At 52.4% G+C, this 69,110-nt stretch overlaps 2 protein-coding genes and 2 non-coding genes across 13 annotated transcripts; all 4 read left to right on the top strand.

Moving 5' to 3' along the window:
* Positions 1–25,208: 25,208 nt before the first annotated feature.
* LOC115658384 (40S ribosomal protein S17) lies at positions 25,209–34,140 on the top strand. 2 transcript variants are annotated; one of them, XM_030577197.1, is made up of 5 exons: positions 25,209–25,301; positions 26,166–26,317; positions 28,481–28,586; positions 32,619–32,684; positions 34,010–34,140. In XM_030577197.1, exons 1-5 carry the CDS (start codon positions 25,299–25,301, stop codon positions 34,088–34,090), a joined length of 408 nt encoding a protein of 135 aa, XP_030433057.1. In that variant the 5' UTR covers positions 25,209–25,298; the 3' UTR covers positions 34,091–34,140. The 2 variants fall into 2 exon arrangements, with proteins under 2 accessions (XP_030433057.1, XP_030433056.1); XM_030577196.1 differs by lacking the exon at positions 25,209–25,301 and adding an exon at positions 25,728–25,751.
* On the top strand, positions 28,067–28,200 carry LOC115659291. The gene has a single exon (XR_004002511.1). It is a non-coding gene; the product is annotated as a small nucleolar RNA SNORA71 (small nucleolar RNA).
* On the top strand, positions 29,242–29,376 carry LOC115659290. Its single transcript, XR_004002510.1, has one exon. It is a non-coding gene; the product is annotated as a small nucleolar RNA SNORA71 (small nucleolar RNA).
* Positions 34,141–34,240: 100 nt separating the features above from the next.
* LOC115658383 lies at positions 34,241–57,966 on the top strand. Of its 9 annotated transcripts, none has more exons than XM_030577188.1 (26): positions 34,241–35,563; positions 36,782–36,917; positions 38,325–38,619; positions 39,189–39,263; positions 41,796–41,924; positions 42,137–42,229; positions 42,742–42,851; positions 43,603–43,691; positions 44,113–44,213; positions 44,377–44,520; positions 44,673–44,831; positions 45,212–45,314; positions 46,026–46,105; positions 46,372–46,491; positions 46,891–47,205; positions 47,661–47,790; positions 48,476–48,604; positions 49,264–49,377; positions 53,440–53,569; positions 53,697–53,751; positions 54,342–54,521; positions 55,314–55,499; positions 55,757–55,899; positions 56,240–56,324; positions 56,805–57,005; positions 57,612–57,966. In XM_030577188.1, the coding sequence occupies exons 3-26, from the start codon at positions 38,476–38,478 to the stop codon at positions 57,777–57,779; spliced, it is 3,183 nt and encodes a 1,060-aa protein (XP_030433048.1). In that variant the 5' UTR covers positions 34,241–35,563; positions 36,782–36,917; positions 38,325–38,475; the 3' UTR covers positions 57,780–57,966. The 9 variants fall into 9 exon arrangements, with proteins under 9 accessions (XP_030433048.1, XP_030433046.1, XP_030433051.1 ...); XM_030577186.1 differs by having other exon boundaries at positions 36,484–36,917; XM_030577191.1 differs by lacking the exons at positions 34,241–35,563; positions 36,782–36,917 and adding an exon at positions 36,337–36,723 and having other exon boundaries at positions 38,466–38,619.
* The last annotated feature ends 11,144 nt before the right edge of the window (positions 57,967–69,110 follow it).

Genomic DNA, 69,110 nt, shown 5'->3' with positions numbered 1-69,110 from the left:
CCTGGCCCGAGCTTGCCAGTTGGCCGCTGGTAAGACCGTTACCATTTTTACTGATAGCAAATATGCTTTTGGAGTTGTGCATTGTCATATCCACCTCTGGAAGTTTCGAGGTTTCCAGACAGCTGCCGGTAAACCCATTCAGCACCTCCCCCTCATCCACAAGCTTTTGGACGCCCTCCAAAAACCCTCTGTCCTGGCTGTAGTTCACTGCCGGGCCCATACTAAAAATAGCAGCCCCGTTACCCGTGGGAATGCCCTTGCTGACGCCTCCGCCAAGAAGACTGCCACCTTACCTTTAGCCATGCCCACATTGGCTATTGCAACCTCCTCCTTTACTCCACCGCACCCCGTACCAGTACCCGCTGCTGAACTAAAATCATGGGAAAGCCTCGGGGCCACTCTGGTCAAAGGGACCTGGCTTATGCCAGATGGCCGAGCCTGCCTCCCTCGCTCCACATACCCCGTGGCAGTTCGCTGGCACCATGATAAAGGGGGTCACTACGGCACGCACGCCCTCGTGGACACTATCGCTCGCTTTTGGTATGCTCCAGGCATTCAACCCTATTGCCTATCAATAGTGAAAGCATGCAGCACATGTCAGCGTAATGGACCTGCTCCGCCTCTTAACAAAATTAAGGGTGGAAGACCTCCGCCTGCTGCTCCATTTCAACATCTTCAAATTGATTTTGCAGATATGCCAAAGGCTTTTGGGAAAAAGCACCTCCTTGTTTTGGTTTGCCCTCTGACTTCCTGGGTCGAAGCTTTTCCTACTGCTAATTGTACTGCTGCCACAGTGGCGAAGATTCTCCTTAGAGATATTGTACCCCGTTTTGGCATCCCTCTTGTGCTCGACTCAGATCGCGGACCTCACTTTACTGGTCATGTCCTTGGCCATTTAGAACAAGGACTGGGCATTTCATACTCCTTTCATACACCCTACCACCCCCAGTCTAGCGGGAAAGTTGAGCGTATGAATAGGGAACTTAAGTTTACATTGGCTAAATACTGTCAGGAAACAGGATTAAAGTGGCCTCAGGTACTTCCCTTGGTCCTGTTTCACCTTCGTACTCGCCCAACCCGCGCATTGGGATTATCCCCCTTTGAACTGCTCTATGGACACCCCCCTTTCAAAGGCGGGGCGCTACCACGTGCTGATGTTTCACTATTGGGAGGGGATCATATGACCGCGTGTCAGTTTCTCTCCCTACAGGCTCGCCTCCGTACCCTTTGGAAAGCCTCGCAGTTTTCCCAGACCGTGCCGCTGAAGGAACAAATCCACCCGTTCCAACCAGGGGACTTCGTCTGGGCCAAAAAGTTCGTTCGTGACGACACCCTCCAGCCAAGGTTTACTGGACCCCACCAGGTTCTTTTGACAACCCAGACTGCAGTGTTCCTGGAAGGACGCAAATCTTGGATCCACCACTCCCACGTCAAGCCAGCCATAGTGGACCACAGTGACGGACCAGCAGCTCTTGTCACCACTGAGGACACTGCCTTCGACCAGTGGACCAGCTTACCTCTCTCAGACATTAGACTTAAATTAACTCGAAAAAAATGAGAGGACCCTTTATTCTGACAACTGTATGTTTTTTATGCTTTTTCAGTTTATTTTCTGCTTATGAAGATAATGCTTTTATTAGATATTCCCACGAGGTTAAAACTCGTATTTTAGGAAATAGAAGTGATTGCTGGGTATGTACTCAATTTCCAGTAAATGCAGCACAGGGACTCCCCTTCACACCCATTCCCCTAACCACTGCTAATATGACTTGGATGCCACCGACTAGAATAAAAGATCCAGTCCAACCCAATCTTACATGGGACAAAACAGAAGTGCCAATTAACAAATATCTCAGGGTAACCAATCAAACAGGATCACTGTGTTTTGTTAAAGAAAAAGGGTCAACTTTTGTGGGAACAAGTAAATGCAACATATATTTTAATGGCACCGCCTTTAGTAAAAATCTTGGCTTCAAGCCTTGCGCATCCCACTTATCCCATATGTGGATCCCTCACCCCGATCCAACCTTTTCAACTTTTTCATGGAGGGGCAGGTTTTCAGAGTCAGTTTTTAAAAAGCCCTGCTCAGATCTCGAGGGTGTCCAACTAATTGTTAAAGGATACACAATTGCCTTCTACAACTGCTCAAGCAGTACTACACTGCCCTTTGAGGACAACACTACCAAATTGTGCCTCTGCAGTTCACACAACGACCCCTCTGCGTTACCAGGGGAACAGTGGTACAACGGGTGGTGGGTTACCTCCTACTTTGAGAAATGGAATACCCAAAACGCATTATATGGAACATACTGGGTGTGCGGGCCCAAGGCTTATTATTTTCTCTCCCCTGATTGGGCAGGGTCATGTTATTTGGCATGGCTAGCACCGCCTTCTCGGATCTCCCTCACTCCCCCTCATTTTCCCCACGTTCGTAACATCCGTGAAACTGACAGAGATATTAATCTCCGTGATGGTTTGTCCTGGCAGCGGTGGGCTGGTCACACTAGCTTGAAGGGTGCCATCATCAGTCTACAGGGACTGTTAGAATCTTTGACCAATGAAACTGCAACCCTATTTGAGAATCAGGCCGGGGAAATGTCCCAGCTGCGCCAGTTGGCTTTGCAAAACAGAATGGCTTTAGATATGATGTTAGCAGCCCAAGGAGGAACTTGCGCCCTCATAAATGAAGAATGCTGTGTTTTTGTAAATGACACCTACTCTGACACTTTTCAACGTACCAAACACCTAAGGGAAATGGCTAAAAACTACTCCTCTGGCCAGCCACCTTATGATTGGTGGGGAGCCTTATGGAATTGGCTGCCCGGATTTGGGTGGGTTAAAAACCTCTTGGTGGGTGTTGTTGGGGCCATGGTAGTCCTTATAATACTGTGTTGCTGTATTCAGTGTGTCCCCTCCCTCATAAACTCATGTAAGTCAGTTTATTCTTTTCCCACTTCAGCTAAAAGCCTTACTCTCTTCGAATTGGCCCAGGCTGAAATTGCCAAGCGGCCCTTGAGATCTTGAAATAGGGTGTAGCTTTTTGATTAATAGTTATCTCAAAGCTACAAATGGAGGAATGTTGGGTCTAAACTTTTGGTGAACTTTGGAGCCAAAAAACACCCAGACTGGCCGTCTCTGCATAATCCTTTCTGAACCTTTTTTTGAACAAAGCACTGACCTGCAAACTACTCATGACACCCCCTTCCTCAAGTAGCCATTAGCCTTTATCTCTATGCATTTACTTGTTAAACTTGCTCTTCCTGTAAAATCTTGATTGATTATGCATGACCATTATCTTTTATTAATCACTTTGTTTACTTCTGTGTATAAATATTGATGCTCACCCCTAATAAAGGGGCCACACTTATTCTAAAGCTTTTGGGGTAGTGTGAGCCCGTTGATCAACGCATTGGTGTCTGGTCTCTGACAGAATTGTGTGCCCAAATTCCAACTCCGCACGACCTTGGGTGTTGGAGAGGTGAGTGAGGACTTGCTTTATTACCTAACACTAAGTGGAGTACTTTGCATTTGTCCTTATTGAATTTCATCCTATTTACTTCAGACCATTTCTCCAGTTTGTCCAGATCATTTTGAATTTTAATCCTATCCTACAAAGCACTTGCACTGTCTCCTAGCTTGGTGTTGTTGACAAACTTTTTAAGTGTACTCTCTATGCCATTATCTAAATAACTGAAAAAGATATCAAACAGAACTGGACCCAGAACTGATCCCTGCGGGACCCCACTCGTTATGCCCTTCCAGCAGGACTTTGAATCTCGAATCAGTACTCTCTGGGAATGTTTTTCCAACCAGTTATGCACCCCTTTATAGTAGCTCCATCTAGGTTGTAGTTCCTTAGTTGATTTATGAGATCATGAAACACAGTATCAAAAGTCTTACTAAAGTCAAGATAGACCACATTTTACCGCTTCCCACCTTCTTCACAAGCCTTGTTACCCAGTCAAAGAGAGCTATTAGGTTGGTTTGACACAATTTGTTCTTGACAAATCTGTGCTTACTTATCACTTTAGTATCTTCTAGGTGTCTGCAAATTGATTGCTTCATTATTTGCTCCATTATCTTTCTGGGTACAGAAGTTAAGCTGACTGGTCTGTAATTCCCCAGGTTGTCCTCTTCCCCCTTTTTATAGATGGGCACTATATTTGCCCTTTTCCAGTCCTCTGGAATCTCTCCCGTCTTCCATTACTTTTTGAAGATATTCAGTAATGGTTCAGATATCTCCTCAGCCAGCTTCTTGAGTATTCTAGGATGCATTTCGTCAGGGCCTGGTGCCTTGAAGGCATCTAACTTGTCTTAAGTAATTTTTAACTTCTCCTTTCCTTATTTTAGCGTCTGATCCTACCTCATTTTCACTGGCATTCACAATGTTAGACGTTCAATCACTACTAACTTTTTGGTGAAAACAGAAGCACTTCTGCCATTTCCACATTTTCTGTTATTGTTTCCCCATCTCATTGAGTAGTGGGCCTACCCTGTGAATGTACATTGTTGTTAAAGAAATTATCCATATATATGGATCCTATGGCCCTATTTTATAGGGTTTCTCTCTGTGTTTTGGGAGGCAGATGACACGTTCCTTCCGAGACAGTTTCTGCCAGGCCCCTCCAGTGCCTCCCCCGTGTCTAATAAACTGGCTCAGTGTCTCCAGTAGCAGCCAGTTATCTCTCCCTGAGGGAGGATCTGGCAGCATTTTGCAGACTGGTTTAATTGCTCCTCACCACACTCTAGGGTGACAGGTCCCTGTGATGACCCTGCTTGTTCAGATAGAGGCAGAGAGCGGGGGAATGACACATGCATGGTGGCACAGCTGGGAATAGACCCGGGTGGCAACTAAAATCCTGGTGAAGCCAGTTAGCAGTCTCACAATGCATAACCTGCGTTAGTCACCAATGCTCCATTGTGGCTTCATCCCCATGGGGTTTATCTGCAGAGGGTTTAATTGGAAACTTTCCTCTTAAGGCTGCAGCACGATTTTAGCAGAAGGAGAATAATTTATAAAGTTCACTGTGGGAAAGTGAATAGAGGAGAAATAGGAGCTGCAGGCGGCCATGGCAATGGACACATGATCAGCGAGAGGCAGCTCGCCCTGGCTCCCAGGAGGAACCACAGGAAGCCAGGTGAACTCAGCATGGGAAATGCTTCTTACTGGGAATCAGCTGTGACAGATGCAGGGACTGTCGTGGTTTGGAGGGACTGGCCCTGCCCAGAGCGGAGCTCCCCCCAATTCTGCAGCATTTGCTTTGAGCCCATCTCTAGTTACCAGTGGCTTTTCTGCACCTCCTGCTGGTAACCCCAGTAATAACACCCAGTCAACTCCCCGTGTCTGGGCCTGCTTTCCCAGGCTCTGGTTAGCTTCGTGAGGATTTTAGAGAAACAAAAATCAGCTGCCACAAAAGGTGCGTGTTAATTATAGATATCTGTGTAACAGTGAATCTAGTGGTTAGAGTGACGGCTGGATGGCAGGACTCCTGGGTCCTCATCCCAGCTCTGGGCAAGAGTGTGATCTAGTGGTTAGATCAGAGGCCTCCTGGTTCTTCTCCTGGTTCTATCACTGACTCACTGTGTGACTCTACGAGCAATTCACGGTGCTGCCTCGTGCCTCAGTTTTCCCCTCTGTCACATGACTAGTCCCAGTGTCCCGAGGGTGCAGGGAGGCATGGCTAATGTGCTGGGGGAAACATGCCAAGAACCTCAGGTGCTATGTGCCCAGCTGCCTGTATGCACTCACTAGCTCTGGCAGCACAGAGTGCCAGCTGGAAGCCGGGAACAGGGCTCATAGTGCCAAAGTCACCAGCTTCATTTGGCCCTATGTAGGTCATCAGCAGCTGCTTGAGCCCTGTGTCACAGGTGGGAGCAAGAGCCAGTCAGGGGGCTTCTCTCCAGCCTGCGTCTCTCCAACCATGTCTGGCTTCAAAGGGCAGTGACCTGTGGGTGGATGGGTGCTGTCTGCCTGTGGGACCCAGAGCCCATGGCCAGCCCCAGGGGACTCTGACAAGACCCTCCTGCTCTGCTGTTAGGACCAGATTTTCAACAGCCTTCCAGATAGGTTGGCAAAGCCCTAGGGGAACCTGAGCCTCACGTGGAGTGTCTGCACCCAGCACCCTGGGCTTGGAACCAGGCAGAGCCTAGGGCTCAGGCGAAACTTGACCATCCCCAGAGAAACCTTTGGTTGGGGCCTGTCTCGATCAGCCATGAAGGGAGGTTAGGACCCAGGGGAACAGTCAGTCCCTGCTTCCACCTGGGTCACCTGAACCTCAGCGTCAGCCTGGCTGTGTTTCCTTTGCTCTCCTTGCCTCCTGCACTTGCTAATAGCCAAGCCTCCGAGCTGGATAGTCCAGCCTCATGTCCTGAGGTTACCAGCCCACCTTACCTGCTGCAAGCAGGTACCTGCAGGAGAAATGGGACAAGGCAGCCTATCGCCAGCACAGGAGCAAGGTATGGGAGTGGGCGCAGTTGGATGGGGCTGAATGAGGTAGGAGCAAGGAGCCCTGGCCCTTAGTCTGGAAGTTCGGGGCATGCCAGGGATATGTGATCAGGCCTTAGAGAATCTACTCTGTGTGTGTAGCTGGAGATGGGGAATCTAGTGGGTCTTTGTGAAAATTTCTACAAGGGGCTGCGTGGTCCAATGGAGCAGGTACTGGCCTGGAGCCCAAAGACCTGGGTTCTTGGCCTTTCCTGTCCACATACCTGAGCTGCTGTGTGAACTTAAGCAGCGAGCCCTAGCTTTGCATTAACCCAGGTTTGCAACTGCACTGACCAGCCGCTGTCAAATATCTCTGGCAGAAGTGTGGAGCAGAGCCATGCGTATGCTGGTCTCTGTTGAAAGCCGTCAGGCTTGCTAGAGCCAGTTAGCCTGCTCCGTGCACTGCTGTGGCCTGCTGAGCAAACATTCTGATGGTGCCTGCCACTCGGATGGCTGCCTGAGTCTGCAGAAAGCCTGCAGCAGAGTCTCACAAGGCAGGACACCCTGACCATTAGTAACCTCTTTGGGTGGCAGCTCTAATGGCCAGTGGAGACATTTCAGTGGCACCATGAACAATGGCACTGATGATCATTTCAGCGCATGGCATGGGGCAGGGGAGGGAGTGGAGCCTGGGGGTGGGAACGGGGAGCTGCTCCAGGGCAGGAAATGCAGCAGGAAGAAAAGAGGAAGGACAGCAGTTTGGGGATGGACACAGGAAGCGGCAGGGGGAGGAGGCTGGGCAAGGAAGTGATCCAATGTGGGAGCTGCCTACCCAGCACTGCTCAGGGTGACAGTGAGATGGGGACAAGTAGAGAGGAACCCTGAGTGCAGAGGGCAGCTTGGCCCCCGGATGGCTGTGCATCCCTGCCTGGGCCAGCAGGGGGAGCCCTACAGTGCACTGGCGGGGAGCAAGCCCTCAATGCCGATTCTGGCCCATACCCCAGGATTAATCATGTCTAAGGCTAAGATTTAGTCATGGATATTTTTAGTAAAAGTCATGGACAGGTCACAGGCAATAATGAAAAAAACACGGAAGCCCGTGACCTATCCCTGACTTTTACTAAAAATACTCCTGGGGGCTCTCAGTTCCAGGGTCCCCCTTAGCTGCGAGGTTCCCTCCTGATGCCCATGGGGGCCTGAAGCTGTGGGGGTTCCCCCTGTCACCAGCAGCTGCCAGGAACTCTGGGGCTCCCTCTGCTACCAGGGTGGACAGGAGACGCAGGAGTCCCCCCTGCCATCTGCGGGGAATTTCCCCTGCCGACTGTGGTGGCTAGGAGCTGCAGAAGGCTCCCGCCGCCTGAGGCAGCTGGTGCACCCCACAGTTCCCAGCCTCTGCAGACAGCAGGGGATCCTGCAGCTCCCAGCCCACGCTGGCTGACATCACAGAGGTCTTTGGACATCATGGATTCCGTGACCTCCATGACTAAATCGCAGCCTTAATCATGGCATTTGCTGGGGCCTGTGTGCAGGAGCTGGGGAGCTGTTCCCAGCGCTTGGGGGCAGAGCTGTGGCTGGCAGCACCCACCTTGGGGCACCCAGGGCAAAGGGCTTCAACTCTTCATTAAAGAGCCACCGCTACTAGGCAGCCCTGCTCCCACTCCCTAGGTGGCCATGACCCACTGAGGGGGAGGTGGTGGTGGTGGGGAATTATCCCTGCATTGTTTCGGGGGTGGGGGTCAGCAATCCAGCACAGAGCGTCCCATGAGAAAGAGGCTGATCAGAGGGGCTCTGACTGTGCGATGTGCTGGTGCTCACTTTGGGCACAAGCAACAAAGGGGGCCATTTGCGGCTCCCGAATGCTGGGCATTGCTCCAGGCCAGAAGTGAGTGGCATGGCTCAGGGCGGCCGTGGGGCCAGCAGGAGCTGAGGGCTGGTCCTGCACTGTGAAAGCTGGGGTGAGCCTGGGCTCTAGCTGCCAGTGCTCCCGGAGCTGGCTCTGTGTACCCAGCCCTGCAGCCCTTGTGACTCTCCGGTCCACAGGTGGATTCGGCTTCCCCAGCCGTGGATACCCAAGGGCCGCAGCCCCCCAGCCACCTGCAGCTCAACCTGAAAAGAATGCAGGTGAGCAACCTCTGGGGCAGCGTGTGGGCTGGCTGCTCTGGCAGGCGGGCATTGCTGGTGAGCCCAGTGAAGCTGGAGGGAGGTGTTTTGGGAAAGACCCATCCCCAAGGATTTGCTGCTGCAGCCCAGGGCTCGCCGGAGTAGGGCCGAACAGAAGGCCTCAGCCTGAAGGCCTGACATTGTCAGACTCCCACTGATGTCAGGATGGGGCCCTTTCAAGGACACAGCCCCTTATGAAAGGAGACCCCCCCAGTGGGCCCTTAGTACTGGCCCCAAAAACTCCTGATGGCAACCCTAGCAGGGGATTTCCTGGCCTGGGCCTCGGAATGGGAGGGGCACAGGGAGCTCCCTTTCATCTCCTCCACCTCACTGCTTATCCTGCTCAAAGCCTCACCTGGCAGGGGCTGGCCATGGCCTTCCACCTGCCTTTTGCATGTGAGTGATGTAATCACCCAGACATGGGCATTGGCGAGCCAGCAGGGGGTGCTCTTCCCTCAGGGTCACTACTGACCCAGTGCCCCGGCATGGCGTTAGGGTGCTGTGCTGCTGGAGGGCCCTTCTGCTGGCTGCTCCTGTCACATGTGATCATTAAAGATCCTCTGGCACATTTCCCAAGGCTGCCGTGTTAGCTCTGGGGGCCTGGGCAATTCCAGCTCAAGGGCTGCCAGCAGGTTCAGTCTGATACATTAGTCCACTTCCATTCCCCTCCTAAGCCCCAGAGCTGGTTGCATTGCACTGGAGCCTCATCCTGAGACGGTTTGTAATTTGCTTTGTTGTGAGAGGGGCAGAGAGCTGGCAGAGCTGATGGGGTGACTGACTGATGACATGATCTGTTAGTTGCCTCAAGGAGGGGGCAGCTTTACGCTCTGAATTTTGTCCCTCTCTAGACTAGACAGAGCGCCAACAGAGAAAAAGAGACAACTGCATTCGCTCTGCCAGGCTGGTCACCATTGTGCAGTCCAGGGGGGCACATGGACAACTGGAACAGCTATAGTGTATGTAGGTCTGTGCCGCTGGCAGGGCATGGGGCTGGCAGTGAGAGTTGGGAATGGCTGGGGGGGGCAGGATCCACGGGACAAAGGGACCCCGGACCCCTGAGTGGGGAGGAGCCAGCCAGTTCCCCCACCCAGTAACATCATCTCAGCCCCTTCCCTGGGTCTGTTTGGACAAGGAAGCAGCCCATGAGCCAGGACTGACAGCAGATGCTGACTAGACCCATAGTGGGCCACAGCCCCTCTGGCCTTAACTTACTCTAACATATCTGGATCTTTCAGTCCCTGCGACAGGGGTCCTGAGTCAACCAGGAAATCTGGGGCAGAGCAGGGGACAGCCTGCAAGAGCAGTTCAGCGCCTGAGGACACGCTCCAAACGACCCGGGGAAACCCCGTAGGCTGGGACACTTAAAACTAGATCGGCTGAAGCTACAGCTGGAGTGCTGGAGGGTGAAAGTCCCACCCATCCCAGGCCTCTCTGGGGCCTGGGTCGTGTGAGCCCAACAGACAGGTCTCCAGGCCTCTCCCAAGCGGCAGCATGTGGGGAGAGATGGACCTGAGCCAGGACCCCAGGCTGGGACCCCTATGCGCTACAGGGATGGGATTTGTCATCCACAGCCAGGCTCTGGTGTGACTCAGACCCATCGCTGCTCTGGAGGGGGCAGATAGGAGCAAGCTGGGCAGAACATTCAGGAATCCCTGCAGCGAGTGCTGAATGCAGAGGGATCCCGTTGCTCTGCTCCATATGCCCCATCCACCCTCTCCCCGGCTGCCCTACACCATTCCCTAAAGGAGACCCTTCAATGTCTTAGTGCTTCTCAGGCCAGCCATAGTAGTGCCTGTCCTGCTGTCTGCCCAGCCTCTACTGCATTTATAACATCCACCAGATACAAAACCACAACTGACCCTAGAATCGGCCATGAAAGGTCTGATCCACCCCTTTCTTCTTTCCTCCACATCCTCCTCCTCTGTCCCTGTCCCAGGCTCCTTCCCTGGCTGCTTGTGAAGGGTTGTGTGAAGAGGTGAGAACTTCGGGGATTGGTCTAATTCCCTGCAGCACAGAGTTCCACCGCTGGAGCCACCCACTGGCCATACTCCACCCCCTGGCTCCCAGCTGTCTGATGGGCCACAGCTGGAGAGAGTGGGGTGCAGGGCCTGATTCCAGCCCTCAGAACCCCTGGGTGCAGGGCCGGCTTTAAGCTGATTCACCCGATTCCCCGGAATTGGGCCCTGCGCCTAAGGGGGCCCCACTCCGGGGGTCTTTGGCACCATTTCGGTGGTGAGAGGTACTTCAGTGCCACGGAAAAGCCGGAGCGGACCCTCTGCTGCCGAGTATTCCAATCAGTGATAAAGCCGGCCCTGCTCAGGTGAGGAGCAGGATGATGGAGCATGGGCAGCACTGGGGCAGTCCGTGTGGGATGAACAGAGCTCCATTTGCCCCAGCTGGGCTTCCTGGAGCTGAGGGAGGGCCTGGAGAAACGGGGGGTGGGAGATGGGGCCTACGGGTCCCAGCTGGCAGTGGATGGATTGATTGGTCTTCCCCCCTGCTCATCTCAGCCCAGCAAAGGGCGAGGGGCAGGAGAACCCTGCATCAGGGAGAATGCTGAGCCGCTGCTGGCCCAGTAGCATTGGGGAGGGACCTCAAGGTGGTGGAGCCTGCAGAGAGGGCTGGGCTCAGGAGGGAAGGTTAAAAGGGCACCACGGCCCCTCCACTTGTTCTCTGTCCCCAGCCTGAGCAGTGAGAGGCATCGCCGGGAGCTGGCACAGATTGGGGTGGAAAACCAGCGGCTCATGGGGCGGCTGAGGCAGCAGCAGTCGGAGTACGCCCGGGAGCCCTGGGAGGGCCACTGGGAGAGGGTGGAGCTCATCCGCAACGGCATCGCCCGCTACCCTCGCAGCATGCGGGCCCTGCAGGTAATGGGTTGCCAGGGAGGCCAGGGGGCGGGAAGGGTCGCTGCTGCCTCACGCCAGCCCCTAGGGACAACCTGGGCCGAGCAGTGGCTGAGTCGCTGCTGGTCTGGGAGGGCAGGGAGATCCTTAGAGCCACTGCTATTCACCCCCTGACATCGCCCGCTTTGCCCTCCCACTTGCTCCCTCCCTGTGGTGCCCACACTCCCTTCCCTCCCCCGCCGTGCTCCCTTCTGGCCCCCCCACTTTCCCTCCCTGACTCATCCCCACATTCCCAATGCTCCCCATCTCAGCACCCCTCTCCTGTCCTAGGGAGGGGGGAGCCCTGGTCCAAGGCTGCCTGTCCCAGCTGGGTTGTACATGCTCCACTGGGGTCGGGTGGGGCTAGAGAGACACAGGCACAGATACGCTGGATCCTCTGAGGTGGGGAGCACCCACAATTCCCATTGGCTCCAGCTGGAGCCCTGTGTGCTCAGTTGGAAACACAGCCCCTGAGAACGCAGGGGCAGGAGACAGGTGGGGCAGAAATTCATAGATTTCACATCAGACAGGCCCACAGTGACCTACTCTGGCCTCCTGCATAGTGCAGGCCAGAGAGCCTCCCCCAAGAGCCCAGAGGAGATCCTCTGGAAAGACACCCAGTCTTGACTTAGAGATCTCGAGTGATGAGGAACCCTCCCTGGCCCTAGGGCCTCTGTCCCAAAGGTCAATTCCCTTCACTGTAAGAACATCTCACTTTGTGTCAGCCCAGCCCCACAAGTGCCCTAGCGCGCCCAGGCCCTGTCCCACTGAGCGCTGACAGAATTCACAGCTCTGCTGCCCCCAAGGAACACTGCACACCAGATTGCAAGTTACACCGCAGACTCCCCGCTCACAGCACGTGGATACGTTTGTAGACAAAACAAAAGAGGATCATTTAACAGAGAGCAGAGATTCGAGAAGAAGCAAATCAATTTAATGGCACCAAATGGTTACACATTACGGTTCCTTCCCCACTTTGAATTTTAGGGACCCACATGAAAGACCCCCTATGCTTATTTTTACCAGCTTAGGTTAAAAACTTTCCCAAGGCACACATTTCTTCTTGTCCTTGGACAGTTTGCTGCCACCACCAAGTGAGTTAGACAAAGATTCAGGAAAAGGACCACTTGGAGTTCCTGTTTTCCCCAAATATCCTCCCAAGCCCCTTCACCCCCTTTCCTGGGGAGGCTTGAGAGTAACCAAAGTGAGCACAGACCAGACCCTTGGGTTTTTTGGGACACTAAAACCCCAAACAGATTCTTAAAAACAGAACTTTTATTATAAGCGGGAAAAAGTAAAAGAAGCACTTCTGTAAAATCAGAATGAAAGGTAATTTTACAGGGTAATAAGAGTTAAAACATGTAGGATTTTCCTCTAGGCAAAACTTTACAGTTACAAAAAAACAGGAATAAACCTCCCTCTTAGCAAAGGGAAAATTTACAAGCTAAAACAAAAGATACTCTAACAGATTTCCTTGCTATTACTTACTATTTCTGTAATACTAGATGTATCATTTCAGTAGGAGCTGGATTACTTGCTTGATCTCTCCCTTTGTCTCCCAAGAGAACACCCACAGAGCACAAAACAAAGCCCCATCTCCCTGATTTGAAAGTATCTTCTTTCCCCATTGGTCCTTCTGGTCAGGTGCCAACCAGGTTATCTGAGCTTCTTAACTCTTTACAGGGTGTTGATTATTTTCCTTGCTGTTGTCTCTGGAGGACTAATATCTGGCTGATTCCCCAACTTACAGCATGTTTTAGTGACAATCATACAACACAATTCTCAACACTACATATGCATTAATGATATACATATATGGATAGAGAAATGACTTTCAGCAGATCATAACCTTTCCCCTGATACCTTACAAAGCATGCTTTATATGGCTTTATATGTCATATATAAATGGGGAATATGGGGGTTACAGGGCACTCCCCCAAGGTACAGAATGTCACAGCCTCCATTGAGAAATAGACAGCGTACTCAATCTACACACACCCAGGCTAGTAAAGAAGTGTCTCCTGCCTGAAAGAAACTTGTTGAACACTTGCTGGTGCCCAGCCCCATGTCGCAGTGTTAAGAACATGACCCCCAGTATAGATACATAACTCCAATATAGAAAGAAAGAAGAAAACTCTTCAATGAACTTTAACTTGTATTTACAAAACATTCTGAATAAAAAACACTCTGTGGTCTTAAAACATGATTTTCCTTGCTTTAAGTTTTGAAAATTCAGTCACTAGTTCTTTTAGATCCAGTTTTCCAGCTATTTCATGCTCTATTGACATTGTGGCAAGTCCAACAAATCTCTCTTGCACCATTGTTCAACGCAGATATGTTTTTATCAATTTTAACTTTGAGAAGCTACGTTCCCCACTAGCTACAGAAACTGGCAAAGTTAAAAGAATGCACAGAGCTATAAAAATGTTTGGAAAACAGTCTGTGAGTTTATTTTCACAAACAAACTTCAGTACTTCTTCAGGAGTGGAATGTTTCTTAAGTCGTCTTGAAAAAGCCTGAAGCTCACTACACAAATCTGTAGCATCAATGTCTTTTGAATTTTCATGAGTCAATGCCGACTTCAGGTTTATACAAAATTCTCTTACCTGTTTTGCCGTTTTCTTTTGCAAGCTGTGGATACCATATAGAAGCCAAATACTGATTCTAGCTGCTGCATCTGATGAAATCTTTCAGCAACCAAGTGAATAGCAGTATCAAGGACTGCAAAGTAGAAATTCACTTTGAACCTTTGTTTTGGGTTCTGAATGGGTGTGTCTCATCCTTCATATGAAAACTGCTGCTTCTTTTGCAGAATGCAAACTGTCTCTGGTTCAAATTCTGTCAGAAAGTCTATTTCTTCAGCAAGGTCAAGAGAATCTATGAGTGTACTTTTGAACCCTTCATCACTCCTGAATTCCTCCAGAATATTTTTAGTTTGCTGCAGTTTTTGAATAGCAATTCAAGTTCTTTTCCTGAAGCTGCTTACTAGTGAGGTTAATCTCAAAAAGGATATTATACCACAAAATGAGAGAAGTCACAAATTTGAACTTGGAAAGGCCTTTTGCAAGAGCTTCTGCATCTGAATGTGCTGTATTGCCAGATGATCCAATAAAGGTGGTATCATCAGAAATTTCAATTAGGGCATCTTAAATGTTTCCAAGTTCATAGTGAAGAGGCTTCAAAGTATCAGTGCGACTCTACCATCTTGTCTAAGTGGTTTCACAGTTAGAGAATTCACATGGCGAGTCAGAATCTCCCAACGGCGTGTTGAGCCTGAGAAAAACACATAAACACATTGCAGCAGGTCAAAGAAACTGCTTGCCTCTAAACAACATCTAGCAGCATCATTGATAACCAAATTCAGAGACTGCACACTGCAAGGAATGAAAAAGGCCCTAGGATTGATTTTCCATTATTCTCCTTTGCACACCATTGTCTTTACCCTTCATATTACTCACATTATCGTAGCCTTGGCCACATCAGTTTTCAACAGATAATGACATTGTTTCAAGCTCTTGTAGAATAGTTTCAGTCATAAATGCTCCAGTCGTCTCCTTCAGTGGTACGAAACCCAAAAAATATTCCTTTATGAGCACTTCAACATTATCTTAATCGGCAGACTTTTCCATATCCACAAAATGAATGATCACTGTCATTTGTTCAACATGACTCACATCTGGTGTACAGTCCAGTATCATTGAAAAGTATTTTGCAGAATGGGCAGCTTCTACAATTTTCTTTCTCATGGCATTTGCTAGGATTTGAATCAGTTCATACTGCATATTTTTTCCTAAGTAATGAACCTGTGTTTCATGATCAGTAATTTTACGTAGATGCTCCTTCATGACTGGATTAAACACAGCTAGGTATTCAACAAATTTTAAAAGTTTCCTTTACCTGGAGTGTATAATTTTTCATTTCTGCCATGGCCACGGAATGCTAAATTTTGCCCACTGAAAACTCTCACTAAGCAATCAGATGCTCTAATATTTGTTGCCAATACTCTTCTTTTTCCTTGATCACACACAAATTTTCTTCATCGAGAGATTTTCCGTTTTTTAATCATAATTCAAGTTTTTTTCCAATTTTGAAAACATTCGAAATGTTCTGTACTTCTTTCATGTGAAGAGAGAATTGAAATGTTTTCCAGTCCTTCGAACCATTTTCAGTAATTGATGTACCAGTTGCTTGATTCCTAAACAACTTGCAGCAAAAACAAAACACAGAGTCCTTCGACACTGAATATTGTAATCAACTTTGATTAATTTCTTCACCATTAATGAGGTTCCTCTTGTAATGCTGAGCAGAGAAGTTTCTTTTATTTCCATCTTTAGGGAAGGGAAATTCACAAACTTGTTCAGGTTCATGTTCCACAAGAATTTGCTGTACGCTGTCATCACATTTGGGCCATGAAGCTGGGTCCCTATACTGTAACTTGTTTGTAACTTCCTCATCCTTTCTTCCTTCTACTTCATTTACTTCAATTTCTGCATGTGTTTCTGAAGGTGAATAAATTTTCTTCACTTCCATTATCAGTCTGATGCTGTGAACTGCCTTCATCTAGAAGTAAGTTTCCATCATCTTGAGTTTCCAAACTGCTTTTTTGTGGATCTGAGCTACCCTCATCTCAAATAATATACCTTCATCTTGATGTTTCACATGTGGATGTGAGCTAACCTCCTCTCCAAGTAAAATTCCTTCACCTGGATGCTGTAAACTGCTTCCATCTTTATTTGGATTAAAGAGAAGATATTTCAGGAAGGATCCCTGCTGTTTTGCTTGGTCCTTTTCCTTCTCAGCCTTTCATTTATGATACTCAGCCAGGGCCGCCCAGAGGGTGGGGAAAGAGGGGCAATTTGCCCCAGGCCCCGCAGGGCTCCCACGAGAGTTTTTTTGACTTCCTGGAGTGGGATCCTTCACTCGCTCCAGGAGCCCCAGAAAACTCTCGCAGGGCCTGGGCCCCTGGAGCTTCTTCCACTCCAGGTCATCGTCAGCAATTCGGTGGCGGGGGGGTCCTTCCACCCTGGGACCTGCCGTCAAAGTGCCCCGAAGACCCGCAGTGGCGGTCCTTCCTGCACTTTGGTGGTGGGTCCAGGGGCGAGTCTTCGTTGGCAATTCATGGCGCAGGGTCCTTCTGCCCCAGGACCCGCCACCAAAGTGCTGAAGACCCAGGCCTCCTGAATCCTCTGGGCGGCCCTGTACTCAGCTCCTGAGGATTTTCTTTTTCCTCTTTCTGCCACGGCATTTGAATATTGTTATGTACTGTCCTCCCGACTACAAGCATTATAGCGTTAAGGATGACTGTCACAGCCATCACATGGCTGGCGATTTAAACCACATTGCAGCCATCCCAACACATCTTTTCACTGCTTAAAAGTTCAATGATTAGTAACATACACTCACTTACCTATTAAAACAGTTAGTTACAGCATTTACACGGAAACACAATGACCTTTTTTGACATTATAACCTGTCATAACTCTAGTCCCAGATTTGGACCTTAGCATCCAAAATATGGGGGTTAGCATGAAAACCTCCAAGCTTAGTTACCAGCTTGGACCTGGTACTTGCTGCCACCACTCAAAAAATTCAAGTGTTTTGGGGCACTCTGGTCCCCCCGAAACCCTTCCCTGGGGACCCCAAGACCCAAACCCTTGAGTCTCACAACAAAGGGAAATAAATCTTTTCCCTTCCCCCCTCCAGGTGCTCCTGGAGACATACACAGACACAAGCTCTGTGAATCTAAACAGAGGAGTCCACCCTCTGTAATTCCAATCCTGGAAACAAAAGCACTTTCCTCTTCACCCAGAGGGAATGCAAAATCAGACTAGTAAATCTAACACACACAGATCTCCTTCTGACTTCTTCCTCCCACCAATTCCCTGGTGAGTACAGACTCAATTTCCCTGAAGTTTCCCAGAAAAGAAAAACTCCAACAGGTCTCAAAAAGAAAGCTTTATATAAAAAAGAAAGAAAATACATAAAAATGGTCTCTCTGTATTACGGTGACAAATACAGGGTCAATTGCTTAAAAGAATATTGAATAAACAGCCTTATTCAAAAAGAATACAAATCAAAGCACTCCAGCAACTATAGACATGTAAATACCAAAGAAAAGAAACCACATAACTCACTATTTGATCTCTTTGTCCTTACACTTGGAAACAGAAGATTAGAAAACAGAAATCACTTCTCAAAGCTGAGAGAAAACCAGGCAGACAGACAAAGACTCAGACACAAACTTCCCTCCACCCAGAGTTGAAAAAAAAAATCCTGTTTCCCGATTGGTCCTCTGGTCAGGTGCTTCAGGTGAAAGAGACATTAACCCTTAGCTATCTGTTTATGACATAACCCAACACTGGTTGTTTGGAAAGTAATCCCCTTCCTCACGGTTACCTGCTAGGAGTGTGACATCATCGCTTTCATAGTCTGTTAAGCGTTAACACTGTTACTTTTCTTTTATGGACCTTATTTATTACATGTGAACCAGTTATAACAAAGGAAAGTTCATAATTACACAGCCTGATAATAATGCTACAGTTTAATAACACTTAAAGATACTCACATTTTGGATTTATAATGCTGAAAGACATTATTCTTTGGCACCAAAAAACACAATTTTCCACAGTATTCGCTCAATTCTTAACCATCTACCTGCGATGTGTGTTAAAATGACCATTTGACATGTGTCGGCTCGTGATATCTCCACTCTACATGAATTTCCGGCTATGCGACCTTGATGCATATTCGAGTTAGGTGTCATTAGCATTGCAGCTCTTGCCATCAGCAGATGTGTTTTCATTGTGGCTGAGTTATTGCATATCAAAATTGCGGAGTGGGTCATCTTGACCCTATGTGGCAAATTGAAAAAAAAATCGCTAAAATTATGTATTTTTGCAGTAAATAAAAGATTTGACATATTAATAAATTATCAGAAATGTAGAGAAATTAATTATAATTCATATTCCCTCCATACACGCATGGAAATTGAAATAATGACATCTTTGTTATTTTATTTGTATTTTTTTCCATCTTTTTCTTTTTTTTTTTAATTTGATTTTTTCTCCCCTCAAATTTGGCGCCCCATTTAACTTGTCACCCTAGGCGACCACTTGGTTCACCTATGTGGACGGGCTGCCCCTGAGGCTCAGGGCATCTCTATAACCCTGCACCCTCTTCCCTCTGGCACCGAGACACCCCTGGATCACAGCAGTCCTCGCACATCTCTGGGGGTCCCAGCTGGTCAGCAGAACCTAAAGTTTCCTTGATTGAACTCAGGCGTCCAGATGCTCCAGTGAGGGAAACACATCACTTTGTGCCAGGCCAGGCTTAGGCGGTGCTGTGCTGCCTGGTAGCAGGCTTTGAAGGGCAGGGTGGCTAGTTTTTAATTACATCTCCTGGGAAAAAGGCCCAGGGGAGTTGTGCCTTTGACTTCAACAAAGCCAGGATTTTGCCCTGTGGGTTGAATGGCAGGAAGACGGAGGCTCAAAGAACCCCTCCTCCAAATAGTGGGAGAGATTCACAGAACCTGGCTGGCCACCCTTGGCTCTGCATCCCTGGGAGACCCAAGTAGAGTTGCCAACTTTCTACTCGCAGAAAACCAAACACCCTTGCCCTGCCCCTCCTCTGAGACCCCGCCCCTACCCCATGCCTTCTCTGAGGCCCTGCCCCTTGCTCACTCCATCCCCCCTCCCTATGTCGCTTGCTCTCCCCTCCCTCATGCACTTGCTCATTTTCACCAAGCTGGCTCAGAGGGTTGGGGTGCGGGAGAGGGTATGGACTCTGGGCTGGGGCTGCAGACTCCGGGGTGGGGCCAGAAATGGGCAATTCAGGGTGTGGAAGGATGCTCCAGGCTGGGGCAGGGGGGCTAAGGGCTCCAGCTGGGGATGCAGGCTCTGGAGTGGGGCTGGGGATGAGGGGTTTGGGGTGCAGGAGGGTGCTCCAGGCTGGGATCGAGGGATTCAGAAGCCGGGATGAGGATCAGGCCTGGGGTTTGGGTCATAGGAGGGGGTCAGGGCTGACCTTACCATAGGCCAAACTGAGGCAGATGCCTCAGGTGCCAGACTGGGGGGGGTGGGGGGCGCCACTAGGACCCAGAGTGTAGAAAATTGTGTCTGCTGCTGGTGCATCTGTATTCTCTCTGCTCTAGATGCACAGAGATGGGGGAGTGCTGTGCTGGAGGAAGGAGGGCACAAGACACATAACAGGCAGGCAGGAGAAAAGGTGAGAGAGAATAACAGAAAGCAGCAGAGCTGCAGGGAGAGAGAGGAGGAGGAGCCTCTTATGTACCTCTCTAGCACCCCCGGGAGCCTGGACTGATTAACACCAGCTTCTTAGGGAGCTTCCTGTTTCCTGCTGCTTCCTTGAACCCACTTGAGGAGAACAGGCAGTCAGCTGAAGTAGTAGGAGCCAGTTAGGCCCTTAAGATGCTGACATCTTCCTTCACTCAGGCCCTGCTACCAGCCTGCTTATTTGTCCCCTTCATCTGAGTGTTGAGAGCCACTATAGGTTGCACAGAACAGGAGTCATGAGTGAAAGAAGAAAACGCCCCTCTGGGGCAGCATTCAGAAAAAGCAAGCAATCAAAGGAAGCTTTTCTATCTAAACAGGAAGGAGCTTTCATGAGATACATAGATACAAATGTTCACAGTGAGCCTTCCAGCCCCAGTGAGGATGTGAGTGGTGAGGAGATGCCCGATCTTCCAGTTACTCAGAGTGCAGATGACCTGGCAGCTACTGCAGCATCCATATCTCCATCTCAAATGGATGTAACCATGCACATTCCTGAAGAAAAGTGTAGATCAGAGAAGAGTGTGGTGGAGGCACAAGAAACAGCGGCTGCTGAGTTTAGTTCCTTAAGTCTAGATGGTCCAGAACTGTGGACCCACCTGAGCAGTAGCCTGAAGGACTTCCTTGTACTGCATGGGCTACACCAAATGAAAAACTTCACGGTCCACAAAGACAATGAAAATAGAAGTTTCCATCCAACACGTTACTGGCATGAAATCCCCAACAGCGACAAAGTGAAGAGGCCATGGCGTATGTACCCAAAAACCCAGAATGCTGCATACTGTTTTTGTTGCAAACTCTTCCAGTCTAATGTTCCAGCCACATGGGGTTCTACAGGAACAAAGGACTGGAAAAATCTGGCTAGAAATCTGGCATACCATGAGAAGGCAGCAAATCACCAGAGAGGAAAGAGCTTGAGATGAGACTCAGGTTAAAGGGTCACCATAGATGATCAGCATCAAGAGAAGATTGCATCAGAGTCTCTTTCCTAGCAAAATGTTTTGAAAAGGCTCATTGGCATTGTGAGAATGCTTGCTACCCAAAACCTCGAACTGTGTGGCACTTCAGATCAACCTTATGTGCCAAACAATGGAAGCTTCCTTAAAATTGTAGAGCTGATGGCTGAATTTGATGCTGTACTCCAGGAGAATCTAAGAAGAGTCACCACTCAAGAAATGTACACACACCACTACCTTGGAAAAACAATTCAAAATGAGATCATACAGTTACTGGCAACAAAAGTCAAACAGAAGATTGTGGCAGATCTGAAGTCAGCAAGATATTACTCTGTTATTCTGGACTGCACACCTGACATCAGCCATACGGAAAAATGACTTTAATGGTGCATTTTGTAACAACAACAGAACCTAGTGAAAATGTCCCTGCAATTGTGACTGTCAGAGAGCATTTTCTAGAATTTATTGACATTGATGATACTACAGGAGTTGGTATGACAAATGTGCTTCTTAAAAAGCTGGAAGATATGGAAATTCCGATAGCTGACATGAGATGTCAGGGCTATAATAATGGTGCCAACACGAGAGGAAAGAACAGAGGAGTGCAGACACAGATACGAGAGTTAAACCCTCGAGGTTTTTTTGTCCCATGCAGTTCTCCTTCATTGAACTTGGTGGTCAATGATGCAGCATCAGCTTCTAGTGAGGCTGCTGAATTTTCTAATGTAATTCAAAGCATCTATTTATTTTTCTCTGCATCAACTCTTCGATGGCAAATTTTGAAGCAACATCTGGGAACATCCTCTCTGACACTGAACCCACTGAGTGCCACATGATGGGAAAGTCAAGTGGAGGCGATAAAGCCTATCAAACACCAAATTAGGAAGTATCAGAGGGGTAGCCGTGTTAGTCTGGATCTGTAAAAGCAGCAGAGAGTCCTGTGGCCCCTTATAGACTAACAGACGTTTTGGAGCATGAGCTCTCATGGGTGAATACCCACTTCGTCGGATGACATGCATCCGATGAAGTGGGTATTCACCCACGAAAGCTCATGCTCCAAAATGTCTGTTAGTCTATAAGGGGCCACAGGACTCTCTGCTGCTTTTACAAATTGGGAAGATAGATGATGCCATAGTTGCCATTATGGAGGATAATGCTATGACAGGAACTGTTCATGGGAGAAGAGTGGCAGAGAGAAATGGAATCATCAGAAACATACATAACTTCAAATTTCTGTGTGGCTTAGTGTTGTGGCATGACATACCGTTTGACCTTGATATATCTGGAGCAATGGAACCGGACAAAGCAAAGTCATACCTACAGTCTTATCAGTGGGGGATTTCAAAACATTCTGAAGACTGCACAGAAGTTGGCAGAGGAACTTCACACTGAAGCTATTTTCCCACCCATTCAAGAATACAAAAGTCACCGAAGAAGAAGACATTTTGATTAAGAGGCATAGAATAATCCCACAAGAGACCCCAAACAACAATTCAAAGTTGAATTCTTTAACCAGGTGCTAGATTGTGCTATACAATCAGGTGAAGAATGTTTAATGCAGCTCAAGGAACATAGCAGTATATTTGGGAACTTTTATGATATTCCAAAACTCTTCACCATACCTGAAGAAGACCTACACCAGCAATGCAGGGCACCAGAGACAGTGTTGACACATGATGACATATGCAATATTGATGCAAGTGATCTAGGTGATGAACTGAAAGCCCTTTCAAGATACATTTCATCAGGATCAACTCCAAAGGCTGTTCTGGAATATATGTGCACAAATAAGATGATTATCTTCTTTCCAAATGCTTTTGTTGCTCTGCACATACTTCTAACACTTCCTGTAACAGCTGCCAGTGGAGAACGCAGCTTCTCCAAGCTGAAGTTAATAAAAACACATCTATGCCCCACAATGACACAGAAGAGGCTGGTCGGCCTTGCAACTATCTCAATAAAGCATGAGCCGGCCCAGACTGTGGACCTTCAGGAAGCAATTCAAATCTTTGCAACCAAGAAGGCACGGAAAGCACCACTTTGATTATTCAAACAGATAAAAATGCCAGTGTTTACTATGCAGAACAGAAAAGTTACATTTGCTGTTCAGGCATTTGAAAGTTAAGTGTTACTTAAAATTTTGGAACAAGGCATTTAAAGTTGTTTGTTCTCCTTTATTGGGGTAGGTAGCAGAGCAGTACCACAAGAGGAGAACAGGAAGAAGGCAGAAAGATTCCCAGCTGGGTTCAAGCCCTTCCCTGCTGGCCAAGATAGCAGCATAGGCCCCCAGAACACAAGGGTTGGGAGCATGGTGGGGAACGGGAAACCTGTGGGCCTGTGGCTGCTGATCGTGTCTGTCCCTTCTCTCTTAAGCCCCGACTCCCACCGAAGAGGAGGGAAATGGAAGTGCTTGCTCTGGGTACCAGTATCCCTGGGACACCTGGTGTCTGAGTTAACTTGTGTTCCTCTCTTCTCTGGCTCTGCAGAAGTTTCTTTAATGGCTCAAAAGTCCTGGAGCAAGAAGGAATTTCTCATGCGCCTGGGGGTGAGCTCCAGCGAGGCTACAAAAGCTGGGAGAGAGTCTTGACACCAAGTCAATCTGACTGTCCAGTCAGGGTCGGCTCCAGCTTTTTTGCTGCCCCAAGTGGCGGTGAAGGGGGAAAAAAAACAAAAAATGATTGTGCGGCTGCCGAAGAGGAAGTGAAGGACTGACGGACCCACCGCCAAATTGCCACCACAGTCCCGAACATGACGCCCCAACAATGGACAGACTGCTGCCCCTTTTTGTTCGCTGCCCCGGTCACCTGCTTCCTTCGCTGGTGCCTGGAGCCGGCCCTGTGTTCAGTGCACCATAATCCTTCCTTTGCCAGCCCCCCTTTGCCAGCCCATGCCTCACCCCTTCGTGGGGCCTTTGCCCTCATTATGGGCCAGGGGCTGCTTTCTACACTTTCTACACTTCCTCATGCCCAGACCTGCCTGCAGTGACCAGCTGGAGCTATGCCAGGCCCTTGTGGCTATTGGTGGCTCTCAGAAAAAGGGGCTGTCCAAGGCCCAGGGGCTCTCAGGGCTTGTTTTACACTCTGTATTTGATTACGAAATCAATTAAACCTTTTCATTAAAAGGCCAGAGAAGGCTTCTAGTCCTGGCTCTGTCTAAGCCCCTGCCGAGCTCTTTATGGGAAGGTTGCCTGAAGAAGAGGCCACCCATCGGCGGAAGACCTTAGAGAGCTCACCTCACTCCGAGGCATGTGAAAGGGGCGGTAAGGCTGAGCGATGGGGTGTTGTCAGGAGCTGAATGGCTGGGGAGGCTCACCCCTATGGCTCAGATCTAGCCCGGTGTTGGGGAAGACCTGGCAGGAGACTGAAACAGCATGGCTGAAATTTAACCACTCCCAGAATCAAACCTAGTGCCTGTAATGGTTCCTGCTGCCACTGTGCTGGGGGTGGGCTGGGGCAAGTCCCACAGAATTGCAGGGAGACTTTGCAGGTGGGAGAAGCTCAGCAACAGAAATGGCGGATGACTATTGGAATGACTATGCAGGAGCGAGGGGTGTTCAGATGTGGAACTGGGGAAGGTTTCCCTGCCTTTCTCATCCCATTTCACACACACACCCCCAGGGGTGGCTCTAGGTATTTGGCCGCCCCAAGCACGGCAGGCAGGCTGCCTTTGGTGGCTTGCCTGCGGGAGGTCCCCAGTCCTGCGGATTCGGCAATACGCCTGCGGGAGGTCCACCAAAGCTGCAGGACCAGCGGACCCTCCGCAGGCATGTCTGCCTCGCGGTGACCGGCAGAGCGCCCCCCATAGCTTGCCACCCCAGGCATGCGCTTGGCATGCTGGTGCCTGGAGCCGCCCCTGCACACACCCCAGGTGCCTGGTGCAGGAAAGCTGGGGTGTGGTTGGGCTGGGGTGACCCCAGGCACTCTGACCAGAAAGCGGTGTCTGCAGGGGCAATGTCTAGGTATACCTTAGTACCAGCCACACACCACCTGAGCCAGGCCCCAGCAACTCCTGCTCATAGGGAGTAATGACCAGGGGGCTTTTCATGGGCCTCTGCCCTACTAGGGGCCCTGTTCTGTAGCTGTTCTGTGCGCCCATGTGCACGGTAATGGGCTAAAGTGAACGCTGAGGCTCCGGGGCTGGTTCCAATCACAACACGGGCACTGGAGTGGGGGACGCCGGTGTTCCCATGGGGCGGGCGTGCTGGTGCTGGTGCTGGTGCTGGTGCTGCTGTGCCGCCAAGCCATAGCCCAGCTCTGCCAGCCCTCCCTGGGGGACAGTTACTATGGTTACAAACCTGCTCCTAGCTCGCCTGGAGCTGGGTGGCGCTGTTCACAGCGGGGCACAGCCCCTAACTCTGCCTGCAGCACCCCCCGGCGTTACTCTGGGCTTAGGGCGGCGATATTCCGCCTCCAGGCCACGGCGTGGCGCTGTGGACTCCCCGCAGTCTCTGCTGTGCATCCACCTAGCCGCTGGGTGGCGCTGTGGGCCGCCGGCGCGCTCTTCCTGGACTGACAACGCCCGTCTGGCCGCGCCTGCGTTATAGCTCTTTTCCCGGCATCCTTTGCCCTCTTCAGCGGCCGCTGCCAATATGGTGGGTTCCGGGCCTGGGTCGTTCCCGCTCCTCAATCGGCCGCCATCCGCCCCGGGCCGGGGTTGCCGGGGCCTGGGCCGCGCTGGGAGGCCGCTGCTGCCGCCGGGGAGCGGGACGAGGCCCGTGGGGCGGGGCGGACAGGCGGTGCCCGTGCCCGGCGATCCTGGGGGGCCCCGGGGCTTTGGGCTCACCCAGCCCGGCTGCGCGTGTGGGGGCCGGGCCCTGCTGGGATCCCGTCGGAGGGGCTGGGGGAGGGAGCGAGCCGTGGTGGCTCTGGGCGCTGCGCGGGGTTTGCGCCTAGTGCCTGAGGAGCGGCCCGCTGCGGTGTGAGGCTCCCCGGCCCAGGCCTGTCTGCCTCCCCGGGTCTCACCGCGGGCTGGGGCCCTGCCAGCAGCAGTTTACGGAGAAGTCTTGGCTCCCCGAAATGGGAGGTTTTTACCCATGCAGAGTGTGGGTATGGGGGCAGGGCCTCTAAAAATACCCCTCGCCATCGCTGCCTGCGCAAGGAGTTTGGGGGCTTGAGAGTGAATAGAGAAGCCAGAGCTGCTGAGGCCTGGGATTCCTCGGGCTTCTGGGTACTTAGACACAGAAAGCTGCAGTTTTCTGTGTATGAGGGCAGGCTTAGCATGCGTGCTCGGGTCATGTTAGCCTCCTGTCTACAGGTTTGCATGTAATTAGCTGCATATGTCAGGCTCATGAGTTTAGTTTTCTGAAGGAAAGTTGCTCTCTGTTACAGGGCAAAGGGCTAATGCCACCTTAGTGGCTCTTTAGGAGCTCAGCAGGAGCACTTTGAGCTGGAAGTAGAAACAGATGGGTAGGTTTTGCTGTTTCACGCTGTGATGATTTGTTCTTCAAATCTTCTAGGGACGCGTGCGAACAAAGACGGTGAAAAAGGCTGCCCGGGTTATCATTGAAAAGTACTACACGCGGCTAGGGAACGACTTCCACACGAACAAACGGGTGTGTGAAGAGATTGCTATCATCCCTAGTAAGAAACTGCGTAACAAGATAGCTGGGTAAGGCAGCCTTGGGACTTGCTGTGCTCTTGTATGAGGGTTTAGCTTCACACATCCTAGCTTTGGGGTGGTGAATTTCATTCTCAGTCTGAGGGGTGAGAAGAAACTCCCATTCTGTTGCAAAGGTATTAATCTATGTACATTTAGATAATCTCAGTAAATGCATCTGGAATCTGAATGTCCCAGTCCTTGCTCTGACACTGGAGCCACAGATTAAGGCTTTTGGAGTGCTGAAACATCCCTAGTGAGCTAGGAAGGCGTAGATTTTCATATATCAGGGGTAGCCGTCTTAATCTGCATCCACAGAAACAATGAGGTGTCTGATGGCACCCCTTAAAGACTAACAGATTTATTTGGGCATAAGCTTTCATGCGCATGGAGTGAAAATTACAGATACAGACATAAATATCATGTGCCATTTATGCACCTGTATATGAAATTTTCACTCCATGTGTCTGAAAAAGGGGATTAGGTTTTGTGTTTTTTTTCAACTCATGAAATCTTATGCCCAAATAAATGTTAGTCTAAGGGGTGCCACCAGACTTCTTGTTTTTGTAGATTTTTGTGACTTTTGAAGGATAGTTTCCACGTGGTTAAGTCACTTAAATTTTTACACTGGCAAATTGACATTTGTTTGTAATATCACTAGATCAATCATATCTTTAGAAATACAATTTCTATAGAATGTTTAAGCATCATGGAGTACTGCCTTATTTGGTAGATTAAGTAACAGATGATCTTTAGTCCTTACCCAGCATCTTAAAAACATTTAACTTCTGGATAACTTGTCCCTTAGCTTTTGGGTGGCAGGAGCAATTGATGCTTACCTATACTTACTAATTACAACTCAATCCCTGCTTAATGTAAGTGTGCTTATAGAATCGTCCTTAGGTTTGAACTCTGTTTCTGATAGACTAAAATTTCTTTATTTCTCTACCCTAGTAGCACTTCGGAGTGTCAGTCCCTTTTAGTGTAGCTGTTTCATTACTGTTTTGCTTTAAAAGATTTTAACAAGTCTTGACTCAGGCTCTGTGTATCTCAACTAACAAATACACAGAATTGCATGGAAATCTTTTTCTCCTTTTGTTCTGGGCTCCTCTAGCAGGCAGGTGCCTGGTTAGCTAGTCGGACTTCCCTAGACACCGAGGCCTAGATCCTTAGAGGTATTTAGATGCCTCTCTCATTGATTTTAAACAGAAGTTATCCACCTAAATACCTCAGAAGATCTGAGCTTGAATTACTTGGTGTTCTGGAAGCGCTAAGATGTACTTTGACATTTCAATCTCTTATGAACTCTATTTCACTGCCTTTCTGGTCAGAGCTTGCTGTATTCGTTTTCCTTGGGGCAAATCCAGTATGGGAGTGGGTGAGCTTTTACTTTGTGCTGCGATTAGTGTTGGCCACTTGCATTGCTGCAGGCTCAGGATCCCTGTACCACCTGTCTTTATTGGGGGGTGTAGAGAGAGTCTTGGAAATTAAGAGCTGCAGTTCTCCAGCAGGCAAAGTCAGAAGTGTCAAGTTATCCTCTTGCGTACCTCTGGGAGAGAGGTCTACTGAAATCAGGTGGGTCCTGGAGGCCTGCTGCTGTTTGACTTGCCTCTGCCAGCCTCATGTGTGCATTTGCAGCTGCATTGACTTGGAGCTTGAAGGAAATACCCTGGTGTGTAAGTTGGGTTGTTTATAACCAGCCTCCCAAGTCTTCAGTCACTGAACTTGGAGAGATTGTGTCCTCAGCTTACTTGCTTTGAAACCTGCATTGGAAAGTGATTCTGGTCTTGTCTGTGACCTGGTCATTGATTGTGCAGGGAGAGGAACTTGTGAAAGCTTTTCCCGTGTTTGGAGGATTCATCCTCATTCCTGCCAAACCCCGTAACTTTCAGACATTGCTGCTGGTCTTTTTGTTCCCTTCCTCCACCGCTTCCAGGAGGCAGGACAGGAAAGCCTTCTGCTGTCAAGTTATTGTGGTCGCTGGCTGTGAAATGGCAGGGTAGATATGAGCAGCTGTGGGGGTTTAAATGAGACAGATACAAGGTCTCTAGTGACCCACGTCTTCCAGGATTACGGAGAGCCAGCGCTTCCAATGGGTGGGTTGAAGCTGTTGTCAGGGTGAGATATGTAAGAAAATGGGGTGCCAGTTGACCAGTTACTGGATTCTCCCTGCAGGTATGTCACCCATCTGATGAAGCGTATTCAGAGGGGGCCTGTCAGAGGTATCTCCATCAAACTGCAGGAAGAGGAGAGAGAGAGAAGGGATAACTATGTCCCTGAGGTAAGATTTCTAACTATACTTGGGTGCATCTCCGGCCTCTTCTGCCAGGCAGAGTGGCTCATCCTGACATGCTGGTATCCAGGTTCTGCATGGCTAACAAAGGGGCTTCCATTCTGCTTATCACACCAGCAACCAGGAGATCTCTCCTTTCCTTTCCTGAGAAATGTGACCACGACCAGATAGCCTGAGTTAGCTGCACAGGGCTGGGATTTATGAGAAGGATCCAGGATGATAGACTGATGACTTGTCCTGAAAAATCTCCAGGGACATAGGGAGCCAGGAACTCCTGATTTCTAATCTCAGCTGTACTGCTGACTTGTGTCGTGGAGCAAATAATCTCTGCCTCCATGTTCGGATCTGTCAGATGTGGAGAATTTACACCAGGGGAGTAATGTGTGAAAGCTGCGATGTATGTTGTTGTGAATCACATTGAAATTCAAGTGTCCGACAAACTCCTGCACTTATCTCTGGAGCGTCTGGAATGGGACAGGGCTTTCCTGAACTCTCACTTGGACAGTCAGCAGGAGAGCAAGTTGTTGCTCACTTGTCATTGCTTCAGTTCAATTCATCCAGAAATCTTATGGCCTAACTAGCATCTCTCCCCTTCCACCCCCACTTCCACTCCTCAGCTGGGTTTAAAGGGCTCTCATCCTGAACCTGCATTCAAAAGTGATTCTGGTCTTGCCTGTGACCTGGTCATTGATAGTGCAGGGAGAGGAGCTTGTGAAAGCTTTTTCCCGTGTTTGGGGGGCTCGTTCCTATCCCTACCAAACCGTGTAACTTTCAGACACTACCCCCTGCCCTCATCTCCAGTCCAGTGTGGTGGGTGCGGTAGGTGACCTCAAATTGGCTTCCAGAAAAATTATTTTCGCAGCATCGTGCAAAAGTGACAAACAGCAACAAGCCAGCTTCAGGACTTGTTTTTAATGTGCACTTCATCCAAAGGTTGGCACTCTGTTGTGACCACAGGTTTGGTTCTGTGGCTGATCCTGTGTGTAGAGTTCAGTTGTCACTAGAAGTTTTATGAAAAACAAATGTGACGCCAGTGAATGTAATGGGAGCTCTGATGTCACTAGGTGGGCTAGGGTTGTTCCCTTCTTGATACCTGGCTTGCAGATCTCCGCTTTCCCTGGAAATGGGGAGTCACTGCTGATCTGCTCCAGTCCATGATGTGCTGGCTGGGTAACACGTGGTGTAAATGCAGGAGGACTGTGCCTGTTCTTGCCTCCTTCCTGATAGTGTGTGTTAGGCTGACTCCCCCACAGCTACCACCCATCATAGGACTGGAAGGGGCTTTTGGGTCATTGAGTCCAGGCCCCTGCTGTTACTGGCAATCCCATCCCTCTCATGTCTACCTGTGAGGTGTCTGCATTCTCACAAAAGTTCTAGCCAGCTCTGAGAACTTGGCACGCTAGCAACATAGGATAGCCATACTGAATCCCAGCTCCATCTCTCCCAGTGCCCTGCCTCTGGCAATGGCCAGCCCTGGAGGAAGGTGCATGTACCCTGCAGTAGGCAGATGGGGGAAGGATCATGCCTCCACCTTCCTTTTATTCTCTATGCACAAAATGTCTGGCTGCTAGCATAATGCAGCTAGTGACCTGTTACTATCTGCGCTTCAAGGACAGGACTTGCTGTTATCAGCTGAAAGGGAGAGCCCTAATGTAGCTGTCTTCCCATAGTGTCACTGAGCGGAGAAATAACTCCTTTGTACTCCTGTGGCAGGCAAGGGAGTTTGGTTGTGAGTCACTGTTGCAGTAAGAAACTCTAAAATAGCCTTTTGGCAGAACTGCTTGCAGAACAGTAAAACTAGGCAGATTTCTTGCTCCCTTTATCAGACAAATGCCTGCAAGTGTCATTTAGTGCAGATGAAAAATCACTATTTACCCAGAGCCCTTAAATATGAAGCATGTACAGGAACTCATGGCAAATTATTGGCTGACTCCTGCCAGCTCCTGCACTGGGGATTTGGATAGTCAGTGATAAATGCTTGAACTCTGGAGCAAGAGAGTGTCTTCTTGGCCCACTGTACTACGTCTCCTGCTTCCTTAGGCCATAGGGATGCTGTTAGAACTTGGAGATGACCAAGGTTCATATATGCTGTGATCCTGCCACAAGGGTAAGATCAAACAGTTACAACAGGACGACTAAAGCTTGTAGTGTAAGCAGATATTTGCAAAGGATCCAAGGTGGGTGAGCTCTGGAGGGGAGAGATTTAAATCAGGTTCAGACTTTGTCAAACTAGGAAATTTCTACTATTTATTACCATTTTAATTTAAAATGTGATTAGTTATAAAAGGTCCATGCTGTGGTGTTCTTTTGAAGTGACTCTTCTGATGGGGTAACTTATGGGATTTCACAAAACTGCCATAGGCAGAAAACAAACTATTGAAAATGAAGGCCTTGGTGTGTAATTTAACTCTCACAAATGATCCCACTGACCTCAGTGGGACCATTCATGGAAGGTCAAACATGTACATAAGGGTCTGCAGCATCAGGGACTGAAATTGTATTTTTATTTAATGTTTCTCTTATGCAAGAACATAACTGCCAGTATCCTTTGGACCAATATCCAGCAGTGGCCAGTATCAGAGCTTCAGGGGGAGTGTACTGAACAGGGCAGTTGGAGTGATCCACCCCTTTGTCACTTCAAAAGAGACTCACTCCAGTGTTAACAGTGAAAAGTTGTTTAGACTGTTGGTACACTGAAAAGCTTCCCAGTACCTGTTATGCGCGCAGGCCAAAAGCTTGACTACTGAGCTCATTGATGTCTGAACACCTGGGGCTTTTGGACAAAATCACACCCTCAAGTCACTTAGGCACATCGGTCCCATTGACTTCAAATGGCAAACTGTGAAGGGAGAAGCATAGCTAGTGGAGGTGGTTCAAATATAGCCTTGGCTTATCGTTGTGTTGGAGTTTGTGGTGCCATCACAACGGTGATAATGAAGCGTGGCACTTGTCTCTCTCAGCTCAGAGGAGTACTTTAAATGAGACTGCTCAGCAGTCTCATGAAATTCTGGGAACAACTGAGAAACCTGACTAAAGCGGGTGCCGTCTTTCTGAACTAAAACACTAAATTTAACCAATGTTAAGAATGGGGGGTAAAAAGATCTGGAGCCACCTTGTAAGAATGCAGGAGTGTTAAAGGCCTCATTCTTGAAATCTGGACACCAAATACGTTTTCAAGCTTTTTCTTGTGGCCTGCGGCTGGTTACTCTGCTATTCACTGGTTCTGAACTGAGTGATGTGATTCCGGTGACTGCTATGGCTCCTGGCAGCCAGCAGGGTGTGGTGATAGAAGCAAAGCTGGTGACATCCAGAGTTATGTCAGTAGGTGTAGCCAAAGGTGAGGGCCCCAGACTCCTTGTGTGGCACAGGCAAACACCCTCCTGTCATGCAGTAACTACCTGCTGCCTACACTGCCCTGGGGAGGGAGCAGTCTGGATTGGCTATAGAGAGATGAATTCAGTCTCAGCCCTCTACAGGAGACTGGTTTGCTGCTGCATGGGAATTGTGAGGGCAGTATCCTAGACACAGCTGGAGTTGCGAAGGTCCCATATGCTTTAGGGAAGATGGCTGAAGGCAGAAGAGACTGTCCATGCTGAGATCTCCTGCTCTGCTCCCTTAAAGTGTTTTATGGCTGGATTCTTAGTGCACTTCGCAGCTCTCCCCACAGTATTTATGGGGCAAGTGGAGCATCCCCAGCAGTGGAATGTGAGGGCAATGATCTGTGGTGGAGACTTGTCCCTGCAGAGCTGGCTGTTTGTGAATGAGAAGCATTTGTCTTAGCTCAGGGCTTCTCAAACCCTTCATTCCTGTTTGGTGATGTGAGTTTAGCAACTGGCCTGAGGGAGTCGGCGCCATGTTAGCAGGCAACTCCCTGGATTGGCTGGGAACTCGCAGGCTTTGTCTGTAGGGACCCACTCCAGCTTCTGACCATCTCTGAGTGGAGTCTGAGTAATGCTAGACTCTCAGAGCTCTGTGTGTGATGTTTAACACAGTGCATCCATGTTCTTTTTCCCTCTGCAGGTCTCTGCCCTTGACCAGGAGATCATTGAAGTTGACCCAGATACTAAGGAAATGCTGAAACTGCTGGTGAGTGTGGTCTCTTCAGAGAGATTGGCTTGTGCCTTTGCTCTTCTGGAGGTGGAAGCTCATGGCCATCATAGTTCAGTGCAGACTGAAGGCCTTGTTCAGGCACCAGGGAGAGCCTCCTAGCGACAGCTGTTTGGAGGACTTTGTTATGGGCAGGTTTCCAGCACAGTTACTCTGTTAGACCTGGGCCATGGACTGACTGGCCTCTGTAGCACGATTATTATGAATTGTCCGGAAAAAAAAATTCCCCCCTCCCTCCCCCGCCCCCCCAACAGTGGCTGGAAAAGCTTTGCTAGAAGCCTGCCAGCAACAGCATTCTGACCCTGCTAGCATGGCTTTCAACTGCGATACAGCTAGGCAGTTCTTCGCCTACATCTCAGGGAGTCAGAAACCCCCAGTCAGCACCTGAGGGCCTCTGTGTGTCCCTGTCTGTAAAGCGGGTAACAGTGCTCACCCACCTCTGTGCAGAGCCCTGGGGCCGGTGGAGGTGATGTATTAGTTATACCAGGGTGGGGCTGGGGCTTCTGAATTGAAGTATGAAATAGCCAGCACCCCTGAGCACGATCAAGGGCCCCAACCCTGCTAGAAATCCCCGCTCCAGCAGCATGAAAGGGGGAGGGGCAGGCTGCTTGGAAAGGACTTGCCGTGGACTCACTAGTGGTGACGGACACACGCATTCTCTTCCTTCCCTGCCCACCCCCAGTCTCTTCTGTACCAGCCTCTAGGACTCAGTGTCTGGTGCAGTTTTCCCCAAGCTCTCGTTCCCACTCAGAGTTGCTCTTAGCTGCACAAGAGCCTAGAAGCCTGTTTTTGTTTTGGGTCTCCCCTTCTCCACTGGGACATGTGCTCTGATACCAGAGCTGTGCTCAAGGCCTCCTGCCCCTGGTTAGAACACAACCCCTACGGAAGCAACTGAACCATGGGTGAGCCTGTGAAGTGCAGATTCCAGCCCAGTTGCTGGCATGTTAACTGTGTAACTTTCACAATTGGGTGCATCTCCTGCCCCAATCCAGTGAATGCTCAGCCAGGCTGGTCCCTAAGTCCCCACCCTCCTGTGTGTCACGCTTGCAAGCCTGTTGGGACTCACTGCTGTGTTGTGTGACATAGACTCCCCCTCCCTGTCTCTGCAGCACGGCCTCCTGTCTACGGACAGGCTGGAGGACTCACCCTCTGTTCTCACTGGAATTCAGGGTAGATGTTTGTGTGTTGGGAGGGAGAGGTTGGGCAGAGCCTACTGTGCTTTGATCTGGGACCCCTGCCAGCAGAGAGGAAGGGGTAGGCTGGCATGCCGAGTGTAACCTGGTCTGTTTCCGTGTGTCTTCCAGGACTTTGGCAGTCTGTCCAACCTGCAGGTCACGCAGCCCACTGTGGGAATGAACTTCAAAACCCCAAGAGGAGCAATCTGAATGCGTTGCTGCGCTGCCACTTTTCCAATAAACGTGGGAAACCAAACCTGTCCCCTCTTCTGCTAGTGCTAGGGTGACGTCTGGGGTGGGGAACGCTAAACTGGCCCTTACTGCGGGAGGGAGTGTCACAGGAGTGGGAGGCCCATGAACAGTGATGTGGGCTCGGGGTGGGATCATTCACTACTGTTTTGGTGTATGGGGAATGATCATCCTCTGCTGGGCACCCACAGTTGCTATGTTTGTGAATGCAGTACCTAGCCACCAGAGGGTGATAAACACAATATATTGTCCTCCGAGCCTAGCAGAGTAGTTCTGGGCTCCTGGAAGGATGGTAGCTGTGCCCTGTCCCCCTGGGAAGCGGCTGCTGGACCCCTCTGAAGCTCAGCAGTTGGTCCTGAACGCTGTGTTAGTCACCAGGATGAATGTGCTGAGCAGTGGCCTGAGGGCTGTCAACAGAGGGAAGGTCTGTTGGTGTAAGTGACAGTGTGTTTAAACTGTGCTAGTTCTACCCATGTAATCCCCACATGGACGCTTGCCTATTCCAGCACCAGAGAGTTACCCTGGGATATCTAGGTTGGTTAAATGCACTGATTTAATCATACCAGTAACTGGTAAAACTGTCCTGTGTGGACAAGCCCTAATTCCTGCCCAGCGGGTGTGGCTGTGAGCTTGCCAGCTCTCCCTTACTGTGTATCACCAGGGTGGAAGTGAGAGTCTCAGCCCAGCAGACCACCAATACCACACTGTCTCCTTAGGTCCTGGTGTTGCTCTCTGGTTCTGTGGGCTTTGTCTCCTCTAGGTCATTGGTCTCCTCTGCACATGAGCTGCAAGTACCACGTCATGCAGTTCCATCCATGCTGAGGCACATGCTGTTTGATGCATTACCGGATGGGAGGCATCACAGTGTGTTCATGGGAAGTGCAGACGTGCCTTGTGCTGGCATGCTTAGGACTTTGACCTACCCACCATGCGGAGGGGCACACACCTTTCCCATACTCTGGGGCAGGTGTAGAGGTAGCACCCTGCATGCATTGAATAGTACTCCATTCCCAGTTCCAGTCAACCATGGTAGATTAACAAACTAGGGACACTGCGGTGGCAGTGTGTGCTCTGAGGCCTGACACTGCAGCATGGGGGCTCTTTACCTTCTGTGAGTCTCAAGAGCTTGCAGCGAGGCAGGGGGAAGCCCAGAGGAGTTGTGGCACTACATGAACGCAGCACTTTCTGTAATAATTTGTTCAGTTACACCCTTGCTTTCAGAATGCAGAAGTGCGGTCGCTAGAGTTACTGAATTGGAGAGGTTCTGCTGGGAGTTTCTTTCCCTGATGCTCTCTGGACTAAATCTTCCTGGCAGCCTCCTTAGTGAAATCTGGCCTGGCCTGGGCTGTACCAGCACGCCTGTGGCTATGTGGGGTTTGAAAAGTCCGAGATTCAGCCCATTGTATGTGCTGTCAGTTTCTCTGAAATAAGCTGGTGAGTCCCAGTATGTGAGCACTGCTTTCCACTCCAAATAAACCACCTTCCCTGGGCAGTCACTGCACAATCTGTCCCCTTCCAATAGCCCCAGCTAGATGGACCGTGTCCATGGTGGCAGGGCCACTGAGGCATCCTCAGGGCTGGGGAGGAGCAGAGGAAATGAGCTGCACTGGGTTCTCTGCCTGGTGGTTGTATTTCTGCTCTGGGCAGTTAAGTAAAAATGGAAGTCTTCAATTGGGTCACTTTTGAAATGTGGGCTTCCCCTGTGCCTGAGGTGGGGGTGTAAAGATGCCCTCAGAGGGGTGTGTTCTGAGCTCTGAGTCACTGTAAAGCTCTTAGCTGCTTGGGTGGGAGATATGCAAAATAGAAGCACTTGAGATCTGACAAGGGAAACTGACTAGATCCATTGCCCAAGGGAGGGGGAACATGGTATCAATAGCACAAAGGACACAGTATCTGTAATGTCCATAGTAATCTCAGGTGTGACTAGTAATTGGGCTAATTCATGGGGTCCAAAGCCAGAAGAGACTGTTATGACCATCAAGCCTTTGCAGAATTAATTTCCAGTTTAAATATGGAGATATACCTATCTCCTAGAACTAGAAGGGACTCTGAAAGGTTGTTGAGTCCAGTCCCCTGCCTTCACCAGCAGGACCAAGTACTGATTTTTGCCCCAGATCCCTAAGTGGCCCCCTCAAGGTCTGAACTCACAACCCTAGGTTTAGCAGGCCAATGCTCAAACCACTGAGCTATCCCTCCCCCCATTGCACTAGAGCATAACTTAAAAAAAAAAATCCACTCCATCTAAAAATGGCCAGTGATGGAGAATCCACTGTGACTGCTGGTACATTTGTTCCGATGGTTAATTCTCCTCGCTATTGAACATTTACACTTATTTCCATTCTGAATTTGTCTAGCTTCAGCTTCCACCCACTGGATGGTGTCAGACCGTTCTTTGCTAGACTGACTTGTAGAGTGAGCAGCATCCCAACTGTTGGCCAGTTACCTGAACCATGCCCCTTCGCAGAGCTGCTTGGTGGTGGCTGAGTTTTTCTGTCAGTTTAGGGTATTGCCAAGTAAATTCCAGTTAGAGGAGGTTTGGATTCCCTGGTGAAAACCTCCATCCCTGCCAATCTGATCACTAGTGATGGGGCCAGGTAAGTAACAGCGGCTAAGGCCTGGGTGTAGGTGATTTTCCATTTCCTCCTTCCGTAGAGGCTGGGGGGTGTGCGCGCTGTCCCCTGGAGACTGTTACTAAACACCTGTTTATAGTAACCATTGTGAGCATCAGGCTGGAAAATATCCCCACAGTGCGACACTCAGTAGCAGCCGATGCTGGAGCTCCAGGCAGGTGAGTGACTTCTAAGCATAGGACTTTTTCACTCGGTGTGTTGCCCCTTATACTTTCTCTAGCTACTGCATGTCTGTGAGGTTCACAAACCTCATGAGTCTGTAATGCTTTGGCACAGGCTAGGCTATGCCGACAGGCCATAGCTGTCTAATGCACAGCGTCTCCAGTGACTATGGGCTTCTCTAGGAGCTATGGCCTCGCTGCAGGAATCCCTGGGTGAGATTCCCTGGCCTGTGCTGTGCAGGAGGCTAGATTAGATCATTGCAGTGGTCCCTTAACACCTGTGCAGAGCCCCACTGTATTCTGGGGGGTCTGTCACTGAAATGGCCCAGCCACTCTCCCTCCCACTCAGCTGGACAAGGCAATGAAACGCCCAGGGCTTGTCTACATCAGAAAGTTGCAGCGCTGGTGAGGGAGTTACAGCGCTGCAACTTTGAAGGTGTACACATCTGCAGGGCATCACCAGCGCTGCAACTCCCTGTTTGCAGCGCTGGCCGTACTCCCGTTTTGTCTCGGGTGTAGAGGATCCAGCGCTGGTGATCCAATGTAGACACTTACCAGCGCTTTTCTTGACCTCCGTGGAAGGAGGAAGCCTCTGGTAATCAAGCTGGTCTCCTTTCCCGGTTTGCTCTCTCGTTCCCGGAACCCCGAGCAAGCAGGTCTCCTTCCCTGCGGTTTGGTGGGTGGCTCCGGGAACGCGAGAGCAAACCGCGGCGAAGCTGGTCTCCTTTCCCGGTTTGCTCTCTCGTTCCCGGAACCCCGAGCAAGCAGGTCTCCTTCCCTGCGGTTTGCTGGGTGGTTCGGGGAACGCGAGAGCAAACCGCGGCGAAGCTGGTCTCCTTTCCCGGTTTGCTCTCGCGTTCCCGGAACCCCCCTTGAAGCCGCCCAACAGTGCTGCAGTGTGGCCACATCTAACACCACTTGCAGCGCTGGTTGCTGTAAGTGTGGCCACTCTGCAGCGCTGGCCCTATACAGCTGTACTAATACAGCTGTAACAACCAGCGCTGCAAAATTTTAGATGTAGACATGGCCCCAGAGGTGGTGTGACTGCTGTGGTGTGTGAGGAGTGGGAGCGCTGAGCACGTTGCTCCCGCAGCCCCAGTAACCTGCCAAAGCAAGATCGGGGTGTCTGTTCCCAACCCTTGAGCATGGGCCAGAGCTACATTGGTTGTGAACTGCCTGGCTGTGAGCTCATCAATCTCTGCCCCTTTTTGCTGTGTTAACAAGAAGGGTGAGGGGGTGACTCTGGTGTAAACAGCAAATCCAGCACCCTGCATGCCACATGGTGCAGCACTGCCCACACCACTCCACCCCCAGGCTTAGGAGCCATCTTATGGAGCAGCTAGTGGTGGGTCAGTGAGGAACCCAGCCCCATAACCAGCCTCCTGGACTGTGCTGTGTGTATAGGAGGGGCCACCTGTGGAAGAGGGGAGAAAAGGAAGATCTGGATTCTCTGAGAGCTGGGCCGAGAGAAACCCCAAAGCCAAGGAACCAAATTACATGGGCTGTGAGCAGACACTCCCACTGCATCCTCTGTCTCCTGCCCAGGCTGGCTGCCATGGAGACCAGCTGGGACAGCAGCCTCCACAGCTGGGCCGGGCCAGCCCCAGCTGTGATCCAAGCCACCATGTACTCCAAGGCAGTGCGGCAGGCTGAGGAAACCAGGGAAGAGCTGGAAAAGATCCGGGCACGGATTGACCATGTGAGCAAACAGCATTTCCATACACCCATCCCTGTCGAGCTGCAAACTGCCTCTGAACAGGGATCCCGTGTTATTCCCTGCTGGAGCCCTGACCCAAGTGTGGCACAGCTTCCAGCCATAGCAGGGGTGGAGGGAGCACTGCTGCTAAAGGGAGGACTTTGTAGCCCACGTGGTTGTGAAAGGAAGCTGCTGCAGGGATGTCTGCCTGAGTCTGCAGAGAGCCTAAGCCAATAGCTCAAAGAGGGCCAAGCTGCCTCACCCATCTCTACAGCAGAGAAAAAGGGCATGCAGGCCTTGCTCCCTACACATCACCCTCTGCTCCCTTCCCTCTCCTATCCTGCCCCACAGTTCAGCAGCGATGCTCCTGCTCTCCTTACTGGCTCTGCTCATCCCCATAGGTGAGGGGCAGGCAGCCACCTTCCTGGCACTTTCCCTGCCTGCTCAAGCTGGGATGCTCTCCCCAACCTTAGCAACGGGCCTTGGGCCTGTTGGGGGAGATGGGGGGTGAAGTGGGTCATAACTGGCAGTGCCCCTGGCCTTTGCTGATTAACCCTTTCACTTCCTATCAGGTGATCCAGGCCTATGAGCACAGTGAGCAGGTCTCGTCTGCCCCGCAAGCAGCCACAGAGATTGTGGAAGATGTGGTAGGTTCAACAGGGCACAGTGCCTCTCCCCGGGCCTGTTCCACAGCCCCTCGCCCCACAGGGAGAGGGTGAAACAGCTGCCAGGGCTGGGCTGTTGCAAGGAGAGGCCACTGCCCCTGCGTGGGGCATAGGCGGCGGGTTATATGGGCTCGAGGTGCCCGGGCTCCAGGAATATTCAGGGCTGGGGGCCATGCTCCAGCAATATTTGGAGCTGGGTCTCCCCCCACCGCATCCCTGCCTGAATCGGGTCCCAGCCCCGGCCCCTGCAGGTCTCCCCCCACCACGTCCCTGCCTGGATCGGGTCCCGGCCCCTGCCCCCACGGGTTTCCCCCCACTGCCCCTCTGCGTCCCTGCCTGGAGCAGGTCCCGGCCTCCGCTTTCCACCCTTCCCTCTGCGTCCCCCCTCCGCCGCGTCCCTGCCTGCTCCTGCTGCTCAACTAGAGCAGCTCCCGGCAGAACTGCTGTCTGCTGCCCCAGGGTCGTAGCGCCTGCCATCCGCTAATGGCAAGGCAGGCTGCCCTTACCCTGCTCTTCTGCCCTAGCCCTGAGCCTCTCCAACATCCCAAACCCCTCATCCGTCTGCACCCTGATCCTCATCCCTCTGCACTCTGATCCTCATCCCCAGCCAGAGCCCTCATCCCTCTGCATCATGAACCCCCAGCCAGAGCCCTCATCCCCCTGCACCCGAATCCTCTGCCCCAGCCCTGAGCCCCCCCCGCAGCACGAACCCCTCATCCTCAGCCCCAACCTTCATTCCCCTGCAGCCTGATCCTCTGCCCCAGCGTGCACCACCTCCCCCTTCCTACACCCCCACCCCCAGCTGAGCCTGCACCCAAACTCCGTCCCAGAGCCTGCACCCAAACTCCGTCCCAGAGCCTGCACCCAGCACCCAAACTCCGTCCCAAAGCCTGCACCCCTCACCCCTTCCTACACCCCCACCACCAGCCCAGAGCCTGCACCCAAACTCTGTCCCAAAGTCTGCAGACCTCACCCCCTCCTGCTCACCCACCCCCTGCCCCAGCCTGGAGCCTGCACCCAGTACCCAAACTTCTTCCCAAAGCCTGCACCCCTCTTGCACCCTAATCCCCAGCCCAGGACCTGCACCCCAGATCTCCCCCCTGAAACCCCGCCCAGAGCCTTAGGCAGGTAGAGGCGGAGTTTGAGGGGGCAGAGTTGGGCAGGTTCTGGGCACCACCAAAATTTCTACAAACTTGCTTCTCAAGTGGGGTAGTTTCTGTTAGGGGAGGGGTGGGGAGCAGAGGCAGGACTGAAATGCTGGGGAGGCTAAGGGCAGTGTAGTAACCAATCAGGTTGGAGGCTGATTGCAGCCCTAAGGAGCCCTCCCACTGCATCCCGCCCCTCCCCCTTGCCCCCAGCTCCATGCACAGAGGGCTTCAGTCTCCTGCCCCCCCCCCGCTCCACGCACTCAAGCCTCCAGTGTTGTCCCCGCCCCGCCCACCCCACCCATGCACAGAGGGCTCCACTGTTCTCTCCCCCTCTGGCACAGGTGGTGATGATGCAACCCCAGGGCTGGGAGCTCTGGCTAGAGGGTGCCAGGGCGGCTGGTGCCAAATGTACAGAAGCAGAGCCAGGCTGTGTGGCCCTTGGCTTGCACCCCGAGTGCTGCCAGCGGAGCCCCTCTGCGGGCACCTCGCTGACTCCTCAGGGCAGATTAGCAGCAAACTGTTACATGGGGCTGTTTGTGCATCCTGATAGGCCAAGTGAAAGTGTTCAACTAGGAAAATCCCCACCCCAGCAGGAGTTTTGTGAGTGCTAGGTCCTGGTGAGGTGCAAATTGGGCTGGATCACCTTAGTGAATAACAAGACCCCTGTGAATTGCGGGGAGTCCATGCCACTGGTTTGGGTGGGTTTTTAGCTCTTTGCCCAGCATTGCTGCAGGAGGTAGTGTGTCCTAGTGGAAGGAGCACCGCAGTGGGTTTCAGGAGACCTGGCTTCTAGGCCTGGCTCTCTCCTGGCCTGCTGGGTGACACTGGGCAAATCATAGCCCCTTGCTGTGCCTCAGTTTCCCCATATGAACATAATGACACCAACCTCCTCTGTAAAGGGCTTTGAGCCCAGCTGATGGGAGGTGCTGTAAGAACCAGGGGTTGTTATGTTTGTAACACTCCCACGCTTGGGCCACCTTGATGCTGTATGGCAGAGATGCCAGACACCCGCCTGGACGCTACATGGAACGTAGCCATTTGCTAAAGGCTTGTACTGGCAAGCAAGGAAAGCCAAAGGCTCACACCCTGGGCTAGCCTAGTCTGGGGAGAGGGCAGAAGGAGGAGTCTGGGCCACATGCCACAGTCCACCTTGTCCAAACAGCTTTTGCAGGCTGAGGGGGTGGGGCGTCTCCCAACATGCAAACGCCCCTGCTGGGTGAGCTTTGGAGATGTGAGTGAGGCAGAACTGGCTCCGAGCAGCCTTAGGGGAGAGCCATGGGTGTGTATTCGTCATACACCCCAAGCATGGGAAGGGGCACACTGTTCCAGTCTCCGTGAGCCCAGAATTTCTCTCCTGGATGCCCAGGAGCAGCTGGTAGCAGTCCTGGAGGACCCCGTGAAGAAGAGGAGATACCAGCAGCAAGTGACTGTCTTCATCGTGGGATACCAGGAGTCCTGTGGGCAGCGCAGCAGCCTCCTGAGCCAGCTTCAGGAGGTCAGAGGGGTGTATGGTGTGCGGGGGTCAGGGGAGAACCTGAGGGGCCCAGAGGCAAATACCATACGCGTGGCAATGCCTCTGTGCAGAGATGCAGGCTCCAGGTTGAAATGGGCACACCTGGGGCTCACCCAGTTGGGCCTTGGTGAGCAGATGTTCCCTCTGGCCCAGGACGCAGGCTGGACTCTGACCTGTGCTTCTCTCCCTTGCAGTTCTTCAGCTGCTCTGCGGAGCTGGGGCTGGGGGACGAGAGCCACAGCCTGCCCGACGACTTCCCAATGCACATGGGTGACGTGGCTGGCACGGTAATACCCGGCAGGCTGGAGCCACTTTGCCGTCCCTGGGGCTGAGTGACTGGCACAGCAATGCGATGACCCCAGAGCCCACAATGCGCCCTGTCTAGTCCCACGTAGCCACTTGCCAGCTAGACAACTCCTATTTATTGGCTCTTGGAAGTGTCATTCCACTGGTTTGCTTTGGACCTGCCCACCAGCCCAGACTCCTGCGGGCCAGTTGCTCTGGGCTGGTGATGCCCCTGGGGCACTGGGAGAGATTAACCAAGCAGGACCCAACCAGGAGAAGCCAAGTCAAAGGAGGAGGGAGGGGGAGACTCCAGGGGCTTCTCCCATCATGCTGCTGGTTAGCGCTAGCTGGGGGCAGACCATCAAATGTGGGCCCTGGGCTGCCCCCTCCCCCAGCCCATTTCACCCAGGGCAATTGGCAGCCTGCAGTCACTTGTGGGCACTGTCCCTAGGCCCCTGTCCCATCCCTGCCCCTGCTAGAGGCTGTCTCAGGGGCTGCCCATCTCTGCCGCCAGGTGACAGCGGCTCTGAGCTCGGCAGAGGCAGCTATGTCCCGCCTGGTGGATCTGAACAAGGACATTGTCAGCTATGTGACCAGCGCCCTGGCCACACCCAGCCCCAAAAGGTACCCGCTGGGCAGGCAGCTGTGTCCACTGCAGCCTCCCTGCCTGCTGCTATGTCCTTCTCCCTTATCATGTGCTGCTCCTGGCACCTGCTATCAGCCATGCTCCTGGGGTGGGTTGAGAAGACAGATTGCAGCAGAGCTGAGACCTCCAGGCTCAGGTCTCCCCCACATACAGCAACTGTGTCTGGCTGACAGAACTGTATTTCCTAGGGAGAGAGAAAGTAATGGAAGACAGAAGGGTCAGATTGCCCTATGTCACGCTGTGCCCTGGGCTGGGGGGAGGGAGTCTGGGCCTCCTGGATCTAACAGCTAAACCCTCAGGCCTGTTAGCTGAGGCCAGCAGGCTCCTGAACAACTAGCCCAAACAACTCACGGGAGACCAGTCCCATGCTGAGTGGGTCCCATACAGCAGAGCAGCGCCCCTTTGGAGCAAGCTAGGTTTGACCCCAAAAGGAGCAGTGGCTGTAGCTGCAGAGTGGGGGACAGTGCAGGATTTGTGCCGTCCACAACAACCAGCTGGTCCCAGAGACAGGCTGCGAATGTGACACCCCTCTGCCAAGATGGGGCTGGGTGCAGGGCAGGACAGCCAGGCTGAAGAGCTGGGCTCTGTGCTGAGGCCCCTTGAAACAGGTTCTCTGCCCTGCACATGTGGTCCTAGTTACTCTACCCTGGAGGTTCCCCCATCTGCAGCTGGGCAGGGGCTGGCCTGGGGCACAGGCAGTGATCGGGTGAGATGAGGTTTGTCCTTCAGGAGCCACAGGAAGCAAGTGGAGAAGGCTGTAGACAAGGCTAAGGAAGAGGTGGTCCAGATCAAACGCAGGCTCCTGCAGGCTCAGGCAGGTGAGGGGCTGTGTCCCACCCCCTGTGACATGGGTATAAGGACCCGGGCTGCACTGGGCTCTCCAGCATTGAATCTGGTGGCTGCAGCTCTCCACCATGCGCCGTGGCCCCCAGCCTGGCCACGTGCAGGCCCTGCAGCATGGCCTCTGGCAGGTGCATGAGCTGCAGTCTCCAGACCAGCCATTACGTGAGTGATGCCAGCATTGGAGCCCAGGGTGCCCTGTGAGTCCCAGCACTCAGCCCTCCTGGCCCTCCCACCCACTAGCCTCTGCAGTGGGGCTCTGGATGACCCCTGGCCTGGGGTCTTTGCTGACAGCAGGCGGTCCCTGCTTGGGGTCCCTTGGGGAAACTGCCCTGCACTGCCACCCAAGGGCCTGACAGAAGTGCCATCTCATGCCTGGCGGCTGTCGGTCTCTTCCAGACCTGGAGATCAAGGAACGACAGCTGAAGGACCTGCAGCAGCTGAGTGAGATGAGGGCAAAGGAGAGCCGGCTCTTCCGAGCCCAGCTGGAGAGCACCCAGGTGGGCAGGGGGGAGGGATGGAGAGCTGGCTTCTGGCACTGCTGCAGCCCACCAAAGTCCTGGGTGGGGAGAAGGACTGTCTTCTCCCTGCTGCTGTTGCTGCCCCACCATCCCCTGGGCCCAGGTGCCCTGCTAACCAGCCCTGCCCTCCCTGCCCATGCAGAGACACCTGCAAGGCCAGGAGCAGGAGAGTGGGGCTCAGCGGGCCCACCTGGAAGCCGAGCTGAGGAGCCGGGACTCGTGCATCACGGAGCTGGATGGGTTCCTGCAGGAGAAGGCGTGGTTGCGGAGGGATGCGGCCACCCAGGTGAGGGGCCCAGCTAGCCCAGGAGAGGAACTGGCTCCATAGGCTCTGCACTTGGCTGTGCTCACAGGGCGACATCCTGGCATTGCACGCTGGCCCGGCGGATGGGGAGGAGGGACTCAGTGCCAGGACTAACCCTGCTCCTCCTGTCCCAGTGCAGTGACTGTGCCCTGTCCAACCCTGCTGCATGCCCAGGGGGGCTGCTCCTCTCCGGCGCGGGGGCTGCTGAGGAGGGGCCACCAGCAGGAAGGGAGCTCGGGGAAGGGCTGGCAGAGTCCATGGTGCGACCTGAAGAGGGGTTCCAGAACCCAGAGGTGAGTCCCCCTGCAATGCTCGATGCCCTCAGCCTGGCCACACTGCAGACTCTCCCCAAAACTGAGGATCCACCCTGGGTGGGATGGCCGAGCTGCCCCCGTGCAGGCTGTAGAAGGGGTCGTGAGTTTGGGCGGTGGCTTCTAGTGTCCTCCCTGCATGAGTTCGAGGCTTCTGCCCCTCTGCACCCCCGGAGCATTACTCCCCCTACTCTCAGCCCCCACATGAGTATTACCCCCTGCTCCTAGCCCCCTTGCCCCGTGTGAGTTACTTACCCCCATGCTCCAGCAGATCCAGGTCTCTGGTCCCACTGCCTGTCTCCCTCTGTCACTCCCTCTCTCCCTCCCTACATCTCTCCCCACCCCCTTCTCTCCCTGCTCAGGACACCCCGGGGCTGGGGGCCCTGGCTGGGCCAGCCAGAGGGCGCAGGGAAGCTGGAAAGGAAGAGGAAGATGCTGAAGGGGAGCCAGCCACACACCCTGCAGGTACCTGCTGTCCAGGGCTGCTCAGCCCAGCCCCAGCTCACCTTGTGGGGAGGGGAGGCAGGTGGTGGGCAGCAGCCCCTAGAAGGGCAGCTCTGGGCTGGATCCCTGAACAAGAGGCCGGAAGTGCCAGGGGATCCTAACAGCAGCTGCCTTCTCCCCAAGACCCCATTCCCCAGGGGCCTGGCTGCCGATCTGCGTGGCAGGATCTGGGAGCCAATCTGGGCGTGGGGGAGGATGTGCAAAGGCCTGGGGGATGGTACCAGAGAGGTGACGAGATCAGCACAGGGACCAGGCCCAGAGACTCACTGGGCCGGGGGGATGTGACTGAGTGTGCCCAGCCCTGCCCTGTGTGCCTTGGGCTGCATCAGTGCCAGGATGGGCAGCCTCTCCTCTAGCTGGAGGGGTTCAAAGTCATGTCCCCCGGGCAGAGGGGGCAGGGCTCCAGGAAATGCCCAGGCTGCCCTTCCTGCTGCCCTGTGCTGTTCCTGCTGGCAGAGTACCCAGGGAGCCCAGCACGCCAGGCCTGCATTGGCCCAGCCTGTGGATTGGTGCTCCCTGGATGAGCACATAGTTGGGGAGGAAAATTTCACAGCTGGGAGGGGCTGGCACTGCAGGGAGATGCCCTCTGTGCATCAGCTGCCCAGGCTGGGTGACTCGAAACCAGTGGGAGTTAAGCACCTAAATACTTTTATTTTGTGCCTGTCTCTGCAGGGGGTGAGAGGAGCCCCAGCTGGGGCACTGCAGTAGGGAATGGAGCAGTGCAAACGCCAGAGGCCTCGGCTACCTGTGAGGTGGGTGCCCTGCTGTCAGGGGGAGGGGAGAGGAGATTGGCCTTAGGGGACCTCTCAGGACGGCTCTTTCTTTCCCTTCTTGCTCCTGATTCCCTGAGGATTGGGCCTGTGCCCGCACTGCCATAAGAGTGAACTGGCACCTGATTGGGGGCTGGCACCTCCTCAGGATGGAGATGGGCAGGGGCATGGTGGAGAGGGGGAGAGCCAGGCAAGGGAGCTTGGCCTGCAGTGGGGTCTCAGTCTAAGTGCTGGCTTGTGTCTTCCAGCTCCTGGCCCGGCGCCTGGCTGCCCTGGAGGCAGAGTTAGCTGCAGCCCAACTGCAAAGCCGTGAGGATGGCGAGCACTGGGAGATGCGCTGCAGGACCATGGCAGCCAAGTGGGAGGAGGTGGGTGTTTGCAGGGCCTGGCATGATGGGGGATGGGGTCTGGTTCAGGGGGCACAAGATCGCCTCGGGGAAGAGATGAGATTTCAGATTCTCCTGAGTCGCTGCCTGTAACGTTAAGGAGTGTCCAAGCTCCATGGGGTTTTCCAGGATCTGTGGGTCCAGGGGGGCTCATTGCTTGGATGCTGGGTGTGTGACAGGGCTGGGCATGGCCTGGGCAAGCCCTCCGAGCTGGGCATGCTCCCGTGGGCACGCATTGCCAGGATTATCCCTCGCCAGGGCAGCTGTGTGGCCAAAATCAGCGCCTGCCCTGTGTGCGGAAGGTCAGGCTGGGGAGGCCTGGGACCTGCCCTGTGTGCGGAAGGTCAGTGCTGGGGCAGGGTCATCTCTCCTGTGCTCTAGGAGAGGCAGAGATTATGGCAGCACACATGGCACCCAGTGGAGGAGGCGCAGCACCTGGAGACGATGCGCTCAGCAGAGATGGCGCAGCACCTGGAGACATCCCAGACAGGGCATCCCATGAAGCAGGTGGCCGTGGTGCAGCCAGCGCGGGGAGGGGAGACAGCTCAGCAGGTGGAGACAGTGCTGCAGAACCTGCCAGTGCAGCCAATGCAGCAGGGGGTGCTGGTGCAACTGGTGCAGCCAGTGGAGCTGGTGCAGCAGACACAGCCGGTGCCACAGGAGCAGCTGGTTGAGGGAGTGGAGACAGCCCCAAAGGTGAGGTGACATCGCATGCATGGTGATGGGGGGGTGCAGCAGTTCAGGGCCACCGGGGGGAGGGGGCAAGTGGGGCAATTTCCCCCGGCCCCACAGGGGCCCCCACAAGAATATAGTATTGCACTTTTTTTTATGGAAGGGGCCCCCGAAATTGCTTTGCCCCAGGCCCCCTGAATCCTGTGGGTGGCCCTGCAGCAGCTGTCTGGCAGAGTGGAGGGGGCAGGGCAGTGACGTGGTATGAGCTGATCAGAGGAGCAGCATGAGGCTGAGGTGGGGGTAGGGGGGACAGGGACAGAGCAATGGGCTAGGAAGGGGATTTCAGCAGCATTTTGAATGGGGCTGGGCGAAGCGAGGAGGTGGCTGGGAGCCTGGCACCGTCACTGCCCTTTCCGGTGTCCGGGGGTGGGCACTGCTGCTGCCATGGTGACTTTGAGGATTCTTGGTCTGATTTCCAGAGGTTGGCAGCTGGATCGCAGTTTACGTTGCAGGCCAGAGGTTTCCCTGAGCTGACTCTGCCCCTCACCCCTGCTGGAATAGCTGCTCCTTCCCCAGGGCCCACCAGGCATGGGGGTGCTCCCAGAGCAGGTGAGTGGGACATACTGCAGGCAGCCTTCACCAGCCCAGGCCAGGCAGGCACTAAGGGTGATGCTAGAGAGGGACAAGGACACCTGGCACAGGCATGCTGGGGGGCAATGCCCTCAGCTGATGTCGCTGGGGGTCTGCCTGAGACTGCAGGGTCGGGCCCATCATGCCCATGGCTTGCCTTGGGAAGCCAGCTCTGCCCGTGTATTGTAGGGTGGGTGGTGCTCCCTTGGCGTCCCATGCTGTGTCTCTGGGCATGTTGTCTTGTTGCAGCAAGGCCCCTGGGGGTGAAGGGATTGCTACTGCCAGCAGCGAAGGGAGCCGACCTCCTTGGGCTTGGGCAGCAGACAGCAGAGGCCTGTCTTTGGGGAGCAGACAGGTGGGAGTTCTAGGCCCAGCTCCCCAAGTGCCTGGGTGGCATTTGCAGGGCAGGGCAGGGGGTGTTGTGTACAGCAGAAGAATTTGCTCTGCCATGCCCAGACAATGCCCCCGTGATCACAGCCTCTGCTTGGCACCGTGAAGAGAAGGGGATGTGCCCAGCCCACTGGGGGTCCCTAGCCACCCCCTCACTCGCACTCATGCGGGTATGCCTGGAGAGGAGCCCCGCTGTGCGCTGCTGCCTGGAACGGTGCCCACCCAGTCCCTGCCCTTCCATGGCCAGGAGTGACCCTGTCTCCACCTGACCCAGGTGCTTCCCCAGATGCCCTGTCCCAGTCCCAGGGCGGGGCAACCCCAGCGCCTGCAGAGGGACGCCGTGGAGCTGACAGCCGCGTGGTGGCCTTCATAGAGTCCTTGCGGGCAGGGCTTATGGCTAAAGGTAAAGCCACCGGGAACGGGGGGAAGGGCAGCAGCAGCCCCCAGCGCAGCGCGCTCCTTATCCAGCGGGCAGAGACCCTAGAGTTAGAGGGAGCAACCTGTTCCTGGGGCCCTGCCGCCCCACCAGGGTAGTCCTGCCTAGTCCTGATCTGGCCCCATCCCTATTCGATGTATTTACCCTCACAGCCTGGGGCAGGGCCCTGGTCAGCTGTAGGCTACGTAGACAGTGTAGTGGGTGAGCTATTGGTAAATCCACTGACAGTAATGCAGGGAGCAGAGTCATAGTTACTGCAGGGCAATGGGCACCAGAACTCCTGGGTTCCAGCCCTGGCTGTGCCATGTGCTGCCTGTAGACCCCAGCCAAGTCACTGCCCCACTGTGTGGCCCAGGGGTGGTGAGACTGAGCTGGTGCATGCACAGGAAGCACTTTGGGTGCTCCTGTAGCTTGCTGCCTCCGCCTCTGGTGGCCAGACAGTTTGAGTCAGCTGGGCCTTGGAGCTGCTGGCCCTGCCCTTCAGCTCAGGCAGCAGAGCTGTGGTTTTGGATCCAGCGGGTCTGGGCTCGGTCCCTGCTGCTGCCCCATGTGCTGGTGCCCTCTGCTGAAAGGTGCCCAGCAATGCTCGTTCCTGAGGAGCTGATTCGTTAGTACTCGGATTGCAGAGCTCCACGTGCTGGCTCGGCTCCTGGACAGCCCGTGTGGCGGGCTGATGACAGCGACCCCTGAGGACGCAGCAGGAGCTGAAATACACACGCTGCTTGGGAACGCTACCCTAGGTATGGGACTCGCCGGGCCTGAGACTCCCAGCCCGGCATGGCAAGGCTGCCCCAGGGCTCTACAGACCTGGGTGCGGTCTCCGGAGCAGCTGACTGTGAAGCTGAGCCGCTTCTCTTCCTTTCCTGGATCACATTCCTGCCAACATGATCTTGGGTGGCCTTGATTGCTCCCAGCTCTCCCAAGCAGACCTCTGAGTTTGAAATTGCTGGCATCCTCCTGGCATTGCTCCCTGCAGCCCCCTGGTACTCCTGCCCAGGCTTGCAGGAGAGGCCCATTTGTACAGCAGCTGGGCAGTTGTGCCAGGTCCAGGTGGTAAAAGCAGCAAATACACAGCTAGTGATCCAGAGCTATCAGAGATGCACTAGGATATTCCGAGGTATCTCGGTTTTGTGACACCCAGAAAGTGGAACATCCGGCTGGAGTTCCCGCTTCACTGCCCACATTGGCACCCCAGCCAGTGCCTGTGGAACCTCCAGCCACTGCAGACCTGAGCTGTCCCCTTACAAGCTGCTGGGCTGACATCAGCTCCTAGCGCCAGTGTCTGGTCCCTGCTGGGTGCAATGATCATCCGATCAGTAAAGCCCCGACTGGTCTGAGATCCCTCCCGCCTGCTGCTGCTGCTGCCTGCATTTGGATGCTGCACATTCAGCCCTGGGCTCTCTCATGCGAGCATCTTGCTTTAGGGATTCACTCCCCTGGGTGACCTCATAGACTCAGACTTTAGGGTCAGAATATGATCATCTCGTCTGACCTCCTGCACAAAGCAGGCCACAGAACCCTACCCATCCACTTCTATAACAAAACCTTAACCTATGTCCAAGTTATTGAAGTCTTCAAATTGTGGTTTGAAGACCTCAAGCTGCAGAGAATCCACCAGCAAGTGACCCATGCCCCACGCTGCAGAGGAAGGCGAAAAACCTCCAGGGCTTCTGCCAATCTGCCCCGGAGGAAAATTCCTTCCCGACCCCAAATATGGCGATCAGCTAAACCCTGAGCATGTGGGCAAGACTCACCAGCCAGCACTCAGAAAAGAATTCTCTGCAGTAACTCAGATCCCATCCCATCTAACATCCCATCACAGACCACTGGGCATACTTATCTGCTGATAATCAAAGATCAACTGCCAAAATTAAGCTATCCCATCATACCGTCCCTTCCATAAACTTATCAAGCTTAGTCTTAAAGCCAGATATGTCTTTTGCCCCCACTACTCCCCTTGGAAGGCTGTTCCAGAACTTCACTCCTCTAATTAGAAACCTTCGTCTAATTTCAAGTCTAAACTTCCTAGTGTCCAGTTTATACCCATTTGTTCTTGTGTCTACATTGGTACTAAGCTTAAATAATTCCTCTCCCTCCCTGATATTAATCTCTCTCTCATATATTTATAAAGAGCAAGCATATCCCCCCTCAGCCTTCTTTTGGCTAGGCTAAACAAGCCACGCTCTTTGAGTCTCCTTTCATAAGGCAGGTTTTCCGTTCCTCAGATCATCCTAGTAGCCCGTCTCTGAACCTGTTACAGTTTGAATTCATCCTTCTTAAACATGGGAGACCAGAACTGCACACAGCATTCCAGATGAGGTCTCACCAGTGCCTTATATCATGGTACTAACACCTCCTTATCTTTGCTGGAAATACCTCTCCTGATGCATCCTAAAACTGCATTAGCTTTTTTAACGGCCATATCACATTGGCGGCTCATAGTCATCCTGTGATCAACCAATACTCCAAGGTCCTTCTCCTCCTCTGTTGCTTCTAACTGGTATGTCCCCAGTGTATATCTAAAATTCTTATTATTAATCCCTAAGTGCATGACCTTGCACTTTTCACTATTAAATTTCATTCTATTACTATTACTCCAATTTACAAGGTCATCCAGATCTTCCTGTAGGATATCCCGGTCCTTCTCTGTGTTAGCAATACCCCCCAGCTTCGTGTCATCCGCAAACTTTATTAGCACATTCCCGCTTTTTGTGCCAAGGTCAGTAATAAAAAGGTTAAATAAGTTTGGCCCCAAAACTGATCCTTGAGGAACTCCTCTAGTAACCTCCTTCCAGCCTGACAGTTCACCCTTCAGTACGACCCGTTGGAGTCTCCCCTTTAACCAGTTCCTTATCCACATTTCAGTTTTCATATTGATCCCCATCGTTTCCAATTTGACTAATAATTCCCCATGTGGAACCGTGTCAAATGCCTTACTGAAATCGAGGTAAATTAGATCTACTGTATTTCCTTTGTCTAAATAATCCATCACCTTCTCAAAGAAGGAGATCAGGTTGGTTTGGCACAATCTACCTTTAGTAAAACCATGTTGTAACTTGTCCCAATTACCATTGACCTCAATGTCCTTAACTACTTTCTCCTTCAAAATTTTTTCCAAGACCTTACATACTACAGATGTCAAACTAACAGGCCTATAGTTACTCAGATCACTTTTTTTCCCTTAAAGATAGGAACTATATTAGCAATTCTCCAGTCGTATGGTACAGCCCCTGAGTTTACCGATTCATTAAAAATTCTTGCTAATGGGCTTGCAATTTCATGTGCCAGTTCCTTTAATATTCTTGGATGAAGATTATCTGGGCCCTCTGATTTTGTCCCATTAAGCTGTTCAAGTTTGGCTTCTACCTCAGATGTGGTAATATTCACCTCCATATCCTCATTCCCATTTGTCATCCTTCCATTATCCCCAAGCTCCTCATTAGCCTTATTAAAGACTGAGGCAAAGTACTTATTTAGATATTGGGCCATGCCTAGGTTATCCTTAACCTCCATTCCATCCTCAGTGTTTAGTGGTCCCACTTCTTCTTTCTTTGTTTTCTTCTTATTTTTATGGCTATAGAACCTTTTACTATTGGTTTTAATTCCCTTTGCAAGGTCCAACTCTACATGGCTTTTAGCCTTTCTCACTTTATCCCTACATGTTCTGACCTCACTAAGATAGCTTTCCTTGCTAATCCCACCCTTCTTCCCCTCCTTGTAGGCTTTCTGCTTTTTCTTAATCACCTCTCTGAGATGCTTGCTCATCTAGCTTGGTCTACAACTCCTGCCTATGGTTTTTTTCCCCCTTTCTTGGGATGCAGGCTTCTGATAGTTTCTGCAGCTGTGACTTAAAGTAATTCCAGGCCTCCTCCGCATTTAGATCCACAAGTTCTTCAGTCCAATCCACTTCCCTAACTAATTTCCTTAATTCTTTAAAGTTAGCCCTTGAGAAGTCAAAAACCCTCGTCCCAGATCTATTTTTGTTTATCCTTTCATCTAGTTTGAACTGAATTAGCTCATGATCATTCGAACCAAGGTTGTCTCCTACAACCATTTCTTCTATGAGGTCCTCACTACTCACCAAAACCAAATCTAAAATGGCATCTCCTCTTGCTGGTTCTTCAACTACTTGGTGAAGAAATCCATCTGCTATCACATCCAGAAAAATCTGAGCACTACTATTCTTGCTAGCACTTGTCCTCCAGTCTATATCTGGGAAGTTAAAGTCTCCCATGATCACACATTTCCCATTAGCGTTTACTTTATTAAAAACATTGAAGAGGTCTCTATCCATATCCAAATCAGATCCTGGCAGTCTGTAGCACACCCCAAGCACTATCTCAGGGGAGGCTCTAGTAGCTTTCTTTCCCAGTGTTATTTTTGCCCAGACAGACTCTGTCTTGTCCATTCCATCACTTATTTCTTTACAGTTAACCTCCTCATTGATGTACAATGCTGCTACACCACCTTTGCCTTTATTTCTGTCTTTCCTAAACAGCATATAGCCTTCAATACCTGTACTCCTGACCTGCCCAACCTCAACTCATGGCACCAAGATACTGTTGCCATGGGGACTTAGTGTTAATGATCCTGGTATGGAGATACCTAAGGGCTTTAGAAACACAGCCAACTCCGTACAGCCAACTCCGTACAGCACCTAGCACAATGTGCTTGGTGCTGTGTTATTGCCATGGCGACCAGTGCTAGTGCAGTGCTCCAGCAACAGAAGAAGGGGTTTTTCCATCAGGGGTGCTGGGGATGGAGGGAGAGCCACAGACAAGATCAGCTTCCGCGGCTTTCAGTTTTTTACAGCTTGCTTGAAGGTATAAGCGATAATGACAAGATGCTGCACCAGCCCCAGGACATGATGTCAGATCAAGGGGGAGCTGCGGCACCAGCACTGGGAAAAGGCATTGCCGTGGGTGGAGCAGGGTAAGTGGTTGGGGGGCGTCGTCTCAGTTCCCGAGCTCCCTGCTGCCAGGCACACAGCCCAGCTCCCCAGTGCTCCGTGGGACCAGGTGCCTAACTGCTTACCCAGATCTTCTCCCCTTAATTTCAGCCCGTTGGCTCTGGACCAGCACCCTGTAGGAGGCCACAGCTCCCATGCTATCCCGGTAAGGGAGCTTGGGAGGCTGGGCTGGGCAGTACAGGCCTTGGACTGGCTGAGCTGCCCTTGGCGCGAGTCAATGCAGGGAGCTGAGGTGGCTTGACGCCTCTCAAGCTGCGATGAGCAGTGGGGGTCTGAACACCCAGCATCCATCCCCAGGTCTCTTGAGTGCCCAGCCACAGAGGCAGCCAGACAGCTAGCGATGCCTGTTGGTCACTAGCTGGCCAGCTCTTGTGCTTAGGATGGGCACTCCAGTGTATGTCCTGGGGCATGGCTCAGCACTGGTGGACGAAAGAGCGCCCCCGTGTTGTGATTCACCACTGGCTGCAGTGGAGCTGCACACACCCTGCTGGGGGAACTAGGCCCGGGGGCTAACCAGGGCTGGCTCTAGTTTTTTTTGCCGTCCCAAGCAAAAAAGATGACAACCTCCGAGAGCGCAACTGCCAAAGTGTGTGTGTGTGTGTGTGTGTGTGTTTTTGTGTTTGTTTGTTTTTAAAAAGAGAGGTGGCTGGAATTGTGCAGCCCCAACCACGTGCTCAGTTTGCTGGTGCCTAGAGCCAGTCCTGGGGCTAACCATCTCCTGCCATTCTTCTCCAGCTAACCCAAGGCCAGCTGATGAGTGCAGGAGGGGGGCTGAGTCCCAGGTCCGAGCCTGGCAGCGCCGGGGCCAAGAGGAGAGCCCCCAGGGTCCTGTTTACTCAGCAGGATGAGCAGCACAACAGGCAGGTGCTGAACCAAGGCGTATGCAGGGGCCAGGTGCCATGGGGCCTGTACCAGGTAGGTGAGCCTGCTCTGAGACACCAGCCAAGCCTGGAGGAATGGCTGAAATCACCTGCTGGCACCTCCCCTGGCGTCCCTCTGCTTCCTGCATGGCACTGAGCTGCTTTCACTCACGGCCTCTAACCATTGGCAACGGGGGGGGGGGCGGGGCATTTTCCCTTCATCTGGGAGATGAGGTGGCTGGAGATGCCCACCATTTAAATGGGGTGGGGAGGAGGAATGTCAAACTGCTCCCGCTCAGATCTGAGTGTGATAATCTCTCCGGGCAGCTCCCTGCCTTGGGTCAATGGCATTGCACCAAATGGCAGATGAGTGAGTGGGGCCCATCAGCTCGGAGAGGCTAGTCTAGAATGTGTCTCGCCCTTTCGTTGGAGTGTCTCCAAATACCTTCCAAATCCTCCCGCCTCCAAGGAGACAGATGAGTCCTGGAAGTCACATTTCTCAGATGGAGAAACTGAGGTACAGCGAGGCCACCTCAGGAGTCCATGGCAGTTTCCACTCCCTGCCCTATGCTCTGACCACTAGACCCATGCTGCCTTCAAGCAGGAAATGAGCTAAGAGAGCCCTGTGCCTCACCCGGCTCCAGAGAAGGCCAAGCTACGTTTAGCCCATGAGGGCTCTGCCATGATTCCTGAGTGGGCTGCCTAGAACAGCATCTGAGCTGACTACTGGGGTCTACTGCAGACCACAGGCAGGGTGTAATGGAGTGCCTGGGAACCCCAGTATAGAGACAACAGGACCATACCTGGCTGCAGTGGTGCTCTGCTCAAGGACCATCTTTCCCCGCAGGACGCCAGCCTGTTGATGGGGGGCTTCCGATGGCTTCGCCGCCAGAGGTTCGAGGGCCTGGTGAGGGGTTACCTGGCCCATGTCCGCATGAAGGAGGCAGAAGAAACCTTGGAGCAACTTCAGGGCAGTTGTGGCTGTGTGAAGGCGCAGAGTGCCCTGGGGCGACTCCAAGCACTGAGGCAGCAGGTAGGGCTGGCTGGGACAGCTCTGCAGCCCCAATCCCTTCGCTCCCTGGCTGGAGCCCACAGGCGCTTTGCTCTGAGCGGGTGGGTCTGTGGCCAAAGGCAGCTAGCAGGGTGTGGATGACCTGGGGGTCCCTTTGGAGCATGGGGGTGCTGGGGTGGTGTGTCTGCATGTGGTGGGGGCATGCTGGGTGATTGGGATGCTGGCACTCTGTGCTCTCCACACTGACCCCAGTTTGGTTTCCTCCATATCCCTGGCAGAGGCTCCAGCGCTGGCGGGTTGAGCGGTGCCGCAGCCGGGCAAGGCAGCTGCAGCTGGCAGAGCTGCTCAGCGAGACGCTGACGCGCGTGGAGGAGCATTCAGGGCTGTTCCTGATCCAGCCTGTGCTGCCGTGGGCTGGCCGGTAATGCCCACTCACACCCAGATGGGGGGTGGGCAGGGCAGGGATCGGCCCAAGGGATCCCCCTGTCTGTTGGCATTGCTGGCTCTGGCAGCAGGGAGTGGGGCAGCTGTGGGCCCTCGTCCTGCCTACTGTCCTCCTCTGGGCAGCTCCCACTTCCAAACCAACCCTCCGGGGCCCCTCTTATTCCAGCCTCCCTTGAAATCCCCAGACCCTCCCCATTCTCCTTCAACCCTCCCCCCATTGCAGCCCCCTGGAAGGTGGGTAGGTCTGGGCACCTGGATCATCCCCCAGCCCCCTCCCCTCCTGACAGCCTCCCGGGGCTTTTTCCCGTCTGCTCCAGGCCAACCGCACTAATCCCTCCTGGAAGGAATGACACGCAGCCCCAACCCGCTCCCAAGATGCTGATGCCAGTGCTGATGGGACAGGTAGGGTCTTGGCCAGCTACGACCCCTCCCCTGTCCCGGACTAGGCTGGGTGATGTCTGGAGGGGCTAGGGCTATCAGTGGGCTACCCCTGAGAGGTTCCTCGCCCTGGGGGGCCCAGCACAGCCTGGGCACATCGAGGGTTTAGGGTCCCTCTGCCCCTAGGGGGAGGGTGCTGCCTGCATTGCCACTGGCCTGTCTGGGCCACATTCGTCCTTGAGGTAAGTGCAGGAGTTTGGTGTTGCTCCCCCAGATCCAGGCATGGGGCAGAAACACAGAGCCCAGAGGGAGAGACAGTGTTGCCCACACAGGATGGAACTGGCAAACTCAAGGGGCTACAGCTCCCCTGTCTGCCCTCCGGCCTTCTCTGCCCCAGTTGTTCCTCACAGGGTCCCCTTGCCACAGCCCTTCCACGGGGGCGAAGGGAGAGGCGGGAAGCTCTCTGCCCTGGAGCAGCAGTGAGGTGCCTGTATCTGACTGCAGGAAGTGAGCAGCCCCCTGGCCATGCACGGTCTCCGGCTGCACAGCCCAAGGGAGGCAGGACTCCCCAAGCTGTGGAGCTTCCCGGCACTGGGGAGCAGCGGGGCTTGGCCAGAGCGGGACTTGGAACGGCCAAGCCCACTGGTGATCACCCCACGGCTACTGGAGATGGACCTCAATGGCTACCTGCTGCAGGAGCGCCAGGTGAGGTAGGCAAAAGAAAGAACTGCACCCCCAGGCACTCCTCAATGAGCCCAGAGCCACCACTCCTCCCCTGCAATGTCCCCTGCCTCAAGGGTCTCAGGCTACCATGCTCTCTCTCCCTCACCCCCAAGGAGCCTGGGGGCTGTCCCTCCCCCCTACAGTGCTGTCTTCCCATTGCCAAGAGCTGAGCGGGGACTCCATTGCCCTGACTGCACCCCCAGAGCTGAGTTGGAAATGTGCCCCCAGGTAGCCCGGGGGCGTCTGCACATGACTCAGGCCAATGGGCAGCTTGCTCTGGATGCCAACCCGCCCTCAGGGGCTGGGCTGCTCGGCCTGTCACAGGTTTGGCTTGATGCCCCAGTGGGCGTCGCTGGAGGTTCTGGCATCTGCTGGGGTGCAAGCAGAGCCCCCTGCCCTGTCCCACGAGCACCGAGTGACCGGAGTGTGTCACTAACACTCCGGCCACAGCTAAAACTGGGCAGCATCCTGCTTGGCCCAGGCTGGGTCCCTGTATGTCCTGTGAGCTAGGATCCTGGTGTCCATGCCCCCAGCCCCAGGACCTCGTGCTGCTCTCAATGCTCGTCCCATTCTCCCCATGCCTTGCAGCAGGAGGAGCCAGCCTGGCCCAGGCCCAGGCCCAGCCAGTCCCAGAGCCAGGCCCTTCGCAGCCTCGCTGAGGAGTTTCCTTCCCATCCAACGTGGCGTGGCCCTGATAGGCCCCAGTCTCTCGGAGAGGCCATGAACACCCAGCTGTGGCTCCAAATCAGTTCGTGATCCTGTGGGCACATTCCAGACTCCAGGACACAGTTGGAGAAACCATCTATTGGAAATCAGCTGGCTGGGGAAGGATCCCAGCCAATCACAATCCAGAATCGCCACCAGCCCTCTGCCCTGACCTCTGCACGCACACGCACACACCCCAGCCCTGACCCCTGCACCCCTTCACACCCTCCTGCCCTGTCCCCTGCCCCCTCACACACACTCAGCCATTCCCTGCACCCTCCCACACACACCCAGCCCCCTACCCTGACCCCTGCACTCCCAACACCTCCCCAGCCCCCTGCCCTGACTCCTCCATCCCCCCTCACCCACCCACAGCCCCCTGCCCTGACTTCTGCACACACCCCTCACATTCCCACCTGCACCCTTCGCACCAAACAGTAGCTGCCCCAGGTAAGCGCTCCACACCCCACTCTGCTGCCCCAACCCTGAGCTCCCTCCATCTCCTAACCAATCCCCGCACCCCAGTGTTTTTTTACATTTTTTTAAATAAAACGCTCTTATCCAAAGCGCTTTACATTAGCTAATGTACAAACAATATTTGGACAGATCATTAAGTGGTCCGTTGAGACCCTCCAATTTTCAAGTGGTCTGTGGAAAAATAAGTTTGACTCAAGAACAATCAAGGTACCTCACTTTATTTTCATTTACTTGCTATTACTTATAGGAGGAGGAGGAAAAAAAAAACATGAAAAATGGGCAGGGGGAGATAAGAGAGAATGTTCTTTTCCTTGGCTGGGTCCCAAGGAGGAGCCCCAAAAATGAAGCTGAACACAGGGCTGGGGGGCCCCATTAACTCTAAATCCACCACTGGCTGTCATGTCACCTGGGCTGGGGATACTGTCTCGACTGATTCCCCCAGTCTCCAACCTACCTGGGCAGTACAGCAGACATGGCCCTGCCCACTAGCTCCTCTCCACTCCCTAGTACACCCACCACTTGCTTCCCCCTCCTCCCCCCCCACTTAAACATGCTTGCTTGCCCCTCTCCTGCCCAGGCTTTTCTGGCAAAAACAAGCAGGAAGGGAAAGAATGGCTCTAGCACAGCCATTGCTCAGGGCTTGAGGGTGCTGAACAACAAGGCCAGGGCCCGAAAAGGCCCCGGAACATGAAGACCTGGAGTAGGGTTTAAAATGGACTCATTCCGGGGGTGGGGTTGTTTGAGGGGACCTAAGCGGAGACACGTGCACTTGTCTGAAGACATGTCCACTGAGCATGTCTGAAGAAGCTAGGCCTGCTGCAGCTATCCTGAGGGTGGTGAGCCCTGGACTTAAACAGCTATTTTACGAGCCTTGTTCACACCCTGCTTTGTTCCTGCTGTCCAAATAAACCCGCCTTTGGTTCACTAGGCTGGCTGCTCCCTGTGCTGCTGCTCAGCAATGCCTGAAGGGAAGAACCACAGGGACTGGACTCAGGCAGACCTGCTGCATAAGCACAGGTGATTTGCCAGGTGCTGTAGCTCAGGGACTGGTCTAAGAATGGAAGACTCAATTGATTCTCTCCCTGCATAGATAGTGACAGAGGCCTGGCACCAGAGGGGTGCACTCGGTGAAGCCAGAAGGGGACAGAGGCACAGCTAGCCCTATTACTGTGATGCAGGAAAGTGGTGCTGGAACTTTGGGGGGGCTAGGGGGTCCATAGTTCTCCCACTTTTTGAAAGTGGATGGGTGGCCCCTGCCCCCACCCTTAGGCCCCCACACTCCAGCCAGGCCAGCATCAGGGATAGCCAGGCAGCTGTGTGGAGCCTGGGTCCCTCCACCTGCCCTGGGGAGCAGGGACACAGATAGGGGCTGCTTTTGGCCCACTCAGGGGTTGGGGGGGCGGGGTGGTGCTGGATGGACTCCCCGGCCCTCCTCTGGCTTTCAGCTTGGCTAGGAGCTGGGCCTCCAGGGGAAGAGGAGGAGCGGGGTGAGGGCTCCCAGCCCCCCAATTTTGGGGGAAGGCTCTGATTCCCTTGATGCAGGGCACTTATGCATGTGGACACTCAGCTGGGTTAGTTAAAGTTTTGACGAAGTTGTAGGTTAGGAGATTGGAGAACTGGGCTCACGATGGATGACTCCCAGGAGTGGGGCGTTAGCATGACCTCTGCATGCAGCATTGGAGAGACCAAGTCTGGTGTCCAAACCTCAAAATGGCGGTTAGAAAAATTGGGAAGGAGTCAGCAAAGACTTGAAAGAATGAGTCAATAGTTGCAAATGCTGCCTTTGTTTCCTCTTGGGAAACGAAGTAGACTCAGTATCTGAAGTCAAAGAGATGACTTGATCACGGCCTTACAGGTACCTAGAGAAGAAGATTTCTGCTCGGAGAAGGCTCATTGATCTAACAAAGGCAGAACAAGAGCCAATGTCTGGAATCTGAAGCTGGACAAATTCAGACTGGCAATAAGGGGCGAATGTTGAAACATGAGGGCAGTTAGCCATTAGAACCTCTTACCAGGGATGTCCTGGCAGGCTCTAAAGGATGACTAGGAGTGTTTCTAAAAGATCTACTCAAGCTCAGCCTGACACTATCATCTCAATGCAGGAATCACTAGGTGAGATTCCTGCCTGGCTTATGACGGAGGCCAGACTCGATTACCCAACGTGGCCTTCTGGCCTTAAACACTATGAGTCTTGAGTGTGGAGGGGCTAATGTCTGGCCAGAATAAGCACAACAGGCCTGTTCCTCCTCCCAACATCAGAGTTGTGCCATTGACATCCAGGGAGCAGGATTGGGCCCATCAGAAGCACTCGCAACATCCTGTTGTTTATGTCTTTAGCACTGCCAATAACTAGGACTCAGAAAAGTCAGAAATAAACCCCTGGGTGGGAAAAGCATTCCACTAGTGCAAAAGGGAAGGGAAGGTGAGAGGAGAAATGGATGACGTCCTTGGTGCTGGGCCGGTTAGGTGACAGTACACTGGGCATCACAGCTGGGAATCCCTCCATTCAGAAGGGTTAGAACAGTGTATAGTTCAGTACAGAGAACCCATGTCATCAACATCATCATTAATGTCACTGCTGTCATCACCATTCTCAACAGCATCAGGCATAGTGGGGCATATGATGGCTGAGAGAGCATCTTGGAGAAGACTGTACTGTGGGGAATTCTTACTGGATGAGAGACCAGCTAGGCGGAGAATGCGCAGTGAGAGAGAGATCATTGACTGGTCTGGGGGATCTGAGAGACACTAGGGCTGGGGCAGCACCCGTTTTAGTTGTGGCTATGGGGCTTGCTGCAAAGAGGGAGCAGGGGATGTAAATGGCCACTTGCACCCTCTGGAGTTGGAAGGTGCAATGAGGTCTTCGAAGAAGGCACATCACACTGTGAAGTATCATTCCCCCTTACCCTCACCCCCACCCCCACCACTGTGCCTCTGCGTATCTAGGCTCTTACTGTGCCCACCACCAGGGAGTCTGGCCAAGAGTGGCCATCCTAGTTCAGAGCAGCACCTGGACCTTGGAACACAGGAAGAGCTGGAAAAAAGCTAATGTTCTGCCAATATTTTAATCGAGTAAATGGGATGATGCAGGTAACTGTAGCCCAGTTGGCCTGACATTGCTTCCAGGCAAAGTCGTATACATGGACTTTGGACATTTGACTTAGCACTGCATGACATTCTCATTAAAAAAATCAGCATTATACAAAAACATTGTAGCACCCAATAAATGGCTTAAAAACTGGCTAACAGAACCTCAGAAAGTACTTGTGACTCAGGAATCATCATCCTCAGAGGTGTTTCCAGTGGGAGTCCGGCTGGAATCTGGTCTTGGTTCAATGTTATTTAATCTCTTTGTCCAGGACATGGAAGGAAACATCTGCAATGGTTTGGCTATTTTTGCATGGGTTCTGGATGCACCTTATTCTTCCTTCTCAGACCCTCCCACTTTCTTCTTATCCCATGAGGTGTTGGCCCAGGGCCTATCCCACTGACATTGTATCATGGGGACCCTGCAGACCCAGGGCAGGAGCTAGCACCGACTGATTATCCAAGCCAGGCAGGTAAATGGGCCTGTGCAGTGGTACCAAACTGCAAAGACCACTCTTTAAATGGATGTCCTTCCACTTGGCTTGCTCTCCTTGGCTGTAATTTCATAGCATGTCCATCAGACACACCCCAGCTGGGCTGTACCACGCTGGTGTCGCGAAGTGCCTCTAAATCTAGTTTAGCTGGCCAGCTGAGCAGAGTTATGGCTGCTTTGTGTCATTATTGCCCCCTTCGCTCCCCTCAGTCTATAAGGGTCTCCAGACCCCACACCTGGGGGCAAACTCAGATAGGGAACTGTGTAGCCCCATTTGCTACAAGGGATGACGATGGAATTCTGTTGGGGCTGCTACTCACCAATTCCAGGTTTCTGTTCTGCAGCTGCGTGATGATCTCCTTGTGCTTCCTCTTCTTTTCTTGCTCCTCATACTCTCTCTTGCATCTGGCGCCGGACCTCTCTTTCTTTGGCCTTGTCTTCAAGCTCTCTCTGGTGCATGCGTTCTTTGTGCTGTCGTTCTCTTTCCCGGTCCTCATGCTCTCTCTTCTTCGCTTCCGCCTCACGCTCTCGCTGCCTCTCTTCCACCTCATGCTCTCTTCTTCTCTTCCTCCTCGCGCTCCCACTGCCTCTCTTCCACCTCATGCTGTCTCTTCTTCTCTGCCGCCTCGTTCTCCAGCTTTTTCAGCTCCACCTTTGTGTATAAACCACATGGGTTATACTTTCCTTCAACTCCTCATGTATCAGACAACCAGGGCCTGGTGCCTCATTGCCCTACACCTTGTATCATCACATACACTTGTGCAAAATGGGTGTAAAACACTATCTGCTCAGAATGGTTGTGCTTCACATGCACCTTGCACAAGTGATTGTGTAAGAGTCTAGGCCAGGCGAATCAGGCCCACATTTTGGTGGAGAGTTGCACAGCACAGTGGAGCGATATTGATTTACACCAGGGTGTGGTTTGCTTTGTTCAGGGAGTGTTTCTTGGGCTCTGCGTAAATGTCCTTGTGACTCCTGTCGATGCTGCTGCCCTAGAGCTGTTCGCTGCCTGTGTGATGCCATGAAAGGCTCGCCACCTTTCAGCCTGGCTAACACCTACTCTGCAAATGAGCAAGGAACCATCCATGTGGCAAAACCTATTTATGCCCTGAGTGTTCTAAGTGGGGCAATGTGGTCTAGATGAAATTACTGTAAAGTGGGTGCACAACTGATTGACAAACTTCCCTCAAAGCGTAATTATCAATGGTTCACTGTCAAAGTGGAGGCTGTGTCTAGTGGGGTCGCTCAGGTGAGTCTGTCCTGGGTCCAGTACTAGTCCATATAACAAAGTGGAGATTATGCTTATGAAATTTATGGGAAGCCACCATAGTAGCATGGGATGGAAGCACTTTGGAGAACAGGGTAGAATTCAAAAGGACCTGGACAAATTGGAGCATTGATCTGAAATCAACGAGATGAAATTCAATAAAGACAAGTTGAAAGTACTACACTTAGGAAGGAAAAATCAAATTCACAACTACAAAACTGGAATAACTGGCTAAGCAGCAGTACTGCTGGAAAGGATCTGGGAGTTATAGTGGATCATAAACTGAATATGGGCCAATATTGTGATGCAATTGTGGAAAAGGCTAATATAATTCTGGGGTGTATTAGCAGTGTCATATGTAAGACATGGGAGGTAATTGTCTCATTCTGCTCAGCACTGGTGAAGCCTCACCTGGAGTATTTTGTCCAGTTCTAAGGGCCACACTGTAAGAAAAATGTGGCCAAATTGGTGAGCACTCAAAGGAGTCAACAGAAAAACGCTTAAAGGCATAGAAAACAAGACCTGTCATGAAAGGTTAAAATAACCCTGGGCATGTTTAGTCTCGAGAGAAGAAGATTGTGGGAAAAACCCAATAAGTTGTCAAACATGCTAAGGCAGCTCTAAAAACTATGATGATCAATTGCTTTCCATGTCCAGAGAAGGTAGGATGAGAAGTAATGGGCTTAATCTACAGCAAGGGAGATTTATATTAGATATTAGGAAAAGCTTTCTAACGCTAAGGATAGTTAAATACCGGAACAGGTTTCCAAGGGAGGTTGTGGAATCTCTGTCATTGGCAGTTTTTAAGATCAGGTCAGACAAACCCCTGTCAGGGATGTTCTAGGTTGACTTGGGCCTGCCTGCATGCAGGGGGCTGGACCAGATGACTTCGCCATGTCCCTTCCAACCCAACATTTCTAGTGCTCTTAGGAGCATGTCTGTGATGTGCTGAAAGGGGATCTAGACAGTGTGTGAGGCTTCTGGTCATTCCTTTTGATTGGGTAGGAAGAGCTGGTGGGTGGGATTCCCAGGAGCCCCGTGGCCTAGCCCCTGGATTTACAAAGGGACTTAGGCACCTATCTCCAACAGCCAGATGCCCTGACATTCACAGCATCCCCACTCAGCTGCCAGCTGGGGCATGTGCAGAGGCCCTTACATCCTGACACTGCCCTGCTACCCACAGCTCTGGCTCACCAGTGGAATTCTCAAAGCAGGTGTTCCCCTCCCTATTTGGTCTGCAAGGCCCAATCCCATAGGCCTGTTCTGCACACTTACTGGTTCAGGCTCCTCACAAAAGAGAGCTGGTGTCAGATTGGGAATTTTGGAGACTGGCTTGGCTGGATGTATGTCAGTCTACCCAGTAGTTGGGGCACTCACCTGGCATGTGGGCAGGCCAGATTTGAATCCCTGCTCTGCCTGATTTGAAGTGAGAACTTGAATGCATGTGAGTGTTCTAACCACCAGCTGTAATGGAGGTGTGCCCTTCTCTGGTTCTTTCTGCGAAAGGGCTGACCTGGCTTCAGTTTCTAACTGCAGAGAGGGGTCATGGTGGAGAATCCTGGGCAGAGGGAGGGGCCTCCCTCCAGCCTGTCAGTCAGGCACCTAAGTAAACTATGGATCTGGCCCTGCAGCCTCACCCCTTTCTGCGGCATGTCACTCCTGAGCAACTCCCCACTAACTGTCTGAGAATCCCTGTCTTAGGAGCCTAACCCTCCTTGTGTGTTATATCTGGGGAGCCTGAGCACCTAACTCAGGCCCAGCAGATCCCCAGCAGTTAGGTGTTGCAGTGCTGAGTTGTCATAAACAGATAGCTAAGGGTTAATGTTCTTTTACCTGTAAAGGGGTAACACAGGGAACCAAACACCTGACCAGAGGACCAATCAGGAAACAAGACTTTTTCAAATCTGGGTGGAGGGAAGTTTTGGGTGTGAGTTCTTTGTCTTGGGTCTGTGCCCTCTCGGCTCTGAGAGTGATTCTTCTATCTCCAGGTTTTCTAATCTTCTGTTTCCAAGTTGCAAGTACAAGGATAGTAAGACAATAGGTTTATATTGTTTTTTTTGTATTTACATGTGTGTAGTTGCTGGAATGTGTTAAATTGTATTCTTTTGGAATAAGGCTGTTTATTCACTTTTTTTCTTAAGCAATTGACCCTGTATATTGTCACCTTTATACACAGACTATTTTTAATGTCTTTTTTCTTTCTTTTTATATAAAGCTTTCTTTTTAAGACCTGTTGGAGTTTTTCTTCAGTGGGGACTCCAGGGAATTGAGTCTGCAGCTCACCAGGGAATTGGTGGGAGGAAGAAGTAAGGGGGAAAATCTCTTTGTGTTAGATTTACTAAGCCTGACTTTGCATACCCTCTGGGTGAGGGGGAAGAGAGATTAGATCTCTCGGTACTTGTGTTTCCAGGACTGGAAGCAGGGAATCTCCTAGGGTCGTCCAGGGAGGAAGTAACAAGGAAACAAGGGGAGGGGTTTATTTCCCTTTGTTATAAGACTCAAGGCATCTGAGTCTGGGGGTCCCCCAGGGAAGGTTTTGGGGAGACCACAGTGAGCTAGGCACTGTGTAATTCCTAGCTGGTGGCAGCAATTACCAGGTCCAAGCTGGTAACTAAGCTTGGAGGTTTTCATGCTAACACCCATATTTTGGACGCTAAGGTCCAGATCTGGGAAGAAATGTTATGACACGAGTCCAAGTCCCTTTTGCAACTCTAGCCTGAAGTACCTGGGGAAAGGCCCTGGGGTTTGTGCTTCTTGGTCCCTTAGGCACTTATTCTCCAGTGACTGAACCTTTGATGCTGATTTCATTTTCCTGAGAATGATGGACGCAGTAAGCTGGTAACCGTATTCAGTAATACCTCCTCTGTATGTGTGTGGGGGTTGGAGGGGGAGGGGTTCTAGCATTTGTGGGCTAAATATTGTGTATGTTACAGTAGCACCTACAGGCTCCAGCTAAGATCAGGCCCCGTGGGTGATAGTTGCTCTCCATACACATGATGAGAGCTAGTCTCTGCCCTGGGGAATTTACAGTCTAATTAGCCAACAAACAAAGGCAGACTTGTTACCTCATTTTACAGCTTGAGGCCCAGAGAAACTCCATGAGGCCGATCCCTGTTCTCCTGCATGCCAGGCACTGCCTTAACCAGAAGCTGTCCCTGGCCACACATGGCTAGCGTGACAATAGAGCCTGTGAAGCAGAGTCCGTGCTGGCTCTGGCCTGCAGCGGGGGGTATGGGGGGGGTCGCGGCAGGGGCAGAGCAAGGGGAGAAGAAACCATGCTGCACTCACCTGAGATGTCAAAATGCTGCCCATCTGTAAAAACAAAAACAGAGCTCAGGATGAAACTGGAAGGGGAGGGTGAGACAGAGCAAGGGACATATGGCACTGCCGGGGGGAGGGGGGAAATAGAAGGGCAAGGACACTGCTGTGTCTCCTGGCTGGAAGGTGGCTTTGTAACCAACCACCTACACTTGAGCTAGCTCTGTCCTGAACACTGGGCGGTGTCTGCTCTGGCTCCCATTCCCCTAGCATCTGAGGCCCCCACCAACGCACCTGGAGTCATCTCCCACCCCTGAAAGGCAGCACAGCAGCCTCACAACATTCCCGCAGGGGAGCTGAGGCACAGAGATGAAGTGCCTCGCCCCAGGTCACACAGGGACAGCCACAATTGACCCTAGCTCTCTGCACCCACAGCCAAAAGGAACAAGGAGCTGGCTCCATAGATGAGCCTGCATCCCTGTCTCCCAACAGCTGCCCCAGATCCTGCTAGGCAGCTATGTCAAGAGGTGCTGGACTATTGCACAGCGTGAGGAGTGCGTGGATCATAGATCCAATGGGCAGATGCTCAGCCCTGCTATGCTCGCTTTGTTCCCATCAGGCATGTTTCTCCCCCTCAGTTAAATTGTGTCTGTGCACTGTAGCTTATCATCTTATTTAATTATGGGCTTGTGGTTAATTCATATTTACTCAGTGTGTGATGGCATGGGCAGCACATGGCTCTGGCATTTGGGGAAGCTGTTCAAATGCCGGACTGCTCCCCTGGCGCCTGGACCGTGGCCCTGCCCCTGCTCCACCCCAAGGCCCTGCCTCTACTCGACCTCCTCCCCCAAGGCGCCACCCACACTCCACCCCAGGTCCACCCATGCTTGGCTCCCTCCCTTGCTGCTCTCTTAGTCGTTCCACCCCTCCCTCCCCCAAGACCAGGGCCATCCCTTGGGGGGTGGGAGGGTGCTAGTCTGTGGGGGAGGATTGGGGGGCAAGGGGGAACCACCCCCCAGCACTCACCAGCAGCAGAGTGGGGGCAGGGCTGGGGGTGGAGGAGGGGCGGGGGCCCTGGGGAAGAAGTGGAGCAGGGGCTGGAGCAGCACGCAGCTGCTCAGACACCAGGAAATTTGGTGCCTCACATTTCCTGGTGCCTATGCAGCTGCATACTTTGTGTATGGGTAAGGACAGCCCTGCCCCAGACTCTCCGCTGGGTCCCTCCCCCCTGCCCCCGATGCCTGCCATGTCCCTCCTATGCGCCACTTCTCCTCCCCTAAAGGCCCCCCGCCTGTCATTCCACCCTTTCCCCCTTGAGAACCCCACCATATAGCTCCCCTCCTCCACCCCCTACTGCCTGCTGAACCCCTCCCCTCCTCCACCCTCCCTCCCTCAAGGTTTCCACTGCCTGCCACTCACCACATCCCTCCTCTCCTCCACCCTCCCTCCCACAAAGGCCCCCCTGCCTGCCTGTTGCTTGCTGGAGCGCGGCAACATGGCACGCCTTCTGGGAACTGGGTTGTGCAGCTCCTGACCCTGCGCCCCAGCTGGAACAGGACAAGCCCCAGACCCCGCTCCACAGTGTGAGCTCGAGGGCCGGATCTAGCCCACGGGGTTAGTTTGCCCACCCCCACGTTAGTGCATCTGGTTTCAAATCAGTGCAGACCGGACAGTGCAAGGAGGGGAGAGCCCACACACAGACACACACTGCAGAGGGGCAGCAGTATGAGCCAAAGTCAGATAGTTGTTAATGGAAAAAAGTTAAAGACATCTGGATTTCTCGTGCTGATCGGCAGTTAACAAATCTGGTACCAGTCCTGCCACAGAACCACCAAGGTGTGTGCATAGTGACGCTGCACTGTTAGAAAAAGGAACCAAACAGAACAAGTAACGCGTTACCTTGTTTCAACCTGCAACTGAGTGGGTGCTCTGACCTGAGAGCCTGTCGCACTGATCTAGCTAGAAGCTTCTAGCTGCTGCATGAGGAAGTGGTTAGAGGAAATGGAATACTAGCCTTTTCCTGTAACTTCTTGCCCCAGATTATAATAAATAATCATTCAGCTGCATCCAGGTTTTTCTCCAGAAACAGCAAATAAACTAGTGCCTCAGGGGCAGCACCAGAAGCCATCTGGGCTCAATAAAGTTTCCCTGGGGGACACTGGGTTTAGCCAGCTGATTTAGCTTAGTTATGGCTGCTGCATGCCCTTGGAGCAGCCGGCATGTGTCAGTAGTAATAAGCTCGATAGTATTCATCACCATACAAATTTTGACAGGTTTCCACGCCCCTTTTAGGGCTTATGTCCCACCTTCCCACACACCCCCCCCCATTTCCGTTGGCGCCAAAGTGTGGCACCATCGGCCATTTTGAAAAAAGTGTGTGTGTGTGTGTGTGTGTTTGAGTAGGGGAAGTGTTGTGTATGTTGGTGGTTGGTGACATGAAGAGAAAAAGGTTGAAAGAAGAGTATGAGAGAGTGTAAAGAGGAAAAAAGAGAGTTTTAGTAAGGTTTAGAGGAAAAAACGGAAATGTGAAAGGAGAGAGGTAAATTATTGAAGAAAAGAGGCTGGTTATGAAAGAATAGAAAGATTTTTGTTTTTAAAGGGTTAGTTAGTTTGAAAGAAGAGAGATTTTTAGTGAGTTTGAGTAAGGAGAGATGATGGTGAAGACTTAGCTTGGCAGGCAAGTAAAGAATAGAAAATTTTGAGATAAATGTGAAAGGTGTATTAAATATCAGGGTGGATTAAGAAAAAAGTTAAATAATATTGAAAACTAGGTTTATAAAGGGAATTTACTATGGCAAAA

The sequence above is a fragment of the Gopherus evgoodei genome, chromosome 10, assembly GCF_007399415.2.
Source record: "Gopherus evgoodei ecotype Sinaloan lineage chromosome 10, rGopEvg1_v1.p, whole genome shotgun sequence".
Lineage (NCBI taxonomy): Eukaryota > Metazoa > Chordata > Testudines > Testudinidae > Gopherus > Gopherus evgoodei.
Note: the sequence above shows the minus strand (reverse complement) of the source record. Positions and strands in the feature narration are given on the sequence as shown.

Excerpts from the sequence above, each read along its gene's own strand:
- LOC115658384 (XM_030577196.1), top strand. Across the intron at positions 28,587-32,618 it reads GGGATAACTATGTCCCTGAG|GTCTCTGCCCTTGACCAGGA; the intron begins GTAAGATTTCTA and ends TTCCCTCTGCAG. Across the intron at positions 32,685-34,009 it reads AGGAAATGCTGAAACTGCTG|GACTTTGGCAGTCTGTCCAA; the intron begins GTGAGTGTGGTC and ends TGTGTCTTCCAG.
- LOC115658383 (XM_030577188.1), top strand. The coding sequence starts at position 38,476 with ATGGAGACCAGCTGGGACAGCAGCCTCCACAGCTGGGCCGGGCCAGCC. Across the intron at positions 46,106-46,371 it reads AGGCCTCGGCTACCTGTGAG|CTCCTGGCCCGGCGCCTGGC; the intron begins GTGGGTGCCCTG and ends TGTGTCTTCCAG. Across the intron at positions 48,605-49,263 it reads GGCAGGGCTTATGGCTAAAG|AGCTCCACGTGCTGGCTCGG; the intron begins GTAAAGCCACCG and ends CTCGGATTGCAG.